We start from the raw sequence: 71,769 nt of genomic DNA, 5'->3' as shown, positions 1-71,769 counted from the left end.
TGAGAACATTCTGGCTCACCATGACAAGGAACTGCTCCAGCATTTGGTGAACTACAACATTACTTCACAGGTAGCTAAGCAGCTAAATAATCTTGATTTACAAGTTACCTTTATATTGTGGTGTCTTTGTGATTTATATCTAGTTCAGAAGCTGGGGTATAGGGCAATACCATGTCAGACATAGTAGCACAGAAATAAACCCCATTACCCTATAGGAATTTACCTAGATTCAAACCCCAGATTAAATTGATATTTTTCAGAGTTACACATAACAACAGCTCTTCCCATGGTCGCAAGAGCAGAGCAGGGCAGAAATTTAGTGTTAAAACTGAGCACTTTCCCTTTTATTTTATGTGATTTGGTCTAAATCTTTTATGATATGCCCAGATTTATTTCTCTGAATGTTTACAGATGAAAGGTAGAAACTCTTCTTAGAATTTTCTTTTCCAATAGACAAGTACCTGTACAACTACCAATTTCAATGATACTCCATGATCCAGTACTAAGCAGAATGATCCAATTTTTAGTTCATTTTATACATTTACCCCAGAATGTACCCTTTTGTTTCAATATCAAATCAGTGTAAGTGCTTTAATTTTTAATGTATTGCGTTCATGTTGTTCAGGACTAAAGAGTTATGAAATATGAATTCTTAATGTAATAAAAACCTTTTCAGTTGTTGTGCATTTGAACAATGTTTTAAGATTGCTGATCTTGCTTTTGTTGACAGTCGTATGCCTGGCCACTTCTTGAGACATTGTTTTCGGAGGTGCTAACAAGAAGCGAATGGCTGATGTTATTTGATAATATTTTTTCCAATCACCCGTCCTTCCTGTTGATGGCAGTAGCAGCCTATTTAATTTGTTCTCGATCTCCACTGCTCCATTGCAATATAAAGGAAGACCTTGAGGTGAGTGAAAAAGGCATTTTGAACTCTTGATAGTTAAATAGAGAGCAATAAATATGCTTTGCTGTTAATGGTAAATATATTTTTAACTGGCTTTTGTTAAGAAGCATGACCCTTCAACAGATGCACGCACCCTCCCCTGTGCTCTTGTCATGGTGGCACAGCAGTAGAGTTGTTGCCTTACAGCGAATGTAGCGCCGGAAACCCGGGTTCGATCCAGACTACGGGTGCTCTCTGTACGGAGTTTGTACGTTCTCCCCGTGACCTGCGTGGGTTTTCTCTGAAATCTTTGGTTTCCTCCTACTCTCCAAAGACGTACAGGTTCGTAGATTAATTGGCTTGGTAAATGTAAAAATTGTCCCTAGTGGGTGTAGGATGGTGTTAATGTGCGGGGATCAGTAGTCGGCATGGACCCGGTGGGCCGAAGGGCCTGTTTCATGCGCTGTATCTCTAAACTAAATCTAAACATGACCTGCTATCTCCCCGCATCCTTATTCCCTTTTATGCCCATCAGCACTAGTTTTCAGAATAGTTATTTATAATCCTGTTCACTGAGCCAAGCAGGGAACAGTGGGTAACATTGAGTCTGAAAGTTGTGGGTTCAAGCCTTAATTCTGACATTGGACCACAGAAATCCAGACTGATACTCCAGTCTAGTATTGATGGAATAGGACATTGCCTGGGTGTCATCCTTGACGAATAAATTAAACTGACCCAACTGGCCTCTTGAATGGACATACAGTGGCTTGCAAAAGTATTCATACCCCTTGAACTTTTCCACATTTTGTCACGTTACAACCACAAACGTAAATGTATTTTATTGGGATTTTACGTGATAAACCAACACAAAGTGGTGCATAATTGTGAAGTGGAAGGAAAGTGATAGATGGTTTTCAAATTGTTTTACAAATAAAAAACTGAAAAGTGTGGCGTGCAAAAGTATTCAGCCCCCCTGAGTCAATACTTTGTAGAACCACCTTTCGCTGCAATTACAGCTGCAAGTCTTTTGGGGTATGTCTCTACCAGCTTTGCACATCTAGAGACTGAAATTTTTGTCCATTCTTCTTTGCAAAATAGCTCAAGCTCAGTCAGATTGGATGGAGAGCGTCTGTGAACAGCAATTTTCAAGTCTTGCCAGAGATTCTCAATTGGATTTAGGTCTGGACTTTGACTGGGCCATTCTAACACATGAATATGCTTTGATCTAAACCATTCCATTGTAGCTCTGGCTGTATGTTTAGGGTCGTTGTCCTGCTGGAAGGTGAACCTCCGCCCCAGTCTCAAGTCTTTTGCAGACTCTAACAGGGTTTCTTCCAAGATTGCCCTGTATTTGGCTCCATCCATCTTCCCATCAACTCTGACCAGCTTCCCTGTCCCTGCTGAATAAAAGCATCCCCACAGCATGATGCTGCCACCACCATGTTTCACAGTGGGGATGGTGTGTTCAGGGTGATGTGCAGTGTTAGTTTTCCGCCACACATAGCGTTTTGCATTTAGGCCAAAAACTTCAATTTTGGTCTCATCTGACCAGAGCACCTTCCTCCACATGTTTGCTGTGTCCCCCACATGGCTTGTGGCAAACTGCAAACAGGACTTCTTATGGCTTTTTTTCAACAATGGCTTTTTTCTTGCCACTCTTCCATAAAGGCCCGATTTGTGGAGTGCACGACTAATAGTTGGCCTGTGGACAGATTCTCCCACCTGAGCTGTGGATCTCTGTAGCTCCTCCAGAGTTACCATGGGCCTCTTGGCTGCTTCTCTGATCAATGCTCTCCTTGCCCGGCCTGTCAGTTTAGGTGGACGGCCATGTCTTGGTAGGTTTGCAGTTGTGCCATACTCTTTCCATTTTCGGATGATGGATTGAACAGTGCTCCGTGAGATGTTCAAAGCTTGGGATATTTTTTTATAACCTAACCCTGCTTTAAACTTCTCCACAGCTTTATCCCTGACCTGTCTGGTGTGTTCCTTGGGCTTCATGATGTTGTTTGTTCACTAATGTTCTCTAACAAACCTCTGAGGCCTTCACAGAACAGCTGTATTTATACTGAGATTAGATTACACACGTGGACTCTATTTACTAATTAGGTGACTTCTGAAGGCAATTGGTTGCACTGGATTTTATTTAGGGGTATCAGAGTAAAGGGGGCTGAATACTTTTGCACGCCACACTTTTCAGTTATTTATTAGTAAAAAAAATTGAAAACCATGTATCATTTTCCTTCCACTTCACAATTATGCGCCACTTTGTGTTGGTCTATCACATAAAATCCCAATAAAATACATTTACGTTTGTGGTTGTAACGTGACAAAATGTGGAAAAGTTCAAGGGATATGAATACTTTTGCAAGCCACTGTATGCGGTTACAACTGGTGCTTTAGCTAATATTTATCACTGATGTAACATTCCAAAAATGTATTCTCCCATATCACCCTTCTGTTTATTGGAAATGGTTGTTCCCTAATTAGCCACCACATTTGATAATAATGAACAGACTTCAAAAGTAATTTAAGATGTGTAGAAAGGATGTGAATGGTACTGCTAGAATGTAAGCACTTTTTAATATGATTACATATGCAAGGGCTTGAGAGTGAGAAAGAGATGTGGCGAAAGTTTTAACTTGAACCAGAAAATTCAAACAATCTTCTATCCCATTTAGAATTTCTTCCATCACCGCAATAACTTGGACCTTGAGGCAGTGATCAAGGAAGCGTACCATCTTATGGATTCCACACCTGAGGATGCCCATCCCAAGCGAATGCTGGATGATTTTTTACCATTAACTAAGGGCCAGTATCCAATATTTAACAAATATCCAACATTTATCGTTAACTATCAGACTCAAGAAAGAGAAAGGATCTGGCAAGAAGAGTTGAACTATTTAAAAGAAAGGTAAACATGACAATAACATTTAAAAGAAGAAAGTTATCCATTTTTTTGTACAGTTTAATTGCTGGTGCACAAGTTGGTTTATAATAGTCATCTGTTAGACATTAAATATTAGTGTAAAGATAATTTGACAAATATGCATCGTTTGAATGTTACTGTCAAAGTAATGCCCCTGTCCCACTTAGGAAACCTGAACGGAAACCCCTGGAGACTTTGCGCCCCACCCAAGGTTTCCGTGCGGTTCCTGGAGGTTTTTGTCAGTCTCCCTACCTGCCTCCACTACCTGCAACCACCTGCAACCTCCGGGAACCGCACGGAAAACTTGGGTGGGGCGCAAAGTCTCCAGAGGTTTCCGTTCAGGTTTCCTAAGTGGGACAGGGGCATTATACTAGTATGATTCCCCATCTTCAGATAACTGTAATTTAGTTTGTTTAGTTTAGTTTAGAGATACAGCGAGGATACAGGCCCTTCGACCCACTGGGTCTGAGCACCCATACCCTAGTTCTATCTTACACACTCGGGACAATTTATGGAAGCCAATCGAACGACAAACCTGCATGTCTTTGGAATGTGGGAGGAGGAAGGAGACTGCAGCACCCAGAGAAAGCCCATGCAATCACGGAAAATATAGAAACTCCATGCTATCAGGATCCATGGTCAGGATCAAACCCCGGTTTCTGGTGCTGTAAGGCTGCTACTCTACCGTTGCGCCACTGTGCTGCCCTGTGGTTTGGACCCTTTCCCTGTTTTGTAATATATCGCTACTGAATCTATACCATTAAAACAAACTGAAACTTTTGTTTGTGGCTGCAGTTGTAGTGAAGGTGCACCCACAAAATCATTCAGGTTAAATGATTTACCAGCAAAAAAAAATTTTATTGAAGAAATAGTCAAAATTGAAGAGTATTTGCATATGAGAGGACTGATTAAGGCATGGTTTGTTTTGCCCTAATTTGGAACTAAGTTTAAAGTTACCAGTTCTTTCATGATCATGATCAGCCATGATCATATGGAATGGTGGTGCAGGCTCGAAGGGCCGAATGGCCTACACCTGCACCTATTTTCTATGTTTCTCTTGCTATCAAAAACTTGATTTTTGGTTCAAAAAGGTGTGATTATCAATTGCCAAAGCTGTAATTTATGACTTTGCTGGTAAATCAGTTGCTTCATTCATCGATATCTCGTTACGTTTATTAAAGAAAGATTCTTCCCATTTGTAATAAATATGTAGTTGCTCCAGTTGTGTGGTGTACACCTGGGATGACCATAGCATCTGTAATGAACAGCACTGGAGAGATCTGCCTTCTCATTGTTCGCACGTTTGATTGCATTTTGGAGCATGGGATCTAGAAAATGTCGATGTATGGATTTCATTTAGCTTTGAGAGTGTCCGTATAACATCAATAGTAAGCATTTTAGCTCAAACTTTTATTTGCCAGTCAGTTAAGTGATGGCTCATCTGTACTGTCATTCCATCTGCTCACCTTGCTTTCATAATCTTTAATACCCTTGCTTAATGAAAAACAATGGGAATGTTTTGAAGCATTATGCTGATTGCTGCTGTAAATCTAATGGCTGTTCGTGGGAGAGTTCCAGATTTTCATCCAAGTGTGATGAAGTGCTTCATGACATCCACATTTATTTCCATTTATCCTTCTGCCCTCGAAGGCCATTCAGCCCATTGCCAGTTCACAGGGTACTGTTATTTCCCATTTATCCTTCCTGTAACCAATACTTAATAACTTCCTCAACATTCTACACTCACCTACACAGGGGCCAATTTGTACCATCCTATAGACTAGGCTTAGATTCCTTTGAGTTTTAAATTTTAATTTAATTAGGTTTACTCAGTCGGGAAAGTAAGTACATTTTAAAATGGAGCTGATATCTTTGTGGTGGGTGAGTGTATTGTGGATTAGCGATACAGGTGAACAAAGAAAGGTAAGGTACACATCATCTATGATCCAGTCCAGTGGTGGTGCAGCTCAAGGGGTTTCATTCCCCTATCCACAGATGAGAAGTTATTTTTGAACGTTCTTTTGATAATGGGCCTTTGTGGCAACCTCATGGACCTGTCCCACTTAGGCGACTTTTTAGGCAACTGCAGGAGACTATGCAGTCGCCACGTGGTTGCCGGGGAGTCGCCTTCATGGTCGTGAGGAGTTCCCACATTCTGGGAACTGATCACGGCCTCATTATGGTCACCGCAAATTTTCCAACATGTTGAAAAATTAGCGGCGACTAGAATGAAGCCGCCATGGAGTGTAGCGAAAATTCCCGTGTGGTAGATAGGTCGCCAGGAGGTCGAAGATTCTTGTAGGTTGTAGCTATTGCTGACCGGTGAATTTCATTGGCTCATTGGGAGGAAAAAGCGTAAGCAGTAATTTTCAGAACCGTGGATAACCGACCAGTAATGTTAATGTCCGCCGAGTTTCACGGCCGTGTATCTCTGGCTATTTACAAGTTGTCTCTACTCCTTCTCCCTCGTTCTCCCCCCTCTCTCCCCCCCCCCCTCCCTCCCCTCCTCTTTTAAAGGACTTACCGTACACTGTGCTTTAGCCATCTTAATTACAGCACTGTATCACCTTGGCTTTGCATCATGTGAATTGCACTCAGTCAGAGCTCCCCCTGCTTGCCCTGTCCCCCGCCTGCATAACGGGCTGGTGAAGGAAGCGATATGTGTGTGTGTTCCACTCTGACAGTCGCAGTTCCAGTTGCCGACAACTTGACAATCGCCTGAAAAATTGCCGAAGTGGGACAGGCCCATCACTCTATTGTATTCATTTTTGCTGTCATGGTCTTCTAGGCAATTGGCACATGAACTTGAGGCGCAGAGTGTCAGGAGGCAGGCTGAGAACGCTGCCTGGTATCGGCAGCAGGAGTTACTGCAGGAAGCTGAGGAGCAGAGGAGAAAGATCCTTCTTGAAGAGGAACAGAAGCTTGTGGATCAGAGAATGAGGTAATTTGCACTGGCATTTTCAGTTTGGAATAATCCCAAATGATCAAAACTTCAGCCAAGATATGTGCTAATTGCTTTAAGGGAAACTCTTCTAGATGTATATATTTAATGGTTTGTTCCATTGCTACCCACCAAAAATTAAATGTGATCCCATTGATGTATTTACCCTAATTTTATCTCTACCACATAGCATTATGTTAAGTTATACACATGCTGTCACAGACTCAAATGGCTGGCTGGAATTTATTTTGCAGTCAGAAGATCAATCTATGCTTTAGCATCCAGATAAATGACTTTCTGTAGACTGTTTCCTTTAACAGTGCTGAATTGAAGTTAGAACAGTACAGCACAGGAACAGTTCCTTTGACCCCCCAATGTCTGTGCCAAACATGATGCCAAGAGAAACTTATCTGCCTGCACATAATCCATATCCCCCCCCACCCCAATCCTTGTATCTCCATGTGCGTATCCAAAAGCCTCTTAACTGCCAGTATTGTATCTGCCTCCACCACCGCATTGGAATATACATGAGGCAGCATTAAAAAAGATGGCCTATAAAGCCTAACTTAGATGTGGTGGATTTATTTTCCATTATTTTCCTCCTTCCACGATCTGATCGATGTGGCTTTGCTCTCGACACCTCACCTGAATGGACATTCTTTGCATGTAAGCCTTCAATGTGGATGGCAACGTTTTGAACATGGAGTATTGCACAGACCACAACCCTATTCTCAACACCATTATCGTTTACAGTCAGCAATTGCGCCGATTTCTATTCTACAATAATGTTTGTGATCCTTCTCGCAAATTACTTTTCCCCCCCAAATTTCTTGCTTGTCTCTTTATTTATTTATTTACCAAAATTATTGTGTGGTTCTCATATCATATTTCCTCATCACATAGGAGACTATTTGTCACATTGAGTCTTATGAGTTATGGAACTTTCTCATTCCTCTGCATAATATCCTGCAACTCATTCTCTCGCTCTGATTTGCCTACCACGCACACACAGAGGGGTCACTTGCAGTAGGCAATTAACCAAACTACTTGCATGTCTGGGATGTGGGGGAAAACTGGACTGTGCAGGGGAAACCTAGAATGTCACAATATCTGACAAACTTTACACAGTCAAAACTAGAGGTGAACCCAGATCACTGGAGCACTACTGCTGCCCCACTGTGTCAACCTTTTGTGGTGTGTCGATCCTTTCCGCTCTGAATGCCAACTTTGGTTCAGAGCCTCCTGGTACAAGCACCTGTGTTTGTGTCCCATTCTGGACAGCAGAATCCATAAACTAGCCCAGCATTACAGTGACGCAGGTGGTGAGGAAGTTGTGGAGGTGAATGCTTTTGAATCCTATGCTGATGAAATCTTGATCTCCAAGGAGTTGGTATGCTTTAAACAATAGGTTTGACATAATGAATGTAACTAAGTTGTTCATATTTCATTTATTTTGGAGAATCAGCTATAAAAGCAAACCAGTGAAAAGAACTTGTAGTTGTACAACTTCAGCCTTTCTCATTCTGTGTGGGTCCCAATGTACTTCACAATTGAAAACACCTTTGACGTGAAATGGAAGAGATGTGACAGTGGATTTATGCACTGTAAAATCCGATAAACAGCAACAAACAACTAGATTATGTTTTGGAATAAAATGTTGGTCAGTTCTCCCTGTGACCTGCGTGGGTTTTCTCCGAGATCTTCGGTTTCCTCCCACACTCCCAAGACGTACAGGTTTGTAGGTTAATTGGCTTGGTATAAGTGTCAAGAAGACCAAGGAGCTTATTGTGGACTACAGAAGGTCCAGGGGTGGCACGCACACCCCCATCCATATTAACGGGACGGAGGTGGAGCGTGTTTCCAGCTTCAGGTTTCTGGGGGTCAACATCTCTGATGACTTCTCTTGGACCCACAATACCTCAACACTGGATAAGAAGGCTCACCAGCGTCTCTTCTTCCTGAGGAGACTGAAGAAGGTCCATCTGTCTCCTCAGATTCTGGTGAACTTCTACCGCTGCACCATCGAGAGCATCCTTACCAACTGTATCACAGTATGGTTTGGCAACTGCTCTGTCTCCGACTGGAAAGCACTGCAGAGGGTGGTGAAAATTGCCCAACGCATCACCGATTCCTCGCTCCCCTCCATTGAGTCTGTCCAGAGCAAGCGATGTCTGCGAAGGGCGCTCAGCATCGTCAAGGACTGCTCTCACCCCAACCATGGACTGTTTACCCTCCTCCCATCCGGGAGGCGCTACAGGTCTCCCTGTTGCCGGACCAGCAGGTTCAGGAACAGTGTTCAAAAGGGAACTGCAGATGCTGGAATATCGAAGGTACACAAAATTGCTGGGGAAACTCAGCGGGTGCAGCAGCATCTATGGAGCGAAGGAAATAGGCGACGTTTCGGGCCGAAACGTCTGAAGAAGGGTTTCGGCCCGAAACGTCGCCTATTTCCTTCGCTCCATAGATGCTGCTGCACCCGCTGAGTTTCCCCAGCAATTTTGTGTAGGTTCAGGAACAGCTTCTTCCCTGCGGCTGTTACCCTATTCAACTCTGCACCTTGGTGATTGCCAGTCACCCCGCCCCCCGGACACTCCTTCCCCCTGTGACTGATCTCCCCCCCCCGAAATTTGCACTACTGCAACCGTATATACATATATATATTTTACTGTTCCATTATTCTGTGTTCGTACTTCTGGGTGAGATGCGAACTGCATTTCGTTGTCTCTGTACTTGTACACTGCACAATGACAATAACAATAACGTCTGAATCTGAATTGACCCTAGTGTGTGTAGGATAGTGTTAATATGTGGGGATCGCTGGTCGGTGCGGACTCGGTGGGCTGAAGGGCCTGTTTCCACACTGTATCTCTAAACTAAAGGTCACTTAAGGAATCTCCCCACTCTCCCTCACACAGTCTCGTTCACACTGTCCTGTGGGGTGTTTTGCATGCAGTGAGAAAGTGGATGAAGCCTCAGGTCAATATCTCACCCAAAAGCAATAGCTCTGAAAACACAGCACACTTCAGCACTGCACCAAGAGTGAAGGTGTATGCTTGTGTTCAAATAGTCCCTGAAATGTCCCTCACTAACTTCTAAATGAGAAGTGAGAATTCCAAACACAGTACAAAGTAGATTGTTTAGTTTTTAGATATGGCAAGTTCTCACTACTTGGTGTTAATGAATGACATCCCTCTGTGAAAGACAAGTAACCAATCAAAGTGTATGTTCTACCTGGCTGCAAAGCTAGTGTTTCTCTTTATTTAATGTGATATTTCTCCTTTTGAAGACTCGCTGCTGTGAACCGTGAAATGAAGATAAAAGAACTTCAAGTGTTGGATACAGCTCAAAAGCGCTTCCTGAAATATCAACAAGAACAACAAAAAACTGAATTGAGACGGCTTGATGATGAGATTGACAGAAAGGTCTGTGATTCTCTTCTCTTTATTTGTGTGAAACCAATGAGTTAACAATGATTTGTACGGGGCCCTTGATCTGCAGCATCTGTTGGTGATCTCATTGTAAAGCCTTGCAAGACAACTGCAACCTTCTCATGCACCCCAGTTTGTGATGCCTGACTATACAGACACTGCCTGGCAGTTTGCCATATTGTATCTGCTGCTCCATAACCAGCCGTCAAGAGCTGTAAGAGCAATTTCCCACTCTTTTTATTTAGAGACTCAATGGATAGTTCTCGAGTAAGCGTAAGCTGACTTTGCCGTTCCAAATCTGTAGCCAGCGGTGAAGTGGGAGTTTTAACCACAGAATCACATGGGGGCATAGTGGCGCAGCTGTAGAGTAGCTGCCTCACAGCGCCAGAGACCTAGGTTCAATCCTGACCAGGGGTGCTGTCTACGTTTGCACATTCCAAAGATGTGCAGGTTTGTAGGTTCATTGGCATCTGTAAATTGTCCCTAGTGTGTAGGGTAGAACTAGTGTAAAGGGTAATTATTGGCCAGTGTGGACTCGCTGGGCCGAACAGCCTGCTTACATACTATATCTCCAAATCTAAACTAAAACTAAAATCAAATGTGGGTTTATTTCTCTGCTGCCTTTGAGGGTACAATAGAAACATAGAAATTAGGTGCAGGAGTAGGCCATTCGGCCCTTCGAGCCTGCACCGCTATTCAATATGATCATGGCTGATCATCCAACTCAGTATCCCGTACCTGCCTTCTCTCCATACCCTCTGATCCCCTTAGCCACAAGGGCCACATCTAACTCCCTCTTAAATATAGCCAATGAACTGGCCTCGACTACCCTCTGTGGCAGAGAGTTCCAGAGATTCACCACTCTCTGTGTGAAAAAAGTTCTTCTCATCTCGGTTTTAAAGGATTTCCCCCTTATCCTTAAGCTGTGACCCCTTGTCCTGGACTTCCCCAACATCGGGAGCAATCTTCCTGCATCTAGCCTGTCCAACCCCTTAAGAATTTTATAAGTTTCTATAAGATCCCCTCTCAATCTCCTAAATTCTAGAGAGTATAAACCAAGTCTATCCAGTCTTTCTTCATAAGACAGTCCTGACATCCCGGGAATCAGTCTGGTGAACCTTCTCTGCACTCCCTCTATGGCAATAATGTCCTTCCTCAGATTTGGAGACCAAAACTGTACGCAATACTCCAGGTGTGGTCTCACCAAGACCCTGTACAACTGCAGTAGAACCTCCCTGCTCCTATACTCAAATCCTTTTGCTATGAAAGCTAACATACCATTTGCCTTTCTTCACTGCCTGCTGCACCTGCATGCCTACTTTCAATGACTGGTGTACCATGACACCCAGGTCTCGCTGCATCTCCCCTTCTCCTAGTCGGCCACCATTTAGATAATAGTCTGCTTTCCTGTTTTTGCCACCAAAATGGATAACCTCACATTTATCCACATTATACTGCATCTGCCAAACATTTGCCCACTCACCCAGCCTATCCAAGTCACCTTGCAGTCTCCTAGCATCCTCCTCACAGCTAACACTGCCCCCCAGCTTAGTGTCATCCGCAAACTTGGAGATATTGCCTTCAATTCCCTCATCCAGATCATTAATATATATTGTAAATAGCTGGGGTCCCAGCACTGAGGCTTGCGGTACCCCACTAGTCACTGCCTGCCATTGTGAAAAGGACCCGTTTACTCCTACTCTTTGCTTCCTGTTTGCCAGCCAGTTCTCTATCCACATCAATACTGAACCCCCAATGCCGTGTGCTTTAAGTTTGTATACTAATCTCTTATGTGGGACCTTGTCGAAAACCTTCTGGAAGTCCAGATACACCACATCCACTGGTTCTCCCCTATCCACGCTACTAGTTACATCCTCGAAAAATTCTATAAGATTCGTCAGACATGATTTACCTTTTGTCAATCCATGCTGACTTTGTCCAATGATTTCACCACTTTCCAAATGTGCTGCTATCCCATCTTTAATAACTGACTCTAGCAGTTTCCCCACTACCGATGTTAGACTAACTGGTCTGTAATTCCCCGTTTTCTCTCTCCCTCCCTTCTTAAAAAGTGGGGTTACGTTTGCTACCCGCCAATCCTCAGGAACTTCTTCAGAATCTAAAGAGTTTTGAAAGATTATTACTAATGCATCCACTATTTCTGGAGCTACTTCCTTAAGTACTCTGGGATGCAGCCTATCTGGCCCTGGGGATTTATCGGCCTTTAATCCATTCAATTTACCCAACACCACTTCCCGGCTAACCTGGATTTCACTCAATTCCTCCAACTCCTTTGACCCGCGGTCCCCTGCCATTTCCGGCAGATTATTTATGTCTTCCTTAGTGAAGACGGAACCAAAGTAGTTATTCAATTGGTCCGCCATATCCTTGTTCCCCATGATCAACTCACCTGTTTCTGACTGCAAGGGACCTACATTTGTTTTAACTAATCTCTTTCTTTTCACATATCTATAAAAACTTTTGCAGTCAGTTTTTATGTTCCCTGCCAGTTTTCTTTCATAATCTATTTTTCCTTTCCTAATTAAGCCCTTTGTCCTCCTCTGCTGGTCTCTGAATTTCTCCCAGTCCTCCGGTATGCTGCTTTTTCTGGCTAATTTGTACGCATCATCCTTCGCTTTGATACTATCCCTGATTTCCCTTGTTATCCACGGATGTACTACCTTCCCCGATTTATTCTTTTGCCAAACTGGGATGAACAATTTTTGTAGTTCATCCGTGCAGTCTTTAAATGTCTTCCATTGCATATCCACCGTCAACCCTTTTAGAATTAATTGCCAGTCAATCTTGGCCAATTCACGTCTCATACCCTCAAAGTTACCTTTCTTTAAGTTCAGAACCATTGTTTCTGAATTAACAATGTCACTCTCCATCCTAATGAAGAACTCAACCATATTATGGTCACTGTTGCCCAAGGGGGCACGTACAACAAGACTGCTAACTAACCCTTCCTCATTACTCAATACCCAGTCTAAAATAGCCTGCTCTCTCGTTGGTTCCTCTACATGTATGGACATGAGAATTTCCCCTGAATAAGGGGATTAATAAAGTATTTATCTATCTATCTATGTTGATTTAGATAACTATCCCGCATACATTCCAAGAAATCCTCTTCCTCAGCACCCCTGCCAATTTGATTCACCCAATCTATATGTAGATTGAAGTCACCCATTATAACGGTTTTGCCTTTGTCGCACGCATTTCTAATTTCCTGTTTGATACCATCTCCAACTTCACTACTACTGTTAGGTGGCCTGTACACAACACCCACCAGCGTTTTCTGCCCCTTAGTGTTTCGCAGCTCTACCCATACCGATTCCACATCCTCCAAACTAATGTCCTTCCTTTCCATTGCGTTAATCTCCTCTCTAATCAGCAACGCTACCCCACCTCCTTTTCCTTTCTCTCTAGCCCTCCTGAATATTGAATATCCCTGGATGTTCAGCTCCCAGCCTTGGCCACCCTGGAGCCATGTCTCCGTGATCCCAACTATATCATAGTCATTAATAGCTATCTGCACATTCAACTCATCCACCTTATTACGAATGCTCCTTGCATTGAGACACAAAGCCTTCAGGCTTGTTTTTACAACACTCTTACCCCTTATACAATTATGTTGAAAAGTGGCCCTTTTTGATTTTTGCCCTGGTTTTGTCTGCCTGCCACTTTTACTTTTCACCTTGCTACCTATTGCTTCTACCCTCATTTTACACCCCTCTGTCTCTACGCTCACACATTTAAGAAACCCTTTCCCTTTAACTCCATCCTCCACTATCCCATTCGACACCCCACCCCCCTTATTCAGTTTAAAACCACCCGTGTAGCAGTGGCAAATCTGCCTGCCAGAATGCTGGTCCCACACCTGTTAAGATGCAATCCGTCCCTTTTGTACAGTTCCCCCTTACCCCAAAACAGATCCTAGTGATCTAAGAATCTAAATTCCTGCCCCGTGCACCAGTTCCTCAGCCACACGTTCAGGTCCCGTATCTCCCTGTTCCTGCTCTCGCCAGCACGAGGAACTGGAAGCAAACCGGAGATAACAACCCTGGAGGTCCTGCTTTTCAGCATTTTTCCGAGCTCTCTAAAGTCACGCTGCAGAATATTCATCCCCTTCTTTCCGACATCGTTTGTGCCGACATGCACTACCACTTCCGGATGTTCACCTTCGCCCTTGAGGATTTTCTGCACTCTGTCCGTGACATCCTGGATCCTGGCACCAGGAAGGCAGCACACCATCCTCGCATCCCGTCTGTTGCCGCAGAAACCCCTGTCCGTACCTCTCACAATGGAGTCTCCCACTACAATGGCGTTCCCTGCCTTAGGCCTTTTTGGTTTTGGCTCAACAGCCCTATTCGCATCACAAGCCAGTCCGCCGCCCAGTGTAAACACCTCTTCTGTCCCGACAGCTTCTAAGTGGGTGAACCTGTTCACAAGAGGTACAACACCCGGGGACGTTGGCATTCCATGCTTCCCTCCCGTTCTCACTGTCTCCCACCTTCTCTCTTCCAGTACTTTCGGTGTAACAATCGTACTGTAGGACTTGTCGAGGAACGACTCCGTTTCTCGGACGAACCGGAGGTCATCCACTTGCTTCTCCAGTTCCCCAACACGGCCCTTCAGGAGCTCTACCTGGATGCACTTCTCGCATTTGTAGCAGCCAGAGGCACCAACAGTGTCCTTGACCTCCCACATACTGCAAGCATCGCACTGAATCAGCTTGCCTGACATCTCCTTCTTTCGTCTCTACCTCTCAAGCGTATTGCGTGGTCTCCTCTCCTCAGCCGAAGACTCTCGAGCCAAAGACTCACACTTTACTCACAGGGCCGCTCACTCACTGCCGCTCGCTAAGAGCCGTCTTGCTTAAATTGACTGATAAATTGCCTGATTTACTAATTTACAAACCAAATTCCTCAGTTTTCAACTGTTTTCCCGGCACTGACTCACTTCTCTCCTCCCACTTGGGCTAGAGCCAATCAGTCGTATCTCTTGCTAAACGCCTGCTGCTGTTGCTCCCAAATCTACAGCAGTTCTGAGTAAAGTCTGCCTGTCCTTGGCCTCTACTTTAACTGTTTTCACCCCTCTGACTCACTTCTCTCCTCCCACTTGGGCTAGAGCCAATCAGTCATATCTCTTGCTAAACTCCTGGTGCTGTTGCACCCAAATCTACAGCAGTTCTGAGTAAAGTCTGCCTGTCCTTGGCCTCTACTTTAACTGTTTTCACCCCTCTGACTCACTTCTCTCCTCCCACTTGGGCTAGAGCCAATCAGTCGTATCTCTTGCTACCTCCTGCTGCTGTTGCTCCCAAATCTACAGCAGTTCTGAGTAAAGTCTGCCTGTCCTTGGCCTCTACTTTAACTGTTTTCCCGGCACTGACTCACTTCTCTCCTCCCACTTGGGCTAGAGCCAATCAGTCGTATCTCTTGCTAAGCTCCTGCTGCTGTTGCTCCCAAATCTACAGCAGTTCTGAGTAAAGTCTGCCTGTCCTCTACTTTAACTGTTTTCACCCGTCTGACTCACTTCTCTCCTCCCACTCGGGCTAGAGCCAATCAGTCGTATCTCTTGCTAATCTCCTGCTGCTGTTGCTCCCAAACCTACAGCAGTTCTGAGTCTATTCAATAATGATGTGATATGGCACTTGAATGAACTTTTTTATTCCCCCAAGTATTATTGGTATTGTAGACTTCAAATAAATTTATGCCATGGTATTCACCAATGAAGAACATTGTAAATCAGTAGCAGGAGTAGGCCATTCGGCCCCTCAATCCCACTGTGCATGTAAGTAAGCAGAAACCTAGACTCAGTCTCCATCTCACCGCACCAAGGGTTCTCATCAAACCTATCTGTATCTTGCATGTTTGTGTACTTGTTCACTTTATGTTTATACATAAACCTGTCTATCATTTTGGTTTAAGATTTCTCTCCGGGACAAGGAAACTGCCGCATTAATTCAGGACATCAAAGTGAGAAATATGGAACTGGAAATGAAAAAACGAATATTTGAGCAAGTATGAATTGCCCTTTGTACTGCTATCATTCTATGGTGTGAGGGAAATGTCAGTGTGACAATTAAGCTTATGTGTAATATGTGTATTCATAATACCAATTGGATATAAAGCGATTGATGAACTGGTGAACCACTTTAAAGTTACTTTGGAAATTGACAAGCAGAAAAAGAGCTGTCTTGGATTTAAACAGTATGGGTAGAAAACAATTTCCATGTAACGTCTCCACAGTAATCGGACACAATTGTCTCCTATGACACAGCTCCTATTTTAACTGGGTGGCCATTGAAATTGAGAAGCAATTGCTTCTATTGACACTTGTGCAACAATACTCTCTTAAACAATGTAACATGTAGCCTTTAGTATTTTTAGCTAGCAGTAAAAACAGCTTTATTTTTTTAAATCCTGCAGAGAAAAATAACTTTGTTATTGTGAGTCCTAAACTCTCAGCCCCTAACCCATTTCCCCTGTAAACACTATGGTCTTTATAATGCGATTCTATTACATGAGTTTTCTAAGGAACTCAACTATTGTTTTATAGTGAACTGCCTAGTGAAGTGTTATTTCTCCATCTCTTTCTAATTTTTAAGTGTGGAAATAAAATTAACATTGACTCTTCTCTGATTATCTCCATTGGAATAAATGTGCTTTTGCAATTCTTGTTAAATTAAAATTAGATCATATTTTTTGAGTGCATATAGTGTTTAAACATAAAATACAAAGTGCAGGAGGAACACCCTTTAAATTTTACTCTTCCTTTCTTATCTGACACTCTTTCACCTCCAACCTTTGTCACATACAGCACACATCTGCCAATCATTGCCCCCTCTCCCCCCATCATTTGTATCCACCTATCACTTGCCAGAATTAGACCCTTTGTGCCCATCCTTTTCAGCTCTCTCCCCCACTGCTCCAATCACACTGAAAAAGGGGACCTGACCCAAAGTCAATTCCCTCCATAGATGCTGCCTGACCCCATAGATTTCCTCCCGAACTTTGTTTTTTGGTCAACGTTTCGGCATCTGCACTTTTTTTTGTGTCTCTCATGTTTAAGCATAGCTCAATTTAAGAAGAAAAACAAAACAGGAAATGCAAACATTATAGACAATAGGTGCAGGTGCAGGCCATTTGGCCCTTCGAGCCAGCACCGCCATTCAATGTGATCATGGCTGATCATCCCCAATCAGTACCCCGTTCCTGCCTTCTCCCCATATCCCCTGACTCTGCTATTTTTAAGAGCCCTATCTAGCTCTCTCTTGAAAGCATCCAGAGAACCTGCCTCCATCGCCCTCTGAGGCAGTGAATTCCACAGACTCACCACTCTCTGTGAGAAAAAGTGTTTCCTCATCTCCGTTCTAAATGGCTTACTCCTTATTCTTAAACTGTGGCCCCTGGTTCTGGAATTCTTGCTATCTCAGCATTTGGAAGGTATCCTGAATATTTAATAGCGACCATGTTCTATTTGACATGTTTGTATATACATTCAGTTGGGTCACGCTTAAATAATCAAGTTGAAATATAATGGATCATACGGATTTATGGATAATTAAAGTACACTTGTATTTGAATAACGTTTAACTCCATGTTATACCACATTGCAGCAACTTGCCAAGAAGCAAGAAGCTGTGACACAGAAGGTGAAAGGACAGCTGGGCATTAACTGGATCAAAGCTGATATTGAAGATCAAGAGTTCAAGAACCAGTTGGAATTGGACCAATGTCCTGATGTTGAGGAATATAAGGTGAAGAACAGACATTGGGCGATGAGACTGTGGGATGTGGTTGTGTTCAGTTCCTTCCAAAGACTGATAGCTACAGTTCAGCATCTCCCTCTAGTTTTATTATTCATATTCAGGGCAAATGCCCTCTTCACAAAGAGGTGTATGATCGTCTCTGTGCACTCTCAGCAGTATAAACATCTTTCACGAAAAGGGTGCTGCCACAATATGCAACTTCTTTCTTCAAAATCATTGCAATACTTTGCATCTTAAACCAGTGTAGATACAAAATAATATTTATTGTTATATGCATTTTATTGTGCCAATAGAATTGATAGTATAACAGGCAACGCAAATAGTTACATTTCAAACTATATTTTCTTTCCAAGACAAGCAATCAAGTAGGTTGTTGAAACTTTGAAAACCGAAGATAGACTCAAAATCCAATTAAATGATCTGGTGAACTCTTCTCTAATTTATCATTACAAAGATACATAGAAATAAGTCAATATGAATTTTCTGTATATCAGAAATTGATTATTTTTTCATCTGGGCTACCATTATCAGATTTGTTGTTTGGGGGGGGAAGCAAGCTGTTCTTAATATTGTGCCTTATCCAGGTATCAATGTTTGGACTCTTTGTACTGTTATTGGTCTATTAGTTTTAATTTGGATAACAGTGGATTAGGGACTATCAAACATGGTATTGCTGCAGTATCCATCAGAATTAGTGCTTTCCCCACAGTGTTTAAATCCACAGAAACTGTAAATATTTTGAAGTTCTGCACTGGTTTGTGAAACTCATAGAAAATGTGAACATTGAATGAACTTGTTACTTTCTTGATCAGAACATTGTAGAAGAGCTGGCTGGAACTGATCAGCTCTCCAACAACAAGGATTGGCAGGCACAGATGCTGAGCAAGCAAAGGGACTTTAGTTTGAAACAGCAGAAATCCCAAGCAGAATTGGAATGCCTTGCCAGGAAGAATAAGGAAAAAGAAGCCATGCTGTTTGATATGATGAAGGGATTTGAAGACCAGCAGGTAATCTCAACTGCAAACGTGGGAGAAATTTGTAAAATGGTCTCCTATTCACCGGTGCTTTAAGTATATCCATTATTTATTTTTACCTCTACTCTACACTAAGAATGAGAAAAACTTTCTACTCAAAGGCAACGTGAGTATGTTGCTCAACTTCAAATGATTAAATATTTCTAGATTGAGTTGACAGAAGGCAGCCTGGATTTTCCAACTGCATTTGTAATGAGTAAAGATTTCTTCTTTTGCTTTATTCTTTAATACTTGGTATTTCCAAGCTATATCAGTATATATTCTAGAAAAAAAAAGCACAGACACTCCCTGACTTTCACAATATGCAATTACATATATAATTCTGTACTCTGTCCCTAGTTCAATTAAAGTAGTTTGTAATTTCTACAATATTATATGATCACTCAAGTTTACATCAGAAACAAGCCAGCAATGGCAGTAGTGCTTACCCTGCAGACAGTGCCCCACAAAAAGTGCCTCAGACGCTGTTGAGACAGTTAATACCCTCACTGGCTTATTTTGGGCAAGAGATTGGGATGGTAATTACAACTTGCGTAAAATCTGACATAAGTAAGAGTTCATGGAACGTAACCTTTGCATAGGTCGGGGAATGCCTGTACACAAATTCTTCAACTTAGGGGAGAAATTGTGTTATTTCTGCGTAGTGAGTTCTGAAACTATTCAGGGAGACAGTTGCTTTGATTTGAGGGGTGAATTGTCATAGCAGGGTGTTCAGTTTAATTTCACTCTCGCTCTGAAAGCCCATTCAAATGTTGTTTCTTTACACAGTGGACCAAGGTTGCTGCAAAACCTGCTGAGCCAGAAGCATGGCAGCAAGGTGAAGGTGATGCTGCTTCTTGGAGGCGGCAGCTGTTGCCAGATGGAGCGAATGAAGACACGGAATCCGATGATCACGCGTGCAGAAATCCCCACGATCCATCTGGTAAACGGCCAAACCATTTCACAATGTTGCTGATTTATGGCACCCTATAGTTAGAGTAAAGATCCAGAACCAGACCCTGCCTAGTCCGCACCAACCAGCGTTCCCTGTATACTAATACTATCCTACACACTAGGGACAATTTACAATTTTCACTGAAGCCAATCAGCATACAAACCTGGACATCTTTGGAGTGTGGGAGGCAACTGGAGAAAACCAACGTAGTCACGGGGAGAACGTACAAACTCCGTACGGATGGCACCCGTAGTCAGGATCAAACTTGGGTCTCTGGCGCTGTAAGGCAGCAACTCTACCACTGTGCCGCCCGATTCCTGGTTAATTACCGAGTTAATTACTGAATAATGCTCATGCTTCAATTATGATATTAACTTACTTTTAGAACATTTGTACATTGAAATCATTTACAATGATTTGCCATTCTTTTTCTCTTTTTCAGTGAGGCCTTATGACTCAAGAACCATATGTCCAATGAAGCAAGGAAGGGATCTTTTACTGGGCAGTGGGGACCAAAATCCTACCAGTCTTTGTTTGAATGACATGACATTTGACTCATCCGTTCAATGTGAGCATGTGGTGGAAGTTGGTGTCAACCTGCTCACAACTATATATATTTTTCCAAATCACTGTACTGCCGTGTATTTTGTTCAATTGGATTTTTGCCTCTATTCCTTTCCAAAATGATGCATTTGTGTGTGAACTGGAAGTTTGTTACAAGTGTGTTTCTACCTTGAAGCATCTTCTTGCTTCCAGTGACTCTGTCATCTCTTTTACAATGTTGATTTCTGCTGGTTTATTAATTAGGAGTAACCATTGTTATACAATACAAGTGTAATCAAATAAATATTGATGTCTTAAGTCAATGCACACAAGGAGAGCTTTCTAGTCAGTCCTTCTGGGCAGAGAGGTAAACACTCCTACTGAAGTCCCACAGCCATGTGAAAGCAGTGGTCACTAACGAATGCATTGCACAAACACAAGCAAGTAGATTTGTGCCCTGACAAAAGCAAAAGTGTAAACATTTATTGATTGTTACTAATGTGAAAATTCACTGTTTAGTTCCAAATATTCCATCTCATGTAAAATATAATGAACTGTGAGGAAAGAATTAATATGCATATGATCAAATATCCCCATATTACAAACTTGTAGAATGTACAAATTCCATGAGCTAGCTTTGTTGAAAGCCACTTGATTGGAAAACAGACTCCATCCCTTGTACAACATATTCACCCAACACGAGACAGATGACAGACTATTTCAGTCTGTTTTACCAGTTCTCCAGCATCATTTAGTTGCCTTTTTTTTGCCTGTTGTGGTCTCACTACAAATGTGTCCTCCTAAATTACATTTTAATATTATAGTTTGCAATTTTCTGGTATGAGTGATGTTAATTTTAATATATTATAAAATCCATGTTAATGTACATTAAAGCATGGACAGGAAAAGCTGCTTTTCACATTATGATGATCAAAAATACCTTGTAGTACTTTTGAAACTTGTGACTGGTGTAATGTAGGATCAAGGATATTTCTGTTCTTCCCTTTATCTAACTGGAACAAATTAACAATTGATGCTTTTAAATTGCAAAACTTAAAAATAGTCAGCAAACTTCATTGTTTTATTGAAAGACCAAGGGACTGGCTATATGGCTTTCTCCGTAAGATCTCAACCTTATGGATTACTCTCTATCAGACTTGGGGACCTTGGCATTGAAGGTTCTGAACTCAGCTGGCTCTGTTCCTACCTTTCCAACAGATCCCACTTCATCTCTCTCCATAACCACACCTCTGCTACAGCCACAGTCACTCAAGGCGTTCCCCAAGGCTCCGTACTCGGCCCCCTCCTCTTCATCATCTACATCCTCCCCCTTGGTCAGATACTCCGCCACTTCAACCTGGACTTCCACTGTTACGCTGATGACACCCAGATCTACCTCGGCACCAAATCCCCCCACAACCCCCCCCCCCCTCTCCCATATCAACTCCTGTTTGTCAGTTATAAAAACCTGGATGCAACATAACTTCCTCAAACTCAACAGCGATAAAACAGAATTCCTCCTCATAGGCTCCAAATCCACACTCAGCAAAATCAATAACCCCACTCTCACCATCGACGGCACCACTGTCTCCCCATCTCCCCAAGGCCCGCAACCTTGGCGTGATCTTTGATTCCACCCTCTCCCTTGAGCCTCACATCCGCCATGTCATTAAAACCTCCTTCTTTCACATCCGCAACATCGCCAAAATCAGACCCTCTCTCACACCTCCCGCTGCTGAAAGACTCATCCATGCCTTCATCTCCTCCCGACTGGACTACTGCAACTCACTTCTCCTTGGCATCAGCTCCACCTACATCAACCGACTCCAACTGGTCCAGAACGCAGCCGCCCGACTCATCACCCACACCAAATCCTGGCATCACATCACTCCAGTCCTCAAACAACTTCACTGGCTTCATATCTCCCACCGGATCACCTACAAAATCCTGGTCCTCACCTACAAAGCCCTCCACCATCTGGCCCCCCCCCATATCTCACTGACCTCCTCTCCCCCTACCAACCCTCACGGTCCCTCAGATCCACATCAGCCGGTCTCCTCTCCATCCACAAATCCAACCTCCGCAGTTTTGGGGACAGAGCCTTCTCCAGGGCAGCTCCCAGGCTCTGGAACTCCCTCACCCAACTGATCCGCAATTCCGTGTCCCTCACCATCTTCCAGTCCCGCCTCAAGACCCATCTCTTCACCTCTGCCTATCCTTAGCCCCACGTCCCCCTCCCTTTTCATCTGTGCTTGAATTGCCTCATATTGTGTTTTGAATTGAATTCTGTCTTTAATTTGTGTACTAGTCATGTCTCTACTATTTATTTAATTCCGCATACATGTTTTTCCTCTACTTGCTAAATTTTTGTACGGTGTCCTTGAGACTCTTGAAAGGCGCCCATAAATAAAATTTATTATTATTATTATTATCCTATCCTGCTGCAAAAATATTCCTAAAATACGGTTAAATGGATGTAACCATCTGTTGCTAGTGCTATGAAGGCCCTTTGTTAATTGCTGACCAATGAACACGATATAGCCCTTTCTGATTGCAGTGTTTATTTTTCTTTTACTGCAGTGTCTTTAGACAGAGGAAGAATGGATCGAGAAAGAAAGGAGCGTGAACTAATGACTGGCGTACGAGAGCTAAGGCAAAAGCTGGCAACGCGGGCTCGTCTGAGATATTCAACCAACTCTCTCACAGACAGTGCAACATAGAGCAGTTCCATTGCTTATTAATAAAAGATCCGAAATCGTGGAAGATGGAGCAGGTCAGGCGGAATGTGTTCGAGAGAAACAAAGATAAACATTTCATGTTGAAAACCCTCTGTCAGATTTACAGCATCTGCAGTTTTTGTTTTAATTTTCATGTTATTTATTAATTTGAGGTACAATATAATCTATTTATTGACATTTTCATTCCTGTATAGACTCTTCTTTCATCGTCATCTAATTAATACAAAATTAAGGTTTGATTTTGTAGTTACTGAATTGTTGAAATGTGCACATAATGTAATTCGCAGACAAAATCGGGGAATTTTTAATACTTGTTTATTCTGAAAATAGTTGTACTTTTATGCTTATAAATAAAGTCTTAATTCTTTTATCCCATTGTCCCACCGAGATCACAGTTCAGAGCTTGACTGGCTGATGTGGGCAGTGAAGATGTCGGACACCTAAGGATCCATTAGTTTCTGTCAGGCCTGGGGTGGAATCAGTATCATTAAGTTAATTGTTAAGACAATTTTAAATAAAGCAAATGACAATGGGGTTTCATTTCAGAAAACTGTGCCTATACTGAGCATCCCAGGGCCATTCCTTAAACGTGGGCCTCTGTAGTGGACGAAAGTATGTATCCTATCGACCTTCAGAGTATAACACAACTGGACTCTTTTTATTTAATGCAGTGGAGGAGGCTGCTGCCTACCTGGATTATTTCTGTCTCCTTTACTCCTCACTGAGGCCACCTCCATTCCTTTTCAGTGCCACACCCAGAAACTATGTAGTTAACTTGTCAACTATTTTTAGTTCTCTCTCCACTGCACAGAATAACTCTGAGAGCCAGCAGCAGATTAGAAACTGAATCTGGATATGCTAGTTTGGTAGTCCTCTTCGTCATCCATTTGGTTTTGAGGTACTCTTATCTTGAAGGGATGCGATGGGAGATGTTCTTGTAGCTTCGGTCGACTTGAATTTTTGGAATTCCACTCTAAGAATAAACCATTTGTGAGCTGATATATATTTTCAGTATCGTGTGATAGGTGATAAAGAGATAAACACCAAATTCTGCTCAATCAACCTCAAACATCTTAAAAATCCAGCATTATCTTAAGGCATGGTCCTGAATTCCAGGCACCCACCTGTGGCACTTTACTTTACTGGAGGTAGGATATAAAAATACAGGTCTTCATACAGGAAATTAGGCTGAATAATTCAAATTGTGTTTGTGCAGGAGAGCCAAGTTGAAGGAGTGCACAAATCTCAGAGTATTGTAGGGCTGGAAGAATTACAGAGCTGGTTTGGAATTAAGATTTGGAAAGAATTGAAAGCAAGGAAGATAATTATAAGAGACACAAACTGCAGATGCTGGTTTATAAACATTATCACAGATTTAACATACAGCTAAAGATCTTGAGGGCAGACGAGGAGAAGTGTAACAGGTGAATGTGTGGCTGACGAGTTGGTGCAGGGGTAGGGATTCATATTTTTGGGCCATTGGCAGGGGTGAGCTGTCCAAGAGGGACATGTTGCACTTGAACTGAAGGGTGACCAATATCCTGCCAGGCAGATTCACAAGTGCCACTCGGGAGGGTTTAAACTAGATTGGCAGGGTGACGGCTGGAGGTTTGTATAGACATCAGTGGCAACAACTTCAATAAACAGGATGGGCAGGAGCACAGCAGGGAGCAAGGAAAGTCAATTGGATTAAATTGCATTGATTTTGATGCTAGAGGCCTGACAAGAAAGGCAGATGAAGTCCAGACGTGGATGGGATATCCTGGCAGCTTTTGCCCCTGTCCCACTTAGGAAACCTCTGGAGACTTTGCGCCCCACCCAAGGTTTCCGTGCGGTTCCCAGAGGTTTTTGTCAGTCTCCCTAATGGTTGAAAGTGGTTTCCGCTTCTATGTTCCGTCGATTATTTCAAAATATTCAAAACCACCTGCAACCTCCGGCAACCACCTTCAACTAGCATCGAAACCGGCTTCGACTAAAAAATTAACGATTTTTAAAACTGAAACCTATTTTTAGTCGCGGCCGGTTTTGAATTTTTTGAAATAATCGCCGGAACATAGAAGAAGCGGAAACCACTTTCGACCATTAGGGAAATTGACAAAAACCTCTGGGCACCTCCGGGAACCGCACGGAAACCTTGGGTGGGGCGCAAAGTCTCCAGAGGTTTCCGTTCAGGTTTCCTACGTGGGACAGGGGCATTAACGTTCCACGGTACAGGTGGGATATAGGCGAGGGTAAAGGGAGGCTTTACTGATTCTGGAGAACATCACGGCAGTAGTCCGTGATGATACTGAAGGATCTATTGAAGGATAATCAAGTATTAGTATTTCTGTTTACTTAGACCATTTTTGACATTTTCATGTGACTGTAAAGCTGGTGCAAGTAAGACTGTCATTGTTCCATTCCCATTGCACATGGCAATTACAGTGCCCTCCATAATGTTTGGGACAAAGACCCATCATTTATTTATTTGCCTCTGTACTCCACAATTTGAAATTTGTAATAGGAAAAAAATCACATGTGGTTAAAGTGCACATTGTCAGATTTTAATAAAGGCCATTTTTATATATTTTGGTTTCATCATGTAGACATTACAGCAGTGTTTATACATAATCCCCCCATTTCAGGGCACCATAATGTTTGGGACACAGCAATGCCATGTAAATGAAAGTAGTCATGTTTAGTATTTTGTTGCATATCCTTTGCATGCAATGACTGCTTGAAGTCTGCGATTCATGGACATCACCAGTTGCTGGGTGTCATCTCTGGTGATGCTCTGCCAGGTCTGTATTGCAGCCATCTTTAGCTTATGCTTGTTTTGGGAGCTAGTCCCCTTCAGTTTTCTCTTCAGCATATAAAAGGCATGCTCAATTGGGTTCAGATAGGGTGATTGACTTGGCCACTCAAGAATTGACCATTTTATAGCTTTGAAAAACTCCTTTGTTGCTTTAGCAGTATGTTTGGGATCAATGTCTTGCTACAGAATGAACCGCCGGCCAATGAGTTTGAGGCATTTGTTTGAACTTGAGCAGATAGGATGTGTCTATACACTACAGAAATCATTATGCTACTACCATCGGCAGTTGTATCATCAATGAAGATAAGTGAGCCAGTACCTTCAGCAGCCAAACATGCCCAGGCCATAACACCCCCACCACCGTGTTTCACAGATGTACTGGTATGCCTTGAATCTTTGGCAGTTCCTTCTCTATTCCATACTTTGCTCTTGCCATCACTCTGATATAAGTTGATCTTCATCTCATATGTCCACAAGACCTTTTTCCAGAACTGTGGTTGCTCTTTTAAGTACTTCTTGGCAAACTAACCTGGCCATCCTATTTTTGCGGCTAACCAGTGGTTTGCATCTTGCAGTGTAGCCTCTGTATTTCTGTTCATGAAGTTTTTTGCCGACAGTGGTCATTGACAAATCCACACCTGACTCTTGAAGACTGTTTCTGATCTGTCGGACAGATGTTTGGGGATTTTTCTTTATTCTAGAGAGAATTCTTCTGTCATCAGCTGTAGAGATCTCCCTTTGCAATTAGTAAGCTCACCAGTGCTCTCTTTCTTCTTAATGATGTTCCAAACAGTTGATTTTGGTAAGCCTAAGGTTTGGCAGATGTCTCTAATAGTTTTACTCTTGTTTCTCAGTATCATAGAAACATAGAAACATAGAAAATAGGTGCAGGTGTAGGCCATTCGGCCCTTCGAGCCTGCGCCGCCATTCGATATGATCATGGCTGATCATCCAACTCAGTATCCCATCCCTGCCTTCTCTCCATACCCCCTGATCCCTTTAGCCACAAGGGCCACATCTAACTCCCTCTTAAATATAGCCAATGAACTGGCCTCAACTACCTTCAGTGGCAGAGAATTCCACAGATTCACCACTCTCTGTGTAAAAAATGATTTTCCCATCTCGGTCCTAAAAGACTTCCCTCTTATCCTTAAACTGTGACCCCTAGTTCTGGACTTCCCCAACATCGGGAATAATCTTCCTGCATCTAGCCTGTCCAACCCCTTAAGAATTTTGTAAGTTTCTATAAGATCCCCCCTCAATCTTCTGAATTCTAGTGTGTATAATCATAATGGCTTCTTTGACTTTCATTGGCACAACTTTGGTCCTCATGTTGATAAACAGTGGTAAAGGTTTCCAGATGTGATGGAAAGACTGGAGGAAAGACTATGTGCTGAGAGCTCTCTTATTCCTGCATTAAGGAGGCAATTAAACACACCTGAGCAATTACAAACACCTGTGAAGCCATGTGTCCCAAACATTACAGTGCCCTGAAATGGGGGGACTATGTATAAACACAGCTGTAATTTCTACATGGTGAAACCAAAATGTCTAAAAATACCCTTTAATAATCTGACAATGTGCATTTTAACCAAATGTGATTTTTTTTCTATTTAAAATCTCAAATTGTGGAGTACAGAGGCAAATAAATAAATTATGGGTCTTCGTCCCAAACATTATGGAGGGCACTGTAAACATTCTTTGACTAGTTTACTAGAGGTAATTAACAGTAGGATGGTAGTTTTAGAAAGGAAAACATTTAGCTGATCTTAATTTGTTTGCATCAAGTTACATATATAGCCTTAAATGCGCAAATGGATGCTGACAGGTTGCTGTTTGAACCAGCTTTGTGCCATCCATTCAGCCTCAAATAACAAACCACTATATTCACTTTATGGCCTTAAGCAAGCTCAAATTGCTATGTAAATACTTCAGTCCTGTAAGTTCACACATCTGTCAGTTATGCAACTAATTGATTAGCAAAGGAGTGGCTGCAATGAATCAAAACCTGTGCAGACTTTGCATTGAGCACGAAAATTGCTGTATGCAAACTGACATCCAGCAAAACACGTGTAGCTGACTTATGGTATATCCACACCAAGCAGAATGTGGGCAGGGAAATTTGACCCATTAGTTTCATATGGAGGATGATTTAAACAGAAACCGCTTTCACCAAAGGACCAAAAGTGCTGGAGTAACTCAGCAGAAAGGCAGCATCTCTGGTGAACAAGGATAGGTGACGTTTCGGGACAGGACTTATTCGGACTGATTGAGGGGAAGGGGGGAGGGGGGAGTAGAGGGGAAGGGGGGAGGGGGGAGTAGAGGGGAAGGGGGGAGGGGGGAGTAGAGAAGAAAGGAGAGAGGAGAGGCAGGCAAAGCGTGGCAGGTAATAATAGGTGGACATGGGCAGGGGGGGGTTAATGGGCAGGTGGTTGGATCTAAGCAAGAGATTAAAGCAGAAGGTACACAAAAATGCTGGAGAAACTCAGCGGGTGCAGCAGCATCTATGGAACGAAGGAAATAGGCGACGTTTCGGGCCAAAACCCTTCTTCTTAAAGCAGAAGCTGTGAGACAGAAGGATTGAAGAGCTGTGAATTGTGAAGCAGAGGAAAGAATGTTGGAGGAGGGGGAGGGGAGAAATAAGTGCAAGTCTAGGTGGGCATACAGGAGGGGAGGGTGAAAAGAGGAGGTGTGGAGAGAAGGTGGGGGGAGGGGGAGGGGGGGGCGATTGAAGAGGTCACCTAAAATTGGAGTATTCCATTTTCATACCGTTGGCTGTAAGTTACCCAAGCGGAATATGAGGTGCTGTTCCTGAAGTTTGCATATGTCCTCACTCTGCCAATGGAGGAGGCCCAGAACAGAAAGGTCAGTATGGGAATGGGAAGGGGTGTTAAAGTGGTTAGGAACCGGGAGATCCAGTAGTCCCTGGTGGACCAAACACAAGTCAAAGGTTTAACCAGACTAGTGGTTACTTCAAACAATCACACAATTCCCATTGGAATCCACCACAGCTTTGTCTCAACCAGCTCTTCCTTTGCGATGTCATCTGAAGAACAGCAATAACATCTAGCTCTTCCTTGCCACCATTTCTCTTGTCACCTATGTTGCTTAAAATCAGAGAGTCGTAGAAATGATGGGAATGGGTGGCACAGTGACGCGGTGGTAAAGTTGCTGCCTTACTGCGCTAGAGAACCGGGTTCGTTCTTGACTATGTGTGCTGTCTGCAAGGAGTTTGCACATTCTCCCTGTGACCGTGTGGGTTTTCTCCGGGTGCTTCGATTTCCTCCCACACTCCAAAGACGTATAGGTTTGTAGGTTAATTGAGTTTTGATAAAATTATAAATTGTCCCTAGTGTGTAGGATAGTCCTGGTGTGTGGGGTGATTGCTGTTCGGTGTGGACTTGGTGGGCCGAAGGACTTGTTTCCACACTGTATCTCTAAAATATAAAAGTCCAAATATTACAGCATGAAAGAAGGCCATTTGGCCCATTGAGTTTATGCTAGCTCATTGTAAAGCAATCCAATCAGTTCCATTCTCTCACTTTCCACAGGTAACCCTGCAAATTAGAGTATCCCATTCTCTTTCTAAGGCCCTGATAGGTCACTCTTATCATCAGTAACGTTGTGATCATCAGTGCTCACTCTGTAAACATAGGTTTTTTCCCCTCATCCCCCCTCAGACATGCCCAAAATGTTGAACCTGCCACGTTGAACCATCCAATAATGGCAACTGCTTCTCTTTGTTTACCCTGCTAAACCTGCCATGATTGCCCATTCCTACTCTCCTCTCAGCTTACTTTGCTCCAGAAGACAGTGGAGGCCAATTCACTGGATGGTTTCAAGAGAGAGTTAGATATAGCTCTTAGGGCTAACGGAATCAAGGGATATGGGGAGAAAGCAGGAACGAGGTACTGACTTTGGATTATCAGCCATGATCATATTGAATGGCGGTGATGGCTCCTGCACCTATTTTCTATAGTTTTATAAGATCAACCTCAGCTTCTCCAGTCTAGCCTTGCAGCTGAAGTCCCTCATACCTGGAACACTCCAACAAGTTCTGAATGTGGTTATCTCCAGTTAAACAGTATGAAGACGGTAGCCTCTGATAAATTCCAATCGATATTGCCCTCATCAACCGCTTGGCACAGTGGCCTAAAATGTGCATGCCTCTTCTCATGTCAGCTTGTCTCTGACGACTGTGCTTTGCAACATGGACATTGGAGAGCAGCTGGCGATCAGGTACAGATACTCCACCAGTAGTACACTGTCCAGGGGCAGTGTTCAGACAGCCTGCAGCTTTGTGCACCCCTTGGCTGGCTGGCTGGCTGGTCCCATCCACTTTAGTACGTTCACCAACCTTATCTGGAAAGGGTAGGTGGTTATTTATTTTTTCTTTATTTTACTTGTTCTTGGATTATTTCTATGCTGAGATGTTTTTAAGTATGTTCACATAGTCAAAAAGCGTGGAAACAGGCCCTTCGGCCCAACTTGCCACACCGACCAAGATGTCCCATCTACACTAGTCTCACTGGCCTGTGTTTGGCCCTTATCCCTCAACCTGTCCTATCCACGCACCTGTCTCTATGTTTCTTAAACGTCACGATAATACCTGCAGTGTAAAAATTGTGTTTATTGTTTAAATGTTTGCAGTATTTGAAATGACTGCCATTGTCCTTTGACAGTAGGCAACTATCAAAAGGCCATTCAACTAATCGAGTCCCACTGGTCGTATCCTTATATCCCTCTTGTTATCACATCTTCCTCAACCAACAATGGGCCATTATGGGCTCCACCCTTCCTGAGGTCATCTCTTTCAGCCCTGATTTTTTTCTGGCCTTTTCATACCTCCAGTTTATCTCCCCCCCCCCCCCCCCTTACTCCAGTATTTTGTGTCTATCTAAACCAGCATCTGCCATTACTTCCTACAGATCCAGAAGCAAGCCAGGCTTTCTCCTGACCCATGGAAGGAACAGCCATGGCAACCAAACCTTCAGCTCAGTTGGTTCTATGGGGACACTGGAGTGTGTAAGGTAAAGATGGTTGGCGAGCCCAGTCTAACCCACTTGTTGAAGGGTGACCCATACTGTAACTTTGGATTATTTTTGACTCCAGGATAAGCTTCATAATTGTTGAAACTTACGAAAAGGGAGTGGTAGATTTACACACATCAAGCTTTCTGAAATTTGATAATAGGTCCTGAGCCGATATTCCAAGCCAGTGTGGTTGAATATAGTGTGCTATATTTAAGAGGGAGTTAGATGCGGCCCTTGTGGCTAAAGGGATCAGGGGGTATGGAGAGAAGGCAGGTACACGATACTGATTAGGTTGATCAGCCATGATCATATTGAATCCGGGTGTTGTACCTCTTGTGAACAGGTTCACCCACTTAGAAGCTGTCGGGACAGAAGACGTGTTTACACTGAGCGGCGGACTGGCTTGTGATGCGAATAGGGCTGTTGAGCCAGAACCAAAAAGGCCTAAGGCAGGCAACGCCATTGTAGTGGGAGACTCCATTGTGAGAGGTACGGACAGGGGTTTCTGCGGCAACAGACGGGATGCGAGGATGGTGTGCTGCCTTCCTGGTGCCAGGATCCAGGATGTCACGGACAGAGTGCAGAAAATCCTCAAGGGCGAAGGTGAACATCCGGAAGTGGTAGTGCATGTCGGCACAAACGATGTCGGAAAGAAGGGGATGAATATTCTGCAGCGTGACTTTAGAGAGCTCGGAAAAATGCTGAAAAGCAGGACCTCCAGGGTTGTTATCTCCGGTTTGCTTCCAGTTCCTCGTGCTGGCGAGAGCAGGAACAGGGAGATACAGGACCTGAACGTGTGGCTGAGGAACTGGTGCACGGGGCAGGGATTTAGATTCTTAGATCACTGGGATCTGTTTTGGGGTAAGGGGGAACTGTACATAAGGGACGGATTGCATCTTAACAGGTATGGGACCAGCATTCTGGCAGGCAGGTTTGCCACTGCTACACGGGTGGTTTTAAACTGAATAAGGGGGGTGGGGTGTCGAATGGGATAGTGGAGGATGGAGTTAAAGGGAAAGGGTTTCTTAAATGTGTGAGCGTAGAGACAGAGGGGTGTAAAATGAGGGTAGAAGCAATAGGTAGCAAGGTGAAAAGTAAAAGTGGCAGGCAGACAAAACCAGGGCAAAAATCAAAAAGGGCCACTTTTCAACATAATTGTATAAGGGGTAAGAGTGTTGTAAAAACAAGCCTGAAGGCTTTGTGTCTCAATGCAAGGAGCATTCGTAATAAGGTGGATGAGTTGAATGTGCAGATAGCTATTAATGACTATGATATAGTTGGGATCACGGAGACATGGCTCCAGGGTGACCAAGGCTGGGTGCTGAACATCCAGGGATATTCAATATTCAGGAGGGATAGAGAGAAAGGAAAAGGAGGTGGGGTAGCGTTGCTGATTAGAGAGGAGATTAACGCAATGGAAAGGAAGGACATTAGTTTGGAGGATGTGGAATCGGTATGGGTAGAGCTGCGAAACACTAAGGGGCAGAAAACGCTGGTGGGTGTTGTGTACAGGCCACCTAACAGTAGTAGTGAAGTTGGAGATGGTATCAAACAGGAAATTAGAAATGCGTGCGACAAAGGCAAAACAGTTATAATGGGTGACTTCAATCTACATATAGATTGGGTGAATCAAATTGGCAGGGGTGCTGAGGAAATGGATTTCTTGGAATGTATGCGGGATAGTTATCTAAATCAACATGTAGAGGAACCAACGAGAGAGCAGGCTATTTTAGACTGGGTATTGAGTAATGAGGAAGGGTTAGTTAGCAGTCTTGTTGTACGTGCCCCCTTGGGCAAGAGTGACCATAATATGGTTGAGTTCTTCATTAGGATGGAGAGTGACATTGTTAATTCAGAAATAATGGTTCTGAACTTAAAGAAAGGTAACTTTGAGGGTATGAGACGTGAATTGGCCAAGATTGACTGGCAATTAATTCTAAAAAGGTTGACGGTGGATATGCAATGGAAGACATTTAAAGACTGCATGGATGAACTACAAAAATTGTTCATCCCAGTTTGGCAAAAGAATAAATCAGGGAAGGTAGTGCATCCGTGGATAACAAGGGAAATCAGGGATAGTATCAAAGCGAAGGATGATGTGTACAAATTAGCCAGAAAAAGCAGCATACCAGAGGACTGGGAGAAATTCAGAGACCAGCAGAGGAGGACAAAGGGCTTAATTAGGAAAGGAAAAATAGATTATGAAAGAAAACTGGCAGGGAACATAAAAACTGACTGCAAATGTTTTTATAGATATGTGAAAAGAAAGAGATTAGTTAAAACAAATGTAGGTCCCTTGCAGTCAGAAACAGGTGAGTTGATCATGGGGAACAAGGATATGGCGGACCAATTGAATAACTACTTTGGTTCCGTCTTCACTAAGGAAGACATAAATAATCTGCCGGAAATAGCAGGGGACCGCGGGTCAAAGGAGTTGGAGGAATTGAGTGAAATCCAGGTTAGCCGGGAAGTGGTGTTGGGTAAATTGAATGGATTAAAGGCCGATAAATCCCCAGGGCCAGATAGGCTGCATTCAGAGTACTTAAGGAAGTAGCTCCAGAAATAGTGGATGCATTAGTAATAATCTTTCAAAACTCTTTAGATTCTGGAGTAGTTCCTGAGGATTGGCGGGTAGCAAACGTAACCCCACTTTTTAAGAAGGGAGGGAGAGAGAAAACGGAGAATTACAGACCAGTTAGTCTAACATCGGTAGTGGGGAAACTGCTAGAGTCAGTTATTAAAGATGGGATAGCAGCACATTTGGAAAGTGGTGAAATCATTGGACAAAGTCAGCATGGATTGACAAAAGGTAAATCATGTCTGACGAATCTTATAGAATTTTTCGAGGATGTAACTAGTAGCGTGGATAGAGGAGAACCAGTGGATGTGGTGTATCTGGACTTCCAGAAGGCTTTCGACAAGGTCCCACATAAGAGATTAGTATACAAACTTAAAGCACACGGCATTGGGGGTTCAGTATTGATGTGGATAGAGAACTGGCTGGCAAACAGGAAGCAAAGAGTAGGAGTAAACGGGTCCTTTTCACAATGGCAGGCAGTGACTAGTGGGGTACCGCAAGGCTCAGTGCTGGGACCCCAGCTATTTACAATATATATTAATGATCTGGATGAGGGAATTGAAGGCAATATCTCCAAGTTTGCGGATGACACTAAGCTGGGTGGCAGTGTTAGCTGTGAGGAGGATGCTAGGAGACTGCAAGGTGACTTGGATAGGCTGGGTGAGTGGGCAAATGTTTGGCAGATGCAGTATAATGTGGATAAATGTGAGGTTATCCATTTTGGTGGCAAAAACAGGAAAGCAGACTATTATCTAAATGGTGGCCGACTAGGAAAAGGGGAGATGCAGCGAGACCTGGGTGTCATGGTACACCAGTCATTGAAAGTAGGCAAGGTACACAAAATTGCTGGGGAAACTCAGCGGGTGCAGCAGCATCTATGGAGCGAAGGAAATAGGCGACGTTTCGGGCCGAAACCCTTGTTCAGACTGATGGGGGGTGGAGAAGGAAGGAAAAGGGGAGGAGGAGGAGGAGCCCGAGGGCGGGCGGATGGGAGGGTGGGAGGAGACAGCTAGAGGGTTAAGGAAGGGGAGGAGACAGCAAGGGCTAGCAATTGGGAGAATTCAATGTTAATGGCATCCGGACGGGAGAATTCAATGTTAATGCCATCCGGACAGAGAACACATTTGAACACATTGAAAGTAGGCATGCAGGTGCAGCAGGCAGTGAAGAAAGCGAATGGTATGTTAGCTTTCATAGCAAAAGGATTTGAGTATAGGAGCAGGGAGGTTCTACTGCAGTTGTACAGGGTCTTGGTGAGACCACACCTGGAGTATTGCGTACAGTTTTGGTCTCCAAATCTGAGGAAGGACATTATTGCCATAGAGGGAGTGCAGAGAAGGTTCACCAGACTGATTACTGGGATGTCAGGACTGTCTTATGAAGAAAGACTGGATAGACTTGGTTTATACTCTCTAGAATTTAGGAGATTGAGAGGGGATCTTATAGAAACTTACAAAATTCTTAAGGGGTTGGACAGGCTAGATGCAGGAAGATTGCTCCCGATGTTGGGGAAGCCCAGGACAAAGGGGTCACAGCTTAAGGATAAGGGGGAAATCCTTTAAAACCGAGATGAGAAGAACTTTTTTCACACAGAGAGTGGTGAATCTCTGGAACTCTCTGCCACAGAGGGTAGTCGAGACCAGTTCATTAGCTATATTTAAGAGGGAGTTAGATGTGGCCCTTGTGGCTAAGGGGATCAGAGGGTATGGAGAGAAGGCAGGTACGGGATACTGAGTTGGATGATCAGCCATGATCATATTGAATGGCGGTGCAGGCTCGAAGGGCCGAATGGCCTACTCCTGCATCTAATTTCTATGTTTCTATGAATGGCGGTGCAGGCTCGAAGGGCCGAATGGCCTACTCTTGCACCTATTTTCTATGTTTCTATGAATGACTGGGAGGATAAAGAACTAATAAAGACATGGTGGTCCCACTACCCTTCTTCAAATCAGTGCCATTTGAGTCCGCCTGGGGGACCAAGATGTATTAGCATCAGATCAGGAAGATGGTATCACCTCCTCAACAATGGTGCTTTCTGAGCCTTCAAACCAGACAGACACTCTGAAGGTTCAACATCAAACGAACATTGGTGATTGTCACTGCTGACATTTGGAGAAGTGTGAGTCCATTGCACAGGGTAACAACAGCATTCATTCAACGTGAGTGACAAGGAGAGATGTTAAATTAGTGGCTCCTGTAGATGTATGCGATGTGACAGCCCCGTGGAAGGGTTTATAACACGTGATGGTTCTGATTCAACACTTGCCTGGAGGAAGGGCAGCTCAGGTCTAGTAATAACAAGTCATTGCGTGACTTACCTCGCGTACCAATGCAGATGTGAACTCAGGAGGGTGTGTGTTGGTCTTGCGGATGAGTTGTTCACAACCGTTAATGATGAACGTACAAAGTTATCTGAAAAGCACCTGGTATGGACTAAAGAGCGGTGGCAAAATGAAGATGCGGATGGAAGCGGCTAAAAGCCCCTGGACTCCACCGCTCGCCTTCGACCTCAGTTACAATGAAAGCGTCAGGTTGGCCACGGACGCGCTGCTCGACTCCGGACCCGGGGCTTATGAGAACATCTTGAACTGGGAGCAGGAACTGAGCTTCTTATCTCCTTCAGAAATCCAGTACATTGTCACAAACGCCGAGGGTCCCCAGCTCCAGGAACCACGTGTAGATGGAGAAGGGATGGACGCCGTCTCCCACGCTTCGGACACCTACTTCCCCCTGGAATCAGAGAGCGGGGGTCCGGTGCTGGAGCAAGGCTGGCCCATGTTAAACAAGCGCTACTACCTGAAGGGCCCATCCAATGTCAGCGTTTACTTCCAGACCCAGGGCTCCCGCAGCATCAAGGACGTTTTACGCTTCCAAATCAACCAGGCTGTTGAGGTAACGCTGTCAATTACAGAGCAATGTCATCTGAACCCGCTGGGAATCAAAACCGAGTCAAACCTCCTCTAGTATCTTTACTCCGCACATAGTCCCGGGACAAATATCCAACAACCTGCGGTGGGGAGAGTGGAGTGTGAACCGGGGGGTGTCCAGAAACGCCAGTGCCCGTGTTTTAGCGCTGGGATTGAAAGCTACAGTAACTTCCTCGCCCTCTCCGACTCAGAAAGTAAACCATTAAAACGGCAACGTTCACATCCTACAGACAGTGGATTGTTTCGGAACATTTTTTAAATTTTAAATTAGTTAAATGAATACAGTGATGTGTTTCAGGCACCGCTACTCGTCTGAGGAATCCTAATCTGAGGAAAGACGTTCTTGCCATAGAGGGAGTACAGAGAAGGTTCACCAGACTGATTCCTGGGATGTCAGGACTTTCATATGCAGAAAGACTGGATAGACTCGGCTTGTACTCGCTAGAATTTAGAAGATTGAGGGGGGATCTTATAGAAATTTACAACATTCTTAAGGGGTTGGACAGGCTAGATGCAGGAAGATTGTTCCCGATGTTGGGGAAGTCCAGAACAAGGGGTCACAGTTTAAGGATAAGGGGGAAGTCTTTTAGGACCGAGATGAGAAAATCATTTTTCACACAGAGAGTGGTGAATCTGTGGAATTCTCTGCCACAGAAGGTAGTTGAGGCCAGTTCCATTGGCTTTATTTAAGAGGGAGTTAGATGTGGCCCTTGTGGCTAACGGGATCAGGGGTTATAGAGAGAAGGCAGGTACAGGATACTGAGTTGGATGATCAGCCATGATCATATTGAATGGCGGTGCAGGCTCGAAGGGCCCGAATGGCCTACTCCTGCACCTATTTTCTATGTTTCTATGTACTCGTTGTTGAAAATAAACTTCCCCCTCTCACCTTAAAGCTATGACCTTTAATATTTGACATCTTCACCCTGGGAAAAAATCTTTGGAATGTATTTATGCCTCATAATTGTATATACCTCTCAGTTTGACCCTCAGCCTCCAGCTAGAAACTCAGGGGCTGAAGAAAGGTATCGTCCCAAAATATAATCTATCCATGCCCTCCAGAGTCTGCTTGACCCGCTGAGTTAATCCAGAATTTTGTGTCTCTCTTTCCTCCGCATAGCTCATTCTCTTTAATTCTCCACCTCTCCAAAGTCTCCACATCCCTCCTGCAATGCGGAGACCAGATCCTCCAGACGAAGTAGTCACAACATGCTGGAGTAACTCAGCGGGACAGGCAGCATCTTTGGAGAGGAGGAAAGCCTAAACAAAGTTTTATACAACTTCCCGTATTTTACACTAACAATCCGACCAATGAAGGCAGCGAGTGGTCACGAACTTGGGAGATGTAGAATAGAGTTATAGATGAGACATGACAGCAGGCCCTTCAGCCCATCATGTCTTCTTTACCAGTAAATCTACTTGTGTTGTCACTTCCAGGCAGCTATGGATTTGCATCCCAATGTCCCCTCAATACGACAAACAACTTATTGTGTAAAACACTCTCCCCTCTCGCTCGTTTGCCGATCCCCTTCTCTGCTCGCTGACCTTCTTTACCACTGAAAGCTGCTTCTTATTTTGTCTGAACCGCTCCTAAATTAGAATAGGTCTGTTACCGAACCGTCTCTGCTCCAAGGTGAACAATGCCAGCTCCCCCAGATTTCCCACATGTCCGAAATCAAAGCAGAAAAGTTCAAACTTCTGACCATGCTGATTCCAGCCTTCTCACCCACAGTTGATCGCCGTCGTGATGGATGTATTCACTGACATCGACATATTTTGTGATGTGCTTGAAGCTGCCAACAAGCGCAACGTTGCGGTTTATGTGTTGCTGAACCAGGGCTCGTTACAATACTTCACTGAAATGTGTGAAAAACTCCAGTTAACAAGCAGTCACTTAAAGGTGCGTGTGAGTTCAAATTCTATTAAAGAATGAAAAATATTAGTGCACAAACAAGGAACTGCAGATGCTGGAAAACCAAGGAAAGACATAACATGCTGGAGTAACTCAGGCAGGTCAGGCTGCATCCCTGGGGAACATGGATTGGTAATGTCTCGGGTTAGGACAGGAAACCTGGTTCCAGTGGGCTGGAACCCTCTGAGGAAGGTGTCCTGACCCGAAATAGTCTGAAGAAACGATCCGCCTCGAAACCCCTATCGGGTCTGAAGAAGAATTCCGACCCGAAACATCACCTATCCATGTTCCCCAAAGATGCTGTCTGACCCGCTGAATTACTCCAACATGTCTTTCTTATATATGAGTACAGCCACAGTTAGGAGATAGAAGAGAGACCAACCAATGTGAAACTCAGCCCGAAAAGTAGTGTTTATTCAATTTTCAGGATCTGGGGGTCACTGAAGATATTAGCATTTATTTTCCATCCTTACTTGCCCTGAAACTGAGTGGCTTGTTTTGGGTAAGTGCAGATTTGACAACCGTAGTGGTTGTGGAGTCAAACATTGGCAAGAGCAAGGACGATAGATCTCCTTCCTGAAGGAGGCTGGTGAACCTGATGGCTTTTTATTTTGATTTTGGACCTGATTTTGGATGATCAGCCATGATCATATTGAATAGTGGTGTTGGCTCGAAGGGAAGAATGGCCTTCTCCTGTACCTATTTTATATGTTTCTATGTTTATAATTCCAGTATTGTGAAGGCAACTAAATTTCCAAATTATAGAGCTAATTTTAAACTCGCTGGCTATTGTGAAATCTAGTATTTTGATGAAATGTGAACTCGTGACTCTGGTAATCTAGAGTCACAAGACAGGCATTAAGTAGACAAGGCAGAGATGGGTTACAGTCCTACTGCGGGCAAATTGGTTTATTCATGTCAATTGTATTGCGATACAGCAAGGAAAAACTGCTTTGTGTACTATCCAGGCAAATCCTACCATCATGAGTACACTAGATAGTGCAAAAGAGAAAAATAAACAGTCACAACTACAGAGAGAGTAATTAAAAAAGTACAATGGTTGCAATGAGGCCGATTGGAATATCAAGAATACATCCTTAGCATATGAGAGGTCCGTTCAGTAGTCTGATAACAATGGGGAAGCTGGTGAATATGTCATTTCAAGCTTTAGTATCTTCTGCCTGACAGGTGAAGGGAAAGAATGACCGGTTTTTAGCAGTCCCTGAAAATGGGATTAGTGGAGATGACAAAAAGGTCAGCATGGGCCGAAGGGCCTGTTTCTTATGTTGTAATTCAGCTGCTGTGAAAGATGAGATGTAGGTGCTGGCCCACTGCTATTGTTACATGGAAACTCCCCAGAGGAAATTTCCTTTTGCAGTTCTGTCCTGGTTTCGATTAGTAGTTTAGATTAATCTACCCATGACTTGTGTTGTAATTCAGACTGTGTTCATAGTTTAGATGAAATCCTTAATTAACCTCCCCTGACCAGCTCTGCTTCAATGCTCAAGGATAGCAACCCCAACCTCCCATTACTGATGTCTAATAATACACCTAAATGTTATAGACAATAGACAATAGGTGCAGGAGTAGGCCATTCGGCCCTTCGAGCCAGCACCGCCATTCAATGTGCTCATGGCTGATCATCCCTAATCATGGCTGATCATGTTGGACTGCAACTGAATATTCCACTGATGATTCCGTGTTTTCTGATCCCTCTACCGCGCGGTAACGGCCTGCCGGCCCGCAGCCGCATTGAGGCCTTACGCACCGCCTCGACGCCGTACGCACCGCCTCCACGCCGTACGCACCGCCTCCACGCCGTACGCAGCCGCATTGAGGCCTTACGCACCGCCTCAACGCCGTACGCAGCGTCTTGACGCCGTACGTCATGCGCAAACTTCCCGTGGACTTCGCTCGAACTTCACGTCAACTCGTACGGGATCACTCGACCTCCGCGCGGCCCCCGCTTCTGGTTTGGTCGCGCTTGCCGCATGCAGTGTTGTGGAGGCAGATCCATTTGCAATGTTCAAAGTAGAGCTAGAAAAGGGAGTTGCAGGGATGTAGGGAATGGGCAGGAGAGAGCAGTTACTTGGATTGTTTTTGCATAAAGCTAGTATCGACTCAATGAACAAAATGATTTTCTTCTGTAAAGATGTTGTGATTCTATGTTTTTAAAATAATGGTGAAGAGCTTAGCAAGAACTTTAAAACGGAGATAGGTGAAAGGTGGGATAGATGTATGGAGAATTACATAGAATATTCAGCAAAGAAACAAGCCATTCAGCCTGTGCAGTTGGAGCCGTTTATCTTCTCACCCCCCTCCCCACCCCTTTATTTTATTCCCTTCAATTTGTCGAACTTCCATTTAAATCCCTCTACCATTTACTGTACCGTCACAGTCCCCACTGGAAGTGAGTTTCTCCTGCATATGCTGGTAATTACCTTGTAATGGGGGGATGTCAGAGGACATTCCCTGCCATGGTGATGTGATGGAAACGGAAATGTTTGATGCCAGTCTTGGAAAGCAGATGTAGGGGTGCCAGTGATAACAAAATGAAGAAATATCCCAGCAAGTAACTGATCTGGGAATATGTCATCGCAGTTAACAATTTCACATTGTTGAGACATTTCTCCCTTGTGTGACGTGGTGCAGAATATAAGTGTCCGGACGGTTTCTGGCGATCTCTACTGTGCAAAGTCAGGAATGAAATTCTCAGGACAAGTTCAAGAAAACTTCATCATCATAGACTGCCTACATGTCTTAGCAGGATCTTACAGGTGAGTGAACTCCGCTCCTCCAATACTGTTCGCAAATCAATTTGGTTAAAGTCAATGTGAGCAGTGAGAAAGGAAACACTTTATATAATTAAAAAAAATTAATTTCAGAAATTCCGAAAGCAATTGACAGCTATTGGAATAATTTTGAAATGTAATTATTATTGTAAAATAGTCAAATGCACAAGTATGGTGAGGTACAGATACAATGAAAAATCGTGCTTGCAGCAGCAACACAGATGGTCTCAAACAATTTTTAAAATACATATTTACATATATATGGTTGTATTTTATTTATACACTAGACCTAGTGCAGACCATTCCACCACTCACCCGTTCCCCCAATGCAAGCCATTCCCACCACGTAATATTGCACCACTCATGCATAGCCCCCAACTGCACAGGCGCGGCTAATTTATCCTCATCCCCCAGCATTCCTTCCTCTTCCTCTTCACCCTCCCTCTTCAATCCCTAGAGAGGGAAGGGTGGTAGATAGGAAGGGGGGGGGGGATAGAGAGGGAGGGGGCACAGAGAGGGAGCGGGGGGGGGGGGGGGGGGGAGAGGGAGGGGGCACAGAGAGGGAGCGGGGGGGGGCATAGAGAGGGAGGCTAGAGGGATGGGGGGGCAGAAAGGGAGGGGGTAGAGGGAGAGGGGAGGGGGTTGAGGGAGAGAGAGGGGAGTAGAGTGGGGGGAGGAAGGGTAGAGAGGACGAGGGAGAGGGAGGGGGATAGAGAGGGTAGATAGGGAGGGGGCATCTCCCCCCTCCACCCCTCGCCATCTCCCTCTACCACCGTGCTCCCCACCCCATCTCCCTCTACCACCCAACTCCCTACCCCATCTCCCTCCTACTCATCCCCCTCACTCCCGTTCCCTGCCCCAGGACCTACCCAGGCCGTAGAGCAGCACCAGGGCCTGGAACTCGGCCTGGTTCTCATACTCGGCCCGGCCCTGGCCGTAGACTCCAGCCGTCAGCTCGGCCACTGCCTGGGCTATAGTGCAGGCTACGAATTCATCTCCGGGCTCGTCCTTGACCACGGACCCAGGCTCGTCCTTGGTTCCGGCGGCGGCTTCTTTCTCGGCCCCGGTCACGGCCCTATCCCAAGCCCATGGCTCGGCCCTCATTCCAGCTCCAGCACCACCTTCCCCACCAGGTGTCAGGCATTGGCAGCCACCGTCACACGAGCACTGAAGTGCCCGTCCCTCCCGGAGTGTCTCGTCCTGCCTTGTGAGTGCATTGTGACGTCACTTGGGTTTTTTTCCGAAAATGGGTGCGTTTTCGGGCTGTTTTTAAATCATTAAACAAGTAACAACTTCGGAAATATAGGTGGGAATGCGACGGGAAGATGTTTATCGCCTCGACGGGAAAAATGTGAGTAGAATGTGTGAAAATGGGAAGGCTGTGACCTAGCATTTGGAAGAATATAGGAATTAACCAGATATTGACACACACACACATACATATATACAATACAATATTACAAATAAGACAGAGATTTAGTATTATAAAGATATATATATATATTTTTTTAATATACATATACATATATACAATACAATATTACTTTATTGTCAGAACAAATAAGACAGAGATTTAGTATTATAAAGATATATATATATTTTTTTTTAATATACATATACATATATACAATACAATATTACTTTATTGTCAGAACAAAGTTATATATATATACTAGACTAAGTGGGACCCGTTGGGTCCCAGCATCACACAGGAGGGCTGGTCATCCAACGCAATATTCCACCTCTCCACCAATTCTAATATTGGTGGCCAGTTGGGGGGGGGGGGTTTCTGGAGCACTAGTATGGGTGTTGTGGGCTGAAGGGACTGGTTTCCAGAGGGCTAGTATGCAAATTGTGCGCCAAATGGATTCTTGGGCTGGCGTCTCAGTCAATCAAGCCTGTTGTGCTGGCAACTCACTCACTCACGGCTGGTGGGCTGGTAGTTGACTCACAGCTAATCCTTGAAATTCTATTTCAAGCAGGGTATAAGGCCACCAAATTCAAGTGCAGTTTCTTACCACTTCTAGCAGGGTGCAAGGCCACCAAATTCAAGCTTTAGAACCAATAGACATTTTTTGCAAGCTTTAGAACCAATAGACATTTTTTGCAAGCTTTAGAACCAATAGACATTTTTTGCAAGCTTTAGAACCAATAGACATTTTTTGCAAGCTTTAGAACCAATAGACATTTTTTTTGCAAGCTTTAGAACTAATAGACATTTTGTTGCAAGCTTTAGAACCAATAGACATTTTTTTGCAAGCTTTAGAACCAATAGACACTTTTATGCAAGCTTTAGAACCAATAGACACATTCTGCAAGCATTTTAGAACCACTAAGGGCACTTACATTTGAGTAGACATGTGTTCAGTGTTATTCACAGCTCAGAGAAACGTGACCCTCTGCCTTCCTCCATCTTGAAGAGACTGTGTGGCACACCACTTCCTAGTCCCTCCCCCCCTGCCGCCAGCGGGGGCAGCAGAGAGAATGGGGAATTTTGTAAAAACATTAATATCTCTGTCATTTTTAATCGACGGGAAAAATCCTCGGCACACATGCGGCGGAGGGGGGCTCTGAGCAAGGTGGCCAAAAATGACGGCCATAGGTGACGGCGTTCTCTCGCAGCACAGATGGCCAAAACCGGTCAAGAACAGACTTTTAGTTATATAGATATGACCACACACACACACACACACACACACACACACACACACACACACACACACACACACACACACACACACACACACACACACACACACACACACACTCTAATGCCCCCATGTATTCAGAGCTAATTTGGAGGTTGTCGTTTCAAGCTCCTTTGCCTTCTTTCTGATGGCAGGAGTGAAATGAGTGTGGTCAGGGTGTTGTGGGTCTCTGAGGATGATGGCTGTTTTTTTTGAGGCAGTGAACCCTGTAGATCCTTACAATGAATGGGAAGTCAGTACCCGTGATGGACTGGGCAGTGTTCACCACTTTTTGCAATCTTTTCCATTCTTGGGCATTTGAGTTGCCGAACCAGGCATGATGCAACTGGTCAATAAGCTCTCTACCATGCACCTGTAGAAGTTCAAGAGACTCTTCGTTGACAAACCAAATCTCCTTATTCTTCTAATGAAGTAGAGGTGTTCATGGACTCTCTTTATAGGTGTAAGAAAGTAGCTCTTCTTGAATAGGAACCACTGTAATCGATTTGTGCACGGCAAACCACCTTCAAACAACAATGTTAGGACCAGTTAGTCTGCTTTAGTGATGTTAATGAAGGATAAATATTGGCCACTGCCCTACTCTTCAAAAGAATGTGTTTACCAGAGAGAACAGATTAATTTAATTTAACACCTTCTCTAACACTGTTGCACTCCCTGAGTGGTGCATGGGGAGTGTCAGGCAGGAATCTATGGAATGGTACTTGGTTCTAACCAGAAGGTTTAGATTCAAGGCACATGCCCACTGAACCACGGGTTATAAACAGACCATGCAAATAAATGATTTATTTTCTTCAGTTGGTGTGGTTATAGATTCTACTGATCATCCAGACTGGCTTTTCTCTCTGCAGTTTCACTTGGTTATCGGCACAAGTCCACAAGAACTTCATCAGCTTCTATTCCGGGCACGTTGTGGAATGTTTTGATGAGGAGTTCCGCAGGCTCTACTCCCAGTCCAAGCAGGTGAAGGGGTTCAGCTCAGAAGAAGCTGCGCCCTGCTCCGTTGTGAACAGCCAGCCACGACCCTTCCTCACCCCAACGGCAGTGTGGCCTGAAAGTCGCAACACTCACTCGGACACCCTCAGCAGCCTGTCCAACCTCAGTGACCCACATGACCGTCTACACCTTCAGTCTCCGCCTGTAGTGAGCAAAGACCGGCGGCACAGTAACGCTGTCCCTCAGTACAGAGTAGTGTACACTCCTCTAGTCCAGCACAGGAAGCAACCATTCCCACTGCCCCTTACCCACAGACTATGCCCTGCTCCAGCGACCTGCCTCCTCAAAGAGATTCTGAAACCTGGGACTTGCTCCGAGGACATTAACGTTCTCAGGGCAGGGAAAGAGGAGTTGCAGAGTTCATTCCAACTGTTGTCCATTGGGCAACTTTACCCCCCACCAGACACCAAACAATGCTTCAGCCCAGAGCAAAACCGCAGAGGGAAACACACCACAGACGTTCTGTTCAGACCTAATAATCTGATGGGCCCCAAGCATTTCAACCACAGATATTAAAATATTAACGGAAATATGGGCGCAGTGTTGGGGGGGGTCTGAATGTGGAATGTGTGTGGAATCTACGGGCATTCAAGAGCAGATATCCTCTCCTCATGTCATGATCTAGAGTCATCGCAACATGCAAACAGTCCCTTCAGCCCACCAAGTCTACGCCAATATGCCCAGTTACCTCAAGTTCACACAAACTCCGTTTTTAGCGGTTGGTAGGTTCTTAATTAATAATGGCATCAAAGGTTACGTGGAAAAGGCAAGAGAATGGGGTTGAAAGGAAAAAATAGATCAACTATGATCAAATGGTGGTGCAGACTCGATGAACCCAAATGGCATTATTCTGCTCCTGTCTTATGATCGTGATAATTTCGTCTCACAACCCTCCAGGGTTTCACCACTTTGTGTGAAAATATAGAATATTTATATTTGTCCCTCTGCTTCTATGACCTGCTCTGCCTTTCCGTGCACTGCTGCAAGTGATTACCTTTCCCTGCCCGTACTTATTGAATAGAATCTCTTGCATTGTTTACTTATGATCCACAATTATGATCTCCCCACTGATTCTTTTTGACTCTCTGCCCCAAAATTTGTTTATTCTCAAAATCTGCAAAGTCTTGGCCTTTATGGTTTGTTACGGTTATTCACTCTTTGATCAAGGGCAGTGCACAGTTTGTGAGAAAAAGGAAACAGTATCAAGAATAAAATACCATTGCCACAGAAGGATATTTTTAAAGCAGAGATATAGATTCTTGATTAGTACGGATGTCAGGGGTTATGGGGAGAAGACAGGAGAATGGGGTTAGGAGGGAGAGATGAGGGATTGAATGGTGGAGTAGACTTGATGGTCCGAATGGCCTAATTCTACACTATTGCTTATGACCTTAGTGAGCAAAGTCAATAATTGAGTGTTTAAATTCTACAGCTGAGCGACTTGAGTTATTGAAAGAACCAATTTCACATATACCTCCCCTATGCTCTAATAGATTGATATGATGTGATTTATGTATAACACCTAGCAATCAAAAGCCAACCCTAATTATTATGTATACATGATCCTGGAACATTACTTGATGAGCCCGAGGCTCAATTCTTTAGCCTAAAGCAAGGATGTTGATTTTAATCACATTTAAGGGTCACTTTCACTCAAAGGTCTCATAGTAACTTCATTTTGAGCTCGCAAGAATATATATGAACATTTTCAAACTGTAATGACAAACTTTTCAAAAAGGTTTTAAAAAGTTAGGGTTCAAACCACACTGACTAGATTCTTAGACCACTGGGATCTGTTTTGGAGTAAGGGGGAACTGTGCAAAAGGGACGGATTGCATCTTAACAGGTGGGGGACCAGCATTCTGGCAGGCAGGTTTGCCACTGCTACACATGTGGTTTTAAACTAAATAAGGGGGGGTGGGGGGGAGTGTCAAATGGGATAGTCAAGGACGGAGTTAAAGGGAAAGAGAGTAAAGGGATAGTTAATGACCCCCAGAATTAATGGGAAAGGAAGCTCACAAAGGGATAGGAGAGTATGGCCAAGTGTAATAGGGATCGATGTGAAAGGTGAGATGTGTAAGGAATTATAAGTATTGTATATGAATGCGCGAAGTATAAGAAGTAAAGTAGATGAGCTTGAGGGTCAGTTAGAGGTTGGTAGATATGACATTGTGGGGATTACTGAGACGTGGCTGCAGGAGGATCGGGCCTGGGAACTTAATATTCAGGGTTATACATCCTATAGAAAGGACAGGCAGGTGGGCAGAGGAGGGGGGGTAGCTCTGCTGGTGAGGGATGGAATTCAGACCCTTGCGAGGGAAGACATAGGGACTGACGAGGTAGAGTCACTGTGGATTGAGTTGAGGAATTGTAAAGGCAAGAAGACACTAATTGGTGTTATCTACAGACCCCCAAATAGTAGCCCGGATGTATGGTGTAAGTTGCAGCAGGAGTTAAAACTGGCATGTAACAAAGGTAATGCCACTGTGGTGATGGGGGATTTCAATATGCAGGTAGACTGGGAAAATCAAGTTGGTTCAGGACCCCAAGAAAGAGAATTTGTAGAATGCCTCCGAGATGGATTCTTAGAGCAGCTTGGAATGGAGCCGACCAGAGAAAAGACATTTCTGCATTTAGTGTTGTCCAATAAACCAGATATGATAAGAGAACTCGAGGTAAAGGAACCGCTTGGAGGTAGTGATCATAATATGATTAGTTTTAATCTGCAATTTGAGAAGGAGAAGGTTAAATCGGAAGTGTCAGTGATGCAGTTGAACAAAGGAGACTATGAAGGCATGAGAGGGGAGCTGGCCAAAGTTAACTGGAAAGGGGTCCTAGCAGGAATGATGGTGGAACAGCAATGGCAGGAATTTCTGGGCATAATCCGGAAGACGCAGGATCATTTCATTCCAAAAAGGAAGAAAGATTCTAAGGGGAGTAGGAGGCAACTGTGGCTGAGAAGAGGTTAGGGATAGAATAAAACTAAATGAAAAGATGTATAACACAGCAAAGATTAGCCGGAAGCCAGAGGATTGGGAAACTTTCATAGGACAACAGAAGGAAACAAAATGGGCAATACGGGCTGAAAAGATGAAGTACGAGGGGAAGCTGGCCAGGAATATAAAGAAGGACAGTAAAAGCTTCTTTAGATATGTTACGGGGAAAAAGAATAGCAAAGTCAAATGTGGGTCCCTTGAAGGCAGACACGGGTGAAATTATTATGGGGAACAGGAAATGGCAGAAGAGTTGAACAGGTACTTCGGATCTGTCTTCACTAAGGAAGACACAAACAATCTCCCAGAAGTACTGGAGGACAGAGGATCTAAGGGGGTAGAGGAACTAAAAGAAATATTCATTAGGCGAGAAATAGTATTGTGTAGGCTAATGGGACTGAAGGATGATAAATCCCCTGGGCCTGATGGTCTGCATCCCAGGGTCCTCAGGGAGGTGGCTCTAGAAATAGTGGACACATTGGTGATCATTTTCCAGTGTTCAATAGATTCAGGAACAGTTCCTGTGGATTGGAGGATAGCTAATGTTATTCCACTTTTCAAGAAAGGAGTGAGAGAGATAACGGGGAATTACAGACCAGTTAGCCGGACTTTGGTGGTGGGAAAGATGCTGGAGTCAATTATTAAAGAGGTAATAATGGGGCATTTGGATAGCAGTAAAAGGATTAGTCCAAGTCAGCATGGATTTATGAAAGGAAAATCATGCTTGACTAATCTTCTGGAATTTTTTGAGGATGTGACAAGTAAAATGGATGAAGGGGAGCCAGTGGATGTAGTGTATCTAGACTTTCAGAAAGCCTTTGATAAGGTCCTGCACGGGAGACTGGTGACTAAAATTAGAGCACATGGTATTGGGGGTAGGGTGTTGACGTGGATAGAAAATTGGTTGGCAGACAGGAAGCAAAGAGTAGGAGTGAACGGGTCCTTTTCAGAATGGCAGGCAGTGGCAAGTGGAGTGCCGCAAGGCTCGGTGTTGGGGCCGCAACTGTTTACCATATATATTAATGATTTGGAAGAGAGAATTAGGAGCAACACTAGCAAGTTTGCAGATGACACAAAACTGGGTGGCAGTGTGAACTGTGAAGAGGATGTTAGGATGTTGCAGGGTGACCTGGACAGGTTGAGTGAGTGGGCAGATGCGTGGCAGATGCAGTATAATATAGATAAATGTGAGGTTATCCACTTTGGCGGCAAAAACAAGGGGGCAGATTATTATCTCAATGGGGTTAGGTTAGGTTAGGTAAGGGGGAGGTGCAGCGAGACCTGGGCGTCCTTGTATACCGGTCACTGAAAGTTAGCGTGCAGGTACAGCAGGCAGTGAAGAAAGCTAATGGAAGGTTGGCCTTCATAACAAGAGGGTTTGAGTATAGGAGTAAAGAGGTTCTTCTGCAGTTGTATAGAGCTCTGGTAAGATCACATCTGGAGTATTGTGTACAGTTTTGGTCTCCTAATTTGAGGAAGGACATCCTTGTGATTGAGGCAGTGCAGCGTAGGTTCGCAAGAGTGATCCCTGGGATGGCGGGACTGTCATATGAGGAAAGATTGAAAAGACTAGGCTTGTATTCACTAGAGTTTAGAAGGATGAGGGGGAAATCTTATAGAAACATATACAATTATAAAAGGACTGGACCAGCTGGATGCAGGGAAAATGTTCCCAATGTTGGGCGAGTCCAGAACCAGGGGCCACAGTCTTAGAATAAAGGGGAGGCAATTTAAGACTGAGGTGAGAAAAAACTTTTTCACCCAGAGAGTTGTGAATTAGTGGAATTCCCTGCCACAGAGGGCAGTGGAGGCCAAATCACTGGATGCATTTAAGAGAGTTAGATAGAGCTCTAGCGGCTAGTGGAATCAAGGGGTATGGGGAGAAGGCAGGCACGGGTTATTGATAGGGGACGATCAGCCATGATCACAATGAATGGCGGTGCTGGCTCGAAGGGCCGAATGGCCTCCTCCTGCACCTATGTTCTATGTTTCTATGACTTGGAATTGTATATTACTGTTCCTTCATGGTTGAATTCAAATCCTGGAACTCCCTCCCCAATAGTCCTCTGGGTGATCTTCAACACACAGAATGTAGTTACACAATTCAGCTACAAAAATATTTCTCAGTATATTGAATAATCACTACTTTTTTTTATACCTTATTAACAATTTTCTCTCTGCATAGAAGAATTCTGTACATTCACGACTTGCTTTCCCAATTGCAAAGGACTGATAATGCAGGAGAAACCTAACACATTAGTCCAGTTGCCAAAACTGGATTCATTTAACAGTCTTTGTGGGGTAACTGAGGATGAGGAATAACTGCTGACTTTGCCAACAACTGTAGCCAGAGATTTTTTGTTGTTGTAAAAAACAGTATTATGTTTGTAAATCCTTTCATGAATTTTCAGTTCCTTGCTCCAATAAAAGCTCATAAATTCTGCTTTATGAAGTGACAAACCTGGAATTGGAGGACTTGTCTTTTTATTTAATTTGGTAGTGACTCTGTTCCCCACTTGAAAGGATTTGAAAGACAAAATAAATCCCCTGAGCATCTGGGTTGCAGACAATATTCAGCAGAAACATCGTTTTGCCTTTGTCACATTGACATGTTCTTTTCTTTGGAGAAAACATGAGGCTGCCAGATCTTGGCATCAATATTCCAAGCCTTCCCAATAAATCTCCCACACAGATGCCCAGGAGAGGCAGAGAGGTTTAGGGAGGGAGTTAGAGTTTGGGACTCGGGCAGCTGAAAGCATGGTTGCCAGGGGTACCGCAATTAAAATCAGAATTGGAGAATGCAGAAAAAAATAGAACACAGAGCTATACCGCACACAAACAGGTCCTTCAGCCAACGATATCTGTGCCAATCATGATGCTAATTTAAACCAAATCCATCTGCCTGAACATGATGGATAATCTTCCATTCCATGCTTATTCATGTGCCTGTCTAAATGTCTCTTGAATGTTGCCTTTGTATCTGTTTCCACAACCTCTCCAGTAAGTTCCAGGTGGCTACCACCCTGTGCAAAAAAAGACCTGCCTCGTAAATCTCTTTTAAACATTCCGCTACTCGCTTTAAAACTATGCCTTCTAGTTTTTGACATGAGTACCTTGAGGGAAGGACTTTATTTTCCCTTTCACAATTTTAGATACTTCTATCAGATCACCCCCCAGCCACCAATACTCCAGAGAAAACAATCCAAGTTTGTCCAATCTTGGTACGCAAGGAGGCATGTTATTCATGACGTGTGAATTAGGAGCAGAAATGTCAACTCGGCCATCATAAGGACAGACTGTGGCCCTTTACATTTTCATAAACCTTTCAACCTCGTGCTTAACAAGAATCTATCTACCTGTATCCTTTGAAATATTCAAAGACTCTGCGTCCACCACTCTTTCAGCAAGAAAGTTCCAAAAACTCACAACCCTCAGAGAAAGTATTGCCTGAAGTGGGGAATGTTTAAGAAAAAAAGTGACTTCTTGTTCTACATTTTCCCACAAAATATAGTATCTTAGAATGTAGAACATGGAGTACAGGAACAGGAACAGGCCCATTTGGCACAACATCTGTGTTGAAACTAATCCCATCTATCTGCACATGGTCTATATCCCTCTATTCCCAATCTGTTCAGGTGCCTATATAAATGCCTCTCAAACATCTTTTCTACATCTACCCCGTTAAGACTTTATCGAGATCTTATATATTCCAAGCACCTCTAACAGTGTGGCACTCCTTCTGTATTCACTGGAATTATCAGTCCCAAATGATGTGCTCATTCACTGGAGCAGTTTGTATTCACAACCTATGCCTATAGATAAAACATAATCTGCTGGAGGAACTCAGCAGATCAGGTAACATCTGTGGAAGACCGACAATGTCTATCATTTTATTCAGGATTTTAATGGAAAATGTAAAAAGAATCTTTAATTATTCCTTCCTGCCTTTTCCACCACGGAAAGAAAAAAATGGGTATAACCACATTTTAAAAAAATTGGGCAGAAAAATCAAGATTTCAGAGCATCTTAAATATAAAAGTTGAAATCACAGGACAAGAACATTGCTATTCACACTGTTGGCCACTGAGTTATATTAGTGATTGCAGAATGTGGCAGCGGTATCACTGATGAGACACAAGTGAGCATAGAGTGTATATCAGTGTGCTCTGCTGAGGTAAAGAACAAATCAGTTTTTATCTTTCGCCTCGTTTGCATGAGGCCGTTCTTCAGCAAGATTGTGAAGCACATGATCAATCCACCACAGGTGTGTGTTTTTGTTTTGTATTTTACTTTTCTGGCTCTGCTGTTCACTCAACGTACTCTCTGCAACATAGTTCTTTAATTGTCCATGATAAACAGAGATTGTTTTCCACTCTCTTTAGCAATGATGGGAGCCACATTTGCAATATCCAAAGATCTTTTTCCTCTCCGCCCTATGATGCCTGTGATATCGATCTGCAGTCGGGCTTCTTAAACCATTTCTTCTCAAAGTCCGAGCCTGACTCAATGGTAAAGTTGGCCAGAGCTGATGAATTGGGAAAAACTGCACACTTTTCAGTTTCAGCACCATTTTTGATTCTGTCTGACAAAAGGTCCTTCCCCATTGCCTAAAAGGGATAGAAAAAAATGAATGCTCACTGAAACAAAACATTTACAATATTATTATACAATCAAATAGTACATAAAGGGGCCAGTTATACTCCATTGAGTATTGTCGACACTTCTGAAGGAATGATCCAGCTTTTCGATTCTTTCCCTGTAGCACGAAAAGTAAATATCCAATCCTTTCATGAAAGTCAGTACTAAATCCGCTTCCACCACCCTTTCAGACAGTGTATTGTATTCAATTTATTGTCATTATCTCATAAGAGACAACAAAATGGATTTTCCTTACAGTCAAGTACCATAAAATAATTAATAAATAAATAAAACATATTTAAAAAAAGCTCAAACAGAGAAGTCCAGGACACAACATAACCCCACAGCGGCACCAACGTTGAGGAAGGTACCATAGTCCAGCCAGCCTCCCCGCCGATCTCTTTTGAAAACATCCAGTGAATTGGCCTCCACTGCTTTCTATGGCAGAGAATTCCACAGATTCACAACTCTCTGGGTGAAGACATTTTTCCTCTTCTCAGTCCTAAATGGCGTACCCCTTATTCTTAAACTGTGACCCCTGGTTCTGGACTCCCCCAACATCAGAAACATTTTACCTGCATGTAGCCTGTCCAATCCTTTAAGAATTGTATATGTTTCTATAAGATTACATCTCATCCTTCTAAATTCTAGTGAGTACAAGCCCAGTCACCCCATTCTTTCATCATATGTCAGTCCCGCCACCCCGGGAATTAACCTGGTGCACTTACGCTGCACTCCCTCCATAGCAATAATGTCCTTCCTCAAATTAGGAGACCAAAATTGCACACAATGCTCACCAAAGTGCGGTCTCACCAAGGCCCTGCACAACTGCATTGGGACCTCCATGTTCCTAAACTCAAATCCTCTCGCAATGAAGGCCAACATGCCATTAGCTATTTTCACTGCCTGCTGTACCTGCATGCTTACTTTCAGTGACTAATGTACAAGCACACCCAGGTCTCATTGCACCTCCCCTTTTCCTAATCTGACATAATTCAGATAATAATCTGCCTTCCTATTCTTGCCACCAAAGTGGATAACCTCACATCTATCCACATTATACTGCCATCTGCCCACTCAACCTACCTTTCCAAGTCACCCTGCAGCCTCATAGCATCCTCATCGCAGCTCACACTGCCACCCAGCTTTGTGTCATCTGCAAACTTGGAGAAGTCACATTTAATTCCCTCATCTAAATCGTTTATATTGTAAATAACTGGGGTCCCAGCACCAAGACTTGCGGCACCCCACTAGTCAGTGCCTGCCATTCTGAAAAGAACCTGTTAATTCATACTCTTTGCTTCCTGTCTGCCAACCAGTTCTCTATCCATGTCAATACCCCCAATACCATGTGCTCTAATTTTGAACACAAATGGCTTGTGTGGGACCTTGTCAAAGGCTTTTTGAAAGTCCAGATACTCCACATGCACTGGCTCTCCCTTATCTATTCTACTTGTTACATCCTCAACAAATTCCAGAAGATTAGTCAAGCATGATGTCCATGCTTCATAAATCCATGCTGACTTCGACCGATCCTGTCAGTTATTCGAAGATTCAAGTCAATTGTGAGGAAAGCTGTTGCTGAAGATTATTCTAGAGGAGCCACATAGATTTACCAGAGCAACCTCAGCACCTCAGGGGTGAAAGGGCAGAGGACAATTCAATTTCTCACATTCCGAACAATTACTTTTAATGCATTTCTAAACTCCGGATAATATGGACATATTCTTCTATAAAGCCTTTCTGCCAAGGAAACAATCCAGTAAACCTTCAATACACCTTCCCCGAGAACAAATATAAATAAGGTAAAGAGGTTGCAGTATTCCAAGTGTAGTTGCACCAAAGTCCTCACTCCACTGCTCTATGCTCCCCGCAATAAAGGCCAAGGCTCTGCATGTCTTTCTGGTCAATCAGTGCACCCACATTATTAACGGCCTCTTCACACAGTTCACATTGGGACAGCTAAAAAATTGCTTGACACGTGGCAAAACTCCATAACTGCCTCATTCTCCTCTTAAATATAGCCTCTTGTTAAAAAGTTTCTCCATGATGCATCAATGAGCAATGCTTGGAAGTCTCATTTACTAGAGCAGACTCCCCAGAGAATCCCATGTTGTCTCTTGATGTACACCTGGAAATAACTTGATGCAAACTGCCAAGCTAGCTTTCAGCGACAAGCATGAAATGATTCCAAAGATTCCTTCAAAATTAAGCTGATCATAGAAACATAGAAAATAGAAACATAGAAAATAGGTGCAGGAGGACGCCATTCGGCCCTTCGAGCCAGCACCACCATTCATTGTGATCATGGCTATCAATAACCCGTGCCTGCCTTCTCCCCATATCCCTTGACTCCACTAGCCCCTAGAGCTCTATCTAACTCTCTCTTAAATCCATCCAGTGACTTGGCCTCCACTGCCCTCTGTGGCATGGAATTCCATAAATTCACAACTCTCTGGGTGAAAAAGTTTTTTCTCACCTCAGTCTTAAATGACCTCCCCTTTATTCTAAGACTGTGACCCCTGGTTCTGGACACCCAACATTGGGAACATTTTTCCTGCATCTAGCTTGGCCAGTCCTTTGATAATTTTATATGTTTCTATAAGATCCCCTCATCCTTCTAAACTCCAGTGAATACAAGCCTAGTCTTTTCAATCTTTCCTCATATGACAGCCTCTAGGGGCGCTGCACTGGCAGCAGCCTCTACCTACAGCCTGTCTGTTATTTCAATCTTTTTAAAAATTTTTAGTTAGTCTAAAGTTTTGTGTTGGGGGAAACTTTAACTTTTCTATGTGGGGGAGGGGGGCAGGGTAAGGGGGAAACCGTTTCCCAGTCTCTTCCTGGCGGGGACGCGACTATTTCTCCGAGTCGCGTCCTCGCCTCCCACCTCGCGGCCTACCAGCTGGATCGGAGCGGCCTTTCCTGCCGGGGACCGGGAACCGGACCGGGCCTGCTACAGCGGCGGCGCAGCGCTGGAGTCACCGCGGAGCGGGCGATGCCTACCTGGGTCGCCGTTTGGAGCTCCGGAGCGTCGGGCCGTTGCTCCAACATCGTGGAGCTCTGGTGCGGAGAGCTTCCAACGCGGGCGGCGCTGAACAACATCGTGGAGTCCTGGGGCGCCTTGCAGAGGGTCTACAGCAGCGGGTCTCCATCCGGCGCGGCCTGCGGACTTTGGAAGCCGCCGACTCCGGTAGGAGGGGGCCGACTCTGGCGTCCACGCCGCTGAGGACGTCCCGCAGCCCCGACGTCGGACTTGTATCACCCCGGCGAGCGGTCCTGGACATCGGGCCGCCCGTAGCTGCAACTGCGGAGGGCTTGGGGAGGCCCTGACCACGGGGAACAGTGGAGGAAGAGACTGACTTTGGTGCCTTCCCACACAGTGGGAAACTTTGATTCTGCTGTGTGGGGATGTTTTATGTCAAATGCTATAGTGTGTTGTGTTCTTTATTTTTTTTATTGTATGGCTGTATGGGAATTTAATTTCACTGTGCCATCTGGCACATGTGACAATTAAATGTATCTTGAATCTTGAATCACTTGAATCTTGAGTCCCGCCATCCCAGGAATCAATCTCGTGATCCTACGCTGCACTGCCTCAATCACAAGGATGTCCTTCCTTAAATTAGGAGACCAAAACTGTACACAATACTCTAGATGTGGTCTCACCAGAGCCCAATACATTCACATTTAATACTATCACATTTAATGCAAGCTCGCAATTTATTTTATATCATCAAATATGTTAGAAAACGTCTTGCATAGGGATCTTATGGCGTTGCTGGTATCCACCGGACAGGAAAATTGGAAGCATTCAATGCGCCTGATGAAATATCAAACAAAAGCTGCTGAGTGGCTTATGGAGAGGTGTGGTTCCTCACTCGTAGTGATGTCACTCATGTATGAAGCAGTAAAATGCCTTCCTGGAGACCTTTTGCATTAAAACAAATTTCACATTTAAAACAAAACCTTTTGGGAAAGTTAAATGTAATCCTCCCAGACCAAATGGGTGGCTCCATAGATAACGAAGGGATCAAATCAACTGGCATAGATGATACAATGAACTATTTTATATAGGAAATTATTTCCTGTTGCATACCAATCGCAAGCAATCTCAGTTTAACAACCTACACTGTTTGTTAACACACTAGGCTCACTTCCAGATGCTCTGGCTAATAACCGACCAAATTACATGCATGTGTTGCAGGCCCAACAATTCTGACATGGTCTAAACTAAACAGTACATTTTGTTCTGCCAACCGAGCTTTAAACTATCCAACCACAAACAAACTATTGCCAGATGGAATGGCAGACTTTTGAACATTATTCATATAGAATTATTAAAATGGTTTCCAAAGGAAAAAAAATTAAAACGGCTCCCAGAAAAATCGATTGTGATAGTTTACACAAAATCAAAAACAGATCTGCACTAACTGATCACTTCACAGACATTTAAAAATGTTATATGTACCAAGAATGACTTGCTGTTGCAGAAGGCTGTGGAGGCCAAGGCAATGGCTGCCTCGCCAACAGTCTGTCTCGTCCTTTTCCTTCTTTGTTGTTTTTTACTATGTGTTAGATGTATGTTTTAGTGTTCTTTAGTTTGTTTTATGTGGGGGGTGGGGGGGGGGAAACTTATTTACTCTCTTACCTCAACGGAGATGCAATTTTTTTCCGTATTGTATCTCCGTCCGCAATGCGGCCTAACATCGTGGAGCTGGCGGCCTCTGCTGGGGACCGACCTTGGGAGCTCCAACCCGGGGAGCCTGCGGACTTTAACATAGTGGAGCTCGCGGCCCCTGGTTAGGGTCCGACTTCGGGAGTTCCAAGCCGCTGGAGCTTCGACCGCCCCGATCATCGGAGCTTCGATCGCCCCGACGTGGGAGCTCATATCGCCAGCTGCGGGAGCTTCAATCGCCCAGACAGCGGATGGTTCGACTGCCCCGGCCGCGGGAGAATAAGGAGGGAAGAAGATTAGACTTCATTGCCTTCCATCACAGTGAGGAATGTGGTGGATGTTTATGTTACCTTTTATGTAGTCGTGTGTCTTGTTGCTTTTTTTAGTATGGCTGTCTGGTAATTGAATTTCACTGTCCCTTAATTGGTACGTGACAATAAAAGACCTTTGAACCTTTGAAGGCAGGAGAATGGGGTTAAGAAGGAAAGATAAATCAGGCATGATTGAATAACATAGTAGACTTGATGGGCCGAATGACCTAATTCTCCTCCTTTTTCATCACTTATGGACTTGCTATCCATGCAGTACACAAAAAGCAAAACTGATTGTTTGAAAGAGAAATGTTGACCGAGAGAATTCTCTGATCTTGTTTGAAATGACAGAATGGGTGTACATGTAGTGTTTAATATTCCATCAAATGAAGGCACTGTTGACAATGTAGCACTCTCTTCAGTAAAATACTTTCTGCTTTATCTTTGAATCAAACCCATAAACTTCCAACTCAGCGATGTGTATAATGAACTGTCAAGATGAAGTCTCAAAGCTGTGTAGAAATCTTTGACATAGCAGTCTTTCCAAAGGGCAGATAAATCACAGGTCACTAATTGTTTGGCTGTTTATAAAGAAGCATCAATGAAGACTAAAGTTCCTGTACATGGCTACAGAGATCTGCACCAAATTTCACTTATTGGTCATTTGTGTGGCAAGCATTTCCAGTTGTAAGTACAAGTATAATATGGTGCAACACAACTCTGGAATTAAACCGATTCACGAACAGGGTGATGGGTGTGGTGAGAAATGAAGCAGGTATATCAACACATAAGGATCTTTTTTTTTCTTTATTATTTTAGTTTTTTGTCTTCTTACTCTTCTATAGGCTTTTACTTGTTCATTCCTGGACTGCACTATCTGCTAGTCTAGGGGTTTACACATCACTATTTCTTTCACTCTCTCTTTCTTGCTCTTTCTCTCTTGTTCTACTTTTCTCTTGTTAAATTTAAAATAGAAGATGTACATTAAATGTATTTTGTCATATGCCGCAGTTTAAACTACTGTACATTGCTTCTAATTTAAAAAAAAAGCATTTCCAGTTGCAGAGTCTTACAATCCCGTGTCATTTCAGAAAACAGGACAGAATCTATCATGTCCGAGACCAAAGTCAATGGTATCAAATTGTGAAAGCAGAATAAAATATACAGCCATGACCATATTGCACTTTTAAGATTAGTGATGGAGGACAATTATCTGCAACCTGGAATTTAAAAGAATAAAATATGTACATGTTCTGGATATTAAAACACTGTGGCGGCACCTGGTGGTTCGGCCATTTGCTACACGAACCATCAGCAGTCGGGGGGAGGGTCACATGACTGGGCAACGGCGGGAAGGAGTTGTCATGGGGTATAGGGGTGTGCCTTAGTATATAACGAACCCCGGGTCAACCTTCCCTCTCTGCCTTCCTCTTCCTCTCTTCGCATGAGTGTCCTGCCACCTCAGCAGGAGCTCAGCTCGAGCCCACGAGGCAACAGCCTCGCAGCAGCAACAATGACATTTTGTGTTAGAGGACTAAACGTGCATGTATATCTAACCTATACTGCCTGACTAAAAAAACGTTTATTCACAGCGTTTGGTGCCTCTACAAAACATCAGTTTCTGATACACCCAAACGATGCTTCAAATGAGGACAATTTTTCAGATGAAATCAGTCTGAAGAAGGGTCCCAACCCAAAATGTCATGTGTCCATTTTCTTCCACTGATGAAACATAGAAAATAGGTGCAGGAGGGGGCCATTCGGACCTTCGAGCCAGCACCGCCATTCCTTGTGATCATGGCTGAGCGTTCCCTATCAATAACCCGTGCCTGCCTTCTCCCCATATCCCTTAACTCCACTAGCCCCTAAAGCACTATCTAACTCTCTCTTAAATCCATCCAGTGATTTGGCCTCCGCTGCCCTCTGTGGCAGGGAATTCCATAAATTCACAACTCTCTGGGTGAAAACGTTTTTTCTTAAATGACCTCCCCTTTATTCTAAGACTGTGGCCCCTGGTTCTGGACTCGCCCAACATTGGGAACATTTTTCCTGCATCTAGCTTGTCCAGTCCTTTTATAATTTTATATGTTTCTATAAGATGCCCCCTCATCCTTCTAAACTCCGGTGAATGCTACTTGGTTCGCTGAGTTCCTCCAGCACTTTGCATTTTGCTCAAGTTTCTGGTGTTTGCAGTCTCTTATGTATCCATATAAAAATATACATTCAAGCAATCAAAGCTCACAGTACCTTGTTTAGAGCATCAAGCACCTCTTCACTTATATTTAGGCAGCTGAGTTGCTGACTGATCTCTTCTTGCATAGCCTGGTTCCTCTCCAGAGCAAATGACGACTGCTGAGACTTCATCACCTGCAACAGAAGCCTGAGCCCAGATGGTTTCACAAGTTAATCTCTAACAATGCAAAGAAAGCTGCTTCAGATAGTAAAAGGCAAAGTCCACTCATTCCCAGTGCATCTTGCATTGATGAGTTGAAACACATTTTAATTGCTCCACTCAAACTCAAGACAAATTGAATTTAGAAGCAGAAACTTTTCAAAAGGTTATTTATAAGGCAACTATTTTAGAATATTTCTAGATTTGGGCAGTAAATGCACTCAGTACATTGTAGGGAACATGCTTGGCAACAACAGAGAGCAATTTGCTGTGTCACACTCATAGGGAAGGGATTTTGGAATGCAGGAACCATTAAGACAGGCATCAATTAATATTTCTATCTCTATATTGGAATATTTTGAAAAATAGGTTCAAGCAGAACAATGAGATTACAAGGGGAATGTGGCAATGACAAAGAAAACCATTGTTTCAAAACAAAGTGTAATATTTCCAGAAGAATAAGGATGTGTCTAAGATGCTCAGCATCATTGATGCTCAAAGTAGCTGGTAACTCAGATGGTAGAGCAACATTCTGAGAAAAGCAGAGACCGGCCTTTTCAGCTTTTGGTGTTTAAATTTGGGTTCAAATCCCAGCAATGCAGCAGCTGGGATCAGGAATAAAAAGGCTGGCATCGACAACAGTGACCATGTGCTGTTGCTATTGCAAAAACTCATTTGGTTCACTAACGTCTTATTGAAAAGGATATCTGCCATCTAGCCTATGTATGACATAACAACTGTTCTCCATCAACACTGTTAAATTCAATTAGGGATGGACAATAAACGTTGCCCTTCTATTGATTCTATTTTTCTATTAATGAACACAAATCACCATCAGATCTTTACATAAAGTGTTCAGTTTGCAGATGACAGCATTTATAAATAACATGCAAAGGAAAATTTAGGAGGAGCAGAACGGAGAAAGTAGCCTTCTCCTTCAAGCTGCACGATATCCTGTAATAGTAGAGAAATAATGCATAAGAGGAAAATGGTCTAGATGTTAACGTTCAGAACTTAAAAGAGATAAAAAGAGATGGTGGAAATACTCAGCAGGTGAGTCTGTGCCTGTGGAAGAGAAACAGAAAGATGATTGATTTGAAATGTTGACTGCGTTTGTCTCTCCACAGATACTGCTTGACCTGCTGAGTATTTCCAACTTATGTCTGTTAAATGGCCGACGCAGACACGAGGAACTGCTTGTGTAGAACACAAGTGCTGGGGGAACTCAGAGGGTAGACAGCATCTCTGGAGAACATGGCTAGGCAACGTTTTGATTCTGAAGAAGAATCCCAACCTGAATGCCATCTATCCACGTCCTCCAGATATGCTGCCTGACCCACGGAGTTCCTCCAGCACTTTGTGTTCTGATAAATGGCCAATGTAGTTCACACTCTAAAGGCATACCTTGTTCTGACAAAGGAGGAACATGCAAAATGCCTCAGGTCTCCTCCAGTTGTGGACTTGATTTCAATGTTATTACCAACAGTTGAATAGGAAAATGGAACATTTCCTGATTCAAATGGTTGCTTTTGACAGCTTGCCAACATCAGAACTGAAATCTTCTCTGTGGACACACTTGCAGGACAGACCGACTGCTGTTCACAAACCACAGACATGGGAGATCTTTTGGTCACATCTTGATGCTGTGCGTTGCCTTGTTCAATTTTACAGGTTTCCGTCTCTCTTGCTGACAGCTGTGATGTTTTGAAGCCGTGCCTGTCCTTGCAGTCTGGGACAGATGGTGCTGTTAAAGACGATAACGCTTGATTGAGACCTAGATAAACTTCAGCTAGTTTCTTCCAGTTCCACGGGTTGAGGGGGTGCAAGGAAATTAACTGTTGTAAGCAGCAAAGTTCCTGGGTCAGATTTCCAGCATTCCGATAAATTTGAACATTGAGATGAAGAACCGTGGTGAGGTGATCGGTGTTCGTTACCACAGATCTCTTGGAAAAAATAACACATGAACAGAATTAAAAAGGTATAAGATACGTTAGAACATGCATGGAGGGGCTCAGAGTTAATACATACTTAACTCTGCACTGTGATTAATGTTTATTGCATCTAGAATACAAAATTACAGAATGAGACAACACAGTGTCTGAAGAAGGGTCGCAACCTGAAACGTCACCCATTCCTTCGCTCCAGAGATTCTGCCTTACTGAGTCCCACTGAGTCACAGCATTTTGTGTCTACCACAGTGTTGACTGTTGGTCAATCACACTTGTGCTGAAACGCGGAAAGATTTCTCCAATTGGTTGCATTCCCCTACAAGTTTTGCCTTCCAAACAATTAAGAGGCATCTGGACAGGTGAGCTTAAATAAGCAAGGCAAGAAGGGCCCTGACTCAAAACATGACTATTTCCTGCAGATATGCTGCCTGATCTGCTGTGTTAATCTAGCACTTTGTCATTTACTCAAGGCACAGAGGGATATGGAATTAATGCAGGTAAGTGGGATTAGTATAGATGGGCACAATGGTCAGCATAGACACAATGGCTCCAAGGGCCTGCTTCTATGTTATATACAACTCTATAACTATGATTACCATACCCTTCGATTACATATGTTTCTGCAGATTATTATAAGCTGGTTATCAATTTGTTTATTTATAATTCTTATTCCTATTTATCACTGGACAAAGCATCTTCAATTGACTGCTATTTTATTCTCTGGGTTTGGAGCGCATGCCCAGTCTAACCTGCTGGACATGTCCTCGTGCGCTGTATTTTGCAAATTCCACATCTTTGTGTCTATGCGTTCTCTCCCTCTCTCTTAACTGTGTCTATTTTATATTGATCAGATACCCCTAACCTATGGTTACTCCAGTTTTAAACCTTCAGAGACATTACCACCACACCTCTCTCCCCTCCCCCCTACCCACCCCCACGCATTTGAAGCTTATTTTGTTTTCTTTCCAGTTCTGGCAAAGTGTCTTTGACCTGAAACGCTAGTTCCAACATTTGCAGTATTTTTAAATTGCACGGGGCCTCTTTCAACATCACTTGGCTAACCTGCACAGTTGGTATGCCTTGAATCTGTGTCCCTGTCCAGCAGTTTCAGCTGGAGCTGGAACTTGGTGCATGCACGAGTAATGAAATGGGGTCCACTACTCCAACACTACACAGTACAGCAAATCCACGTCACTCATTGCAAACATTTCTCATCAGAAACTGAATTCATTAGATTTTAATTTTAGTTTTAGAGATACAGCATGAAAACAGGCCCATCAGCCCACGCTGACCATCGATCACCCATACATTAATTGTATGTTATCCTACATTTTTCACACAAAGGGCGATTTACAGAAACCAATTAACCTACGATCCTGCATGTCTTCTGAAATGGGAGGAAACCCGGAGCACCCAGAGAAAAACCACATTCACAGGGAGAACATACAAACTCTGCACAGACAGCATCCATACTTAGGATTGAAGCCAGATTTCTGGCACTGCGAGGCAAAAAATGAAAAGGCACTTTCTAAGATCCTGTGGTTGCTGGGCTGATATCCATTCTTTAAAAGTGTCAGCTTAGAATAATATTTTACTTTCTAGAATTTACACATTGTGTTACATATTTCTAATACCTGTACTACCAATCAGCTACATTCATTTTTGAAGCAGTTTGAAACTTCCACTCAAGACGGTTTCTCACCCCGAGGTGCCACTTTCAGGACTGCATGAATAGTGATGGATTGGCCAATAATGATCAAGCCTCTAGCATTTGATCCTTCCAACTCACAGGTGATAATGCCACTCTAAGTCACTTTGTTATACACGACTGTACAATTCACAAATGTCAAATGTAATTTAATTCTGCACTGCCATGGTTATGAGTATGACTAACCAATTTTTGTGCTATATCCAAGGCATCTTTTCCTCTGCCAAGATAACTTAGACAACGAGCTTGAGCCTCCTGCATGTCTCTTCTGAGAGCTATGTTTGTGTCTGCAACAAGAGCCAGGCTACTGGTGTATTCTCGTAATGCTTTCTGTAAAAACAAAGGGTGTAGTACAATAATCACGAAACAGTCTTCGTTACTCAAATGAAAATTTTTAATATACTATTTAGACAATTACAGAAAGATACTAAAGTTAAAGATAATAATGTTTGGTTTTATTCCAAATTGAAAATTTTATGCCGATGCAAAAACAAGATTACATGTGCTTTTTTTTCTGGCCACTTGACTGAAGGGACAAAGAAAATGCCAGTGTTAATCATTTAAGTATCTGAACAAAAATGCAAATGTCAGAAAATGTAAGAAATCTGATATGGATCGAAGGAGCACAGTTTCAGTTACCTGATAATCCTGGCGCTTGAATGCCAGGTCTCCGCGGAACTTCAGTGCAGTCAGCTTCTCCACCTCGTCAGCTGTTGAGAGTTCATCCACAAACCACTGGCAAGTATTGAAATAGAAGAAAGTCTTCATTTGATTTTAAACTTGCTGACGAGTTGGCTCATTTTGCCGTTTTTTGAATAGTAAACAATTGGGGACATTTCACTTGGGCCAAGTTACTTTTAAAATAATTTAATTACTTTTTTTCAAAAGGTAGAGGCAAAACTGTAGATTAGCAACATTTATTACCTTTACACAGTTAATAACAGACAGGAATTTATGTTAAACGGTTATAAATTTCATAATAGATCACGGCTGGAACATTGCGAGCGCCACACTTTAAGAAAGGTATTAAGGGGCAGTGATTTATCAGAATATTTTTGTTCATTTTTTTTTAGATTTGGGCTTGTCTAGCAAGCGCAGATTCATGATCCATTCTTCATTTCCCTTGAGAAGGTCGTGGTGACCTATTGAATCATTAGCGGTGGTGAAGGTGATCTTTTTGTATTTATCGGTACGGAATTCCAAAATTTAGACCCAGCAACAATAAAGGGACTAGTGGTATACTTCTAAATCAGGCTGGATTGAGACCTACAGGGGAACTAGGTTGTTGGTGGTGTTCCCATCCGCTTTCTTCCTAGCAATAAAAGTCTAGGGTGCGGAAAATACTTTGTACAGCCAAGGTAGAGCGTTTTTTGCCCCCCCCCCCCCCCCGGATTTTGATAGTGATGAGCATATTGGCAGTAATGCCTCTCTCATCTCACCTCTGGATTTCAGCTTTTTAGTCCATGTTTGGACCAAGGCTGGTCCTGGTGGAACCCAAACTGGGCAGCAGTATGTTACCGATGAGTAAATGCCGCTTGAATACACTGTCAGCATCATGTGAATACTGTTGATAACTGACAGCAAGGTTATTGGGTGTCAACTAGCTCTGTTGGTTTTGTGAATCCACATTGTCGGGTAAACGTCTGTGCTGTAATTGTACTGGGGCAGCCTGGCTTGAGGCACGACTTGTTCTGGACTCCACGTGAATTATTCAGTCTAGAGTCATCCATTTTGGTTGGACATGGTTATAAAAGCTTCAGCTTTTTTTTTGTTCCCTGTCTTGGTTCAAGCAATCGTATTATTACAGCAATTGAGCATGTTAATTGTGAGATCACTTAGTTCTGCCTTGTGCAAACTGGTATTGCTTTATAACATGCAGCTGGTCCTATACACCTGCAGAAATTTCGACTTGTGCTTGGTGCCCTTCCAAAATCACTCTCTGCACTACTCATCAAACCTGGGTTAATTTTGGATTAGTTAAAGGCTTGATGTCATCGTACATTGAGTGATATGGTTGACCATGAGATTGTGGTGGTAGCCATTTCTATTGCTGAGGATGCACACTTTTGAGATATGTTTTGAACCTATCCCATTTAGTATGAATTAATGCTGCACAGCACGATGGGGAGTGTCCTGGGTGTGAAGATTAAACTATTTTCACAAGTCAACAAGAACATAGTTATGTGGATAGGCTAGAGAAGTTGTCCTGGTTTGCCTTTGCCTCAAGGCAAACTATGCCAATTTCCTAAATCCTTACAAATTGCTTAAAATTAAGGATTATGACATTGTAAATTGGGTGACTCTTGGGTGTATGTATTAGGAATTAACTGACAAAAAAAAAGATTAATTTCGACAGAAACAGGGATAGGGAAGGTTTGGGGGGGGATACACGTTAAACAGAAGCAGATATCTTTGACATGTAGCTTGATCCACACGGATGAGTTGGCCAAAGGGTTTGTTCCCATGCTGTATGACTCTAATGTAATCCTACTAATGGGAAGGGAGGAAGGTGAATGAAAGCGTACCAATCCATTTAGAACGGAGACGAGGAAACTTTTTCTCACAGAGTGGTGAGTTTGTAGAATTCTCTGCCTCAGAGGGCGGTGGAGGCGGGTTCTATGGATGCTTTCAAGAGAGAGCTAGATAGGGCTCTTAAAAATAGCAGTCAGGGGATATTGCGTACAGTTTTGGTCTCCAAATCTGAGGAAGGACATTATTGCCATAGAGGGAGTGCAGAGAAGGTTCACCAGACTGATTCCTGGGATGTCAGGACTTTCATATGAAGAAAGACTGGATAGACTCGGCTTGTACTCGCTAGAATTTAGAATATTGAGGGGGGGATCTTATAGAAACGTACAAAATTCTTAAGGGGTTGGACAGGCTAGATGCAGGAAGATTGTTCCCGGTGTTGGGGAAGTTCAGGACAAGGGGTCACAGCTTAAGGATAAGGGGGAAATACTTTAGGACCGAGATGAGAAAAAGTTTTTTCACACAGAGAGTGGTGAATCTCTGGAACTCTCTGCCACAGAAGGTAGTTGAGGCCAGTTCATTGGCTATATTTACGAGCGAGTTAGATGTGGCCCTTGTGGCTAAAGGGATCAGGGGGTATGGAGAGAAGGCAGGTACAGGATACTGAGTTGGATGATCAGCCATGATCATATTGAATGGCGGTGCAGGCTCGAAGGGCCGAATGGCCTACTCCTGCACCTGTTGTGTATTGTCTATTCTCTCATCCATGAAGTGCTTTTAAAATAGTCATTGTCGTAAAGTAGGGTGCAGCAGTAATTTGCTCACAGCTCCCACAGACGATGATATGATTGATAATGGCCAGTTAACTTTAAAAGAACATTTCCAGTACTATCTCCCCCCACATTTCTGCCACCCACACGGTGACTTTCTTCTGACTGCCAGCAATGCCTCGTAAAGCTGGCGAGGATGAGGAATCCCCCAAGAGGGTACAGAGGCTGGAGGTTTTGCGGGGAGATCCAGTCGCCGCCTATTTATTACTCGTTGAGCAACATTTATTTGGCCAGATGTTGGTCCTTTAACCCCAATGTTGCCGCCCGGACCCTGTTTAGTGTTGGACCGCAGCACTGCCGCCAACCCGCAGCTTTCTAATTATAAACAACCCCCTTGCCTCCGGCTCGCAGAACTTGGCCTTGTAGCAGCCGGGCTCCCGGCCCCGCGCCGCCTTCCTCGCCCGGAACTCCTCGAATACAGAATCGTCAAACTCGCAGCCCACGTCCGCCATGTTGGCTCGGCCTCTAGTAGCAGCAGCAGCAGCAGCAGCAGACAAATGGTTCCCCCGGAGCGCAGCGAAGCAGCACAAACGTTCCGGTCCCAGCCCCCAGTCCCATGTCCCCATCCCCCAGTCCCCCATCCCATGTCCCCCAGTCCCCATCCCCCAGTCCCCCATCCCATGTCCCCCAGTCCCATGTCCCCCAGTCCCCCATCCCATGTCCCCCATCCCCATCCCCCAGTCCCATGTCCCCATCCCCCAGTCCCCCATCCCATCCCCCAGTCCCCATCCACATCCCCCATCCCCCAGTCCCCTGTCCCCATGTCTCCAACCCCTGTCCCCATCCCCCAGTCCCCATTGCCCAGTCCCCCAGTCCCAGTCCCATGTCCCCATCCCCAGTCCCCCAGTCCCCATCCCCCAGTCCCAGTCCCATGTCCATGCGCGGACCAACATTGACTAATAAAATAATAAACTGCTGGAGGAACTCAACGGGTTAGGCAGCATCTGTGGAGAAAAAATAGACAGACTCCGTTTTGAGCTGGGATCCTTCTTCGGACTAATCAGATTCACTGCATTGTAACTGACGACGACTGGTTTTGGGCGGAGGTGTTGAGTGAAACGATCGCCGAGCCTGCTCTTGCTTGGTCTCCACACCTGGAACAGCAGATGTGGTTGGAGGCGGTGCAAGTGGACATCTGCCTCACCTACAGGGTCCTTGGATGGAGTTGGGAGGAAGTATATGGACAGGTGTCTCTAACAAAACTACAGGTTTTGTTAGAAACATAGAAACATAGAAAATAGGCGCAGGAGTAGGCCATTCGGCCCTTCGAGCCTGCACCGCCATTCAATATGATCATGGCTGATCATCCAACTCAGTATCCTGTACCTGCCTTCTCTCCATACCCCCTGATCCCTTTAGCTACAATGGCCACATCTAACTCCCTCTTAAATATAGCCAATGAACTGGCCTCAACTACCTTAGCTTTGGGTTACCGTCATATTTTCTGAGGCACAAGTCAGGAGGCTCCAATAGACCTTAATCTTATCATCTAGTCATTCATTATATAGCACAGAAACAGGCCTATGACCCAGCTCATCAATGCCAATCAAATCGCCCAACTGAGCTTGCGCATTACCTAAATCTCTCCCAAACCTTTCCTCTTCGTGTACGTTTCCATCAAAGATCATAGAGCTCCGCTCTATAATCTTTGGTTTCCATGTGACACCAAAATTTAAAATGTACAAGAATCTACCGCTTTCTCTGGCAGCTCCTCCACCCTCCATACAGAACACCCTTTGTAAACAAAGGCTGATGGGCTTGAATGTGTTGGCATTGTATAATAAGGAGAGTTGGATTTCAGTGTTTCGTATTCGGTGTTTGGCTGAACCAGACTAGGGGGTAAGATTAGGACCGGAATTACATTGGGGACTCGTCCGGGATCTCAACGGATTGCCAAACATAAATTTGCGTTCAGGGAATTATGCAATTAGTCGTGTCGGATTGCGAGAGAAGAAATCGGCGCAACGGTGCGACTTTCGCATCAGTTTTCCCCGCTCCGCGAAACTAAGACAAATCGGTCATTCGCGTGCTTGTATTTGGATTCCCAACGAGATCGATAAGATTAGTAGTCCTGGCGAAGCAGTGAGGGCGAGGGTTTGAGGCCCTAGAAGGTTTGAGTCCCCGCCAAGGGGGTTAGAGGCCCCAAGGGTCTTTTGTGGGTTCACAAGGCTCTTCTCCAGTGGGTTAAAAGTCCCACACCTTTGGCAGTCAACAGCTGTTGCAATTGCGATCCACTGGTTTGGCCCAAGGTTTGAGGGTTGGTAGACCCTGGGATTTGAGGCCCCACTCAGCCTGGGGGTAAGATATTCATCCAAACATCTTGTTGTTTAAGTACATTTTGATCTTACTCGTAGTCAAACTCGTGCATGGTGGAACCCGTGCACGGCGGAAAGCTGTGACCTCTCCCCCTTGCTTCTTCTTCCAACTAAAAACTACTAGCGTCTGCTAGTGACAACGGGAAACCAAATTGAGATTGATACTGCAGAAGACCCTGAACGCCCATTACAACTAGTTTGCAGTAAGTTCACTAAAGAGACAGAGAGATTGAAGCATTTCTCAGGAACTTTGAATAAATAATTATGAGATGAGATGTGATCTGAAGGAGGGCTTGGAACCCTGGAGGGTGTGAGATATATTGAAAGGATTATATGGCAATGTAGTCAAAGTGAAATCACAAAGGAACTTATTGGGCTGTGGAGACAATATTATGAAGGATTAAGAGAACGCAGAGAGGCTGCAATAATTGAGAATTGTCAGGAGGCAGCTTTGAAACTTGGAATAGAATTGAAAGATGATGAAGGAAACAAGCCTCTAGATACCTTAAAGAAGGAATGTGGATGTGCTTATAGAGAACATAAGGAACAGGAGACAAAGAGGACTCCTGAAGGGAAACTGGCACTTGTAGAATTAGAGTTGAGGCTTTGGTTTGGAAGGGTATTTGGAAGATTGGGAGAGTCTTGGTTATTTGGAAGATTAAGAGAAGTTTGCAGCCTCCACCTTATCCCCCTTGCGCTCCCTTTCTGCCACCTCCACATCCAGCACCTCATGTGCCTCACATATCTCATCCTGTGCCTGCAGCACCACTCACACCCCCTGCTGATCCTATAGTATCACCTGCTCCCAAGACAGCAGCACCAGCAGAGTTATTTTACCCCCAACAGCTCCAGCACTAACAGATATTCCAGTAACGCTGTACAAGGAGCAAGACAAAGAAAATAGCTCCCGTGTTTAAAGACAAAGTGCGATCACCAGAACCATTTTATGATCCTAAACCTAGGAGAATAAAATGACTACCTAGAGAGACAAGATATGCATTTAAAAAATATCGCCTTCCCCCTAGTGATGAGGATGATACACTGGAGGGTGAAGTAGTCTCTGGGGACACTGAGAGTGAGTCAGACATAGGAAAAATTATGAAGGAAGACCAACTATCCCGTCGTCAGTTCCCAATGGGGAGATGCCTAATCCAGCCTTTGATCCGGCTAATGCAGTTGGTGCAAACAATCCTCGAACCATTGATGTGTATTCCCCATGGAAACCAAATGAAATGATGGCAGTACTGAGTAAAATACCTGACAGAAAGATATCATCTGCTTCCTTTGTGGACTATCTCCAGACCACTATGCATGTGTATCACGTGGACTAGAGAGATTTGTGGGCTGTAACACAACAGATCATAATTCCTACAGAGCATACCAGGTTCCTAGCAACTTTAGGACACCCAACTCACGGGGTACTGGCCAAGGTAATTACTAATTACAATGCAAGAGAAGGTGCAGTTTTAACTGCCCATGCCACTACCCTCCAAAAGCCAATAGACATCGCTAGGATTCTGGATGTTAGACCAAAGAAAGGAGAGGGAGCAGATGAGTTTTTAGAAAGGTTCTCAGAACTATATATGGGTCAGTCAGGCGATTTAAATTTTCGGAATGGGGCAATTTCTCCCTAGTACTGCGCAATATTGTTAAACTGTCTGCCAACTAATGTAGCAGAAGCAATCAAGACAAACAACATGGATTGGTCGGAGAACAGTGCAAGTCAAATGGCTCGGACAGTTAGGTATCACTGGAAAGATATTAGAAAACAAGAGAACCAGCCAGTAGTTAAGGCAAAAACTGAATATGTAACGAAAAATGAGATGCCAAGTTCTAATTTAGATTTATGGAATAGTCTTCAGACAAGAGCAAGGCATGATGCGCCAGATTGGACAAGGGCGCCAGAACCTGATTCTCCAGGTTACCCTGAAGAACCACCTCCCTTAGAACCAATTTCCCCAAGACAACACTGGAAAGGGAATAGTGTATTGGGACCAGACCAATGTTATACTTGCGGTGGACGAGGTCACTGGAGTGGGGAGCGCCCGACGCAAAAACGACAGGAAGGAGGGGGCTAACAGAGAGAGCAAAGAGGTAACTGGCAAATAAATCAGGGGCAGAGAAGACAAACACCCTTCTCTCAAAATAACCCATTGTCACGTTCCTGATTAGCTAACTTGGTGGTGAACGGATGCAAATCTGACGAAGAACCTATACTGTCATTACGAGTAGAAGGAAGGATATGCACCTTTTTGCTAGATACAGGGGCATCCATGGCATCTCTTCAGTCAATTTATAACCTTCCCAAGTCTAGTGAAGTTCAGAGCCTGCCCGGATTTCAGGGACAAGTTTGCCAGCACCCTATCCCTGGGCCAATCGAAGTAGTGTACCAAGACAAAGCAGTTAAACATACATTCTTAAGGGCCTATCCCACTTGCATTACGCACGCATGGTGCGTGGTGACATAGGCAGTGACACGTGGACGCGCGCGGCGCCCCGGGATTTTGGCATTCACAAAATCTTCGCGCGCCACCTGCGTGTCGCGCAA

At 43.9% G+C, this 71,769-nt stretch overlaps 3 protein-coding genes across 3 annotated transcripts in view; 2 read left to right on the top strand and 1 right to left on the bottom strand.

The window, feature by feature from the left end:
* The window catches only part of tbc1d31 (TBC1 domain family member 31), a 46,140-nt gene extending 22,566 nt beyond the window's left edge, over nucleotides 1-23,574 (top strand). Inside the window, exons 12-22 of the mRNA XM_033019089.1 lie at nucleotides 1-70; nucleotides 731-910; nucleotides 3,565-3,797; nucleotides 6,601-6,753; nucleotides 10,040-10,175; nucleotides 16,112-16,204; nucleotides 17,803-17,943; nucleotides 18,768-18,962; nucleotides 19,758-19,911; nucleotides 20,366-20,491; nucleotides 23,047-23,574. The exon at nucleotides 1-70 is cut by the window's left edge and continues 64 nt beyond it. Coding sequence (XP_032874980.1) covers nucleotides 1-70; nucleotides 731-910; nucleotides 3,565-3,797; nucleotides 6,601-6,753; nucleotides 10,040-10,175; nucleotides 16,112-16,204; nucleotides 17,803-17,943; nucleotides 18,768-18,962; nucleotides 19,758-19,911; nucleotides 20,366-20,491; nucleotides 23,047-23,186 — 1,621 coding nt within the window. The 3' untranslated portion in view covers nucleotides 23,187-23,574. The remainder of the gene's footprint in view (nucleotides 71-730; nucleotides 911-3,564; nucleotides 3,798-6,600; nucleotides 6,754-10,039; nucleotides 10,176-16,111; nucleotides 16,205-17,802; nucleotides 17,944-18,767; nucleotides 18,963-19,757; nucleotides 19,912-20,365; nucleotides 20,492-23,046) is intronic.
* Nucleotides 23,575-35,775: 12,201 nt separating this feature from the next.
* On the top strand, nucleotides 35,776-46,134 carry fam83a (family with sequence similarity 83 member A). Its single transcript, XM_033019088.1, has 4 exons — nucleotides 35,776-36,501; nucleotides 38,269-38,436; nucleotides 41,101-41,225; nucleotides 44,797-46,134. The coding sequence occupies exons 1-4, from the start codon at nucleotides 35,980-35,982 to the stop codon at nucleotides 45,455-45,457; spliced, it is 1,476 nt and encodes a 491-aa protein (XP_032874979.1). The 5' UTR covers nucleotides 35,776-35,979; the 3' UTR covers nucleotides 45,458-46,134.
* A 5,808-nt stretch (nucleotides 46,135-51,942) lies between these two features.
* LOC116971899 (zinc fingers and homeoboxes protein 1-like) lies at nucleotides 51,943-67,369 on the bottom strand. The gene is made up of 6 exons (XM_033019087.1): nucleotides 67,245-67,369; nucleotides 64,247-64,342; nucleotides 63,794-63,937; nucleotides 61,355-61,893; nucleotides 59,806-59,938; nucleotides 51,943-52,541 (listed from the first exon to the last, which is right to left on the bottom strand). The coding sequence occupies exons 1-6, from the start codon at nucleotides 67,356-67,358 to the stop codon at nucleotides 52,368-52,370; spliced, it is 1,200 nt and encodes a 399-aa protein (XP_032874978.1). The 5' UTR covers nucleotides 67,359-67,369; the 3' UTR covers nucleotides 51,943-52,367.
* Nucleotides 67,370-71,769: the final 4,400 nt, after the last annotated feature.

Source organism: Amblyraja radiata, chromosome 4 (assembly GCF_010909765.2).
Source record: "Amblyraja radiata isolate CabotCenter1 chromosome 4, sAmbRad1.1.pri, whole genome shotgun sequence".
Classification (NCBI taxonomy): domain Eukaryota; kingdom Metazoa; phylum Chordata; class Chondrichthyes; order Rajiformes; family Rajidae; genus Amblyraja; species Amblyraja radiata.
Note: the sequence above shows the minus strand (reverse complement) of the source record. Positions and strands in the feature narration are given on the sequence as shown.

Coding starts and splice junctions, on each gene's coding strand:
- fam83a (XM_033019088.1), top strand. CDS start 35,980: ATGAGTTGTTCACAACCGTTAATGATGAACGTACAAAGTTATCTGAAA. Junction 36,502..38,268: donor AAATCAACCAGGCTGTTGAG/GTAACGCTGTCA, acceptor TCTCACCCACAG/TTGATCGCCGTCGTGATGGA. Junction 41,226..44,796: donor GTCTTAGCAGGATCTTACAG/GTGAGTGAACTC, acceptor TTCTCTCTGCAG/TTTCACTTGGTTATCGGCAC.
- LOC116971899 (XM_033019087.1), bottom strand. CDS start 67,358: ATGGCGGACGTGGGCTGCGAGTTTGACGATTCTGTATTCGAGGAGTTC. Junction 63,938..64,246: donor TCAAGCGCCAGGATTATCAG/GTAACTGAAACT, acceptor TTGTTTTTACAG/AAAGCATTACGAGAATACAC. Junction 61,894..63,793: donor TGGATATAGCACAAAAATTG/GTTAGTCATACT, acceptor ATTTTTTCCAAG/AGATCTGTGGTAACGAACAC.